This window comes from Bidens hawaiensis, unplaced genomic scaffold, assembly GCF_021521415.1.
Source record: "Bidens hawaiensis isolate Kalapana, Puna unplaced genomic scaffold, B.hawaiensis_p1.1 tig00004007_1, whole genome shotgun sequence".
In the NCBI taxonomy this organism is placed as follows: domain Eukaryota; kingdom Viridiplantae; phylum Streptophyta; class Magnoliopsida; order Asterales; family Asteraceae; genus Bidens; species Bidens hawaiensis.
This window is the reverse complement of record NW_027491235.1, coordinates 1024926-1097014: the sequence shown is the minus strand read 5'-3', so window position 1 is coordinate 1097014 and position 72089 is coordinate 1024926.

The window sequence follows — 72089 nt, the reverse complement described above, 5'->3', positions numbered from 1 at the left end:
TTAATTTAAACACACGTCATGTGTTTACTTTACCACAATGTTTTCTGATTTCTTGGGTTTGACTTTTAAATTGTTGTTCTTAGAGGCATTTGAAACATACAGAGCTTCCTCAAATTCATGAGGCTTACATAAAATTTGATTTGAAGGTGAAATATTCTTTTCTTTGTGTATAATTTGAGGTTCAAATACATCCTCAATCACAACCTCTTCATCAGTTTTGACAAACACTTTTTTGCTTTGAGTATGAGATCCTTGAGGAAAAGTTGGTTTGTCATGAGGAATTTGTGTTGCCTTATCCACATTAACGACTGATTCATTTTTAGTAGATTTAACAACATTATCGTGTTTCCCAGAAAATGGCTTGTTTGAATAGTCATTGAAAAACGGTGGAGGTACCTCTACAAATCCTAACCTAGTCTTTGATCCCTTTTGTTTTCCCGAAACTTCAATTATTTCATTTAAAAGGAAAGATGAGTTTCTAAATTTACCCAACTTGTTCTGTAACTCAAGTATTTCATTCTCAAGTTCGGTTATCTTAGTTCTCAATTTGAGAATCTCTTGAAATTGTTTGTCAACAATGATCAGTTTTCCTGAAAGTTCAGCTTTCAGATCATGATTACTATTAGACAATCCTTCTATTTTGTCCTTTGATTTCTTTTGTAAATCAGATGATTGTCTATAGTTATCTTTCACTGTAGCAAGTTATTTCAGTAGTGATTTGTTTTGAGCATGAATTAAGTAATATTTTGACTTAAATTCCTCACGAACATCACATAACACAATTTCAGTTAATTTAACTAAATTAGATGATGAATTTAAGACATAGTAGAGACAGAAATAGGACTAACATCATCGATATTTTCCATACATGAAAAAGACGTTGGTTGCATGTTGATTGAGATATTAGAATCCTTTTCAATCTCCGATTCGCTCTTGGTAACCAATCCTTATCCTTGAGCATCTTGAAAGTTCTCAACAGATTCAAACAAAGCAATATTTACTTGATTTCCAATACAATTACCCAGCAACCTTTGATTCCAATCAATTCCATCAGCTATGAGCAATGCTTGCGAACCAGCAGACTTAGTAGAATCACCCCTAGAAGCTTTTTCATTTGAATCATTGTACTTCTTACCCGAGCTTCTATCTTGATTACGGGGTCCAATGTATTATTTCTTTGGCTTGTCACACTCTTTGGCAAAGTGACTAAAGTCCTGACAATTATAGCGTTTTATCTTAAGCTTATCAAAACCAACTCTCATGTTCAAATTCGTTAAGTCTTTTCTCGTTCTTTGCATAAACCTCTTGACTTTTCTAACAATCATGGTCGTATTCCACTTCAAGTCCATGAGATACAGATTATCTAGATCAATCTGATCATAATCTTCAAAAGTAAGCTCACTCGTGGCAAATTTACCACTCACGAGGTTCTTATAAGAACTCATAAAAGCACTTAGAGAGGCAAAATGTTGTTCTGCCTCCTTCATGTTCACATTTGGTGGTTGATTTGAAGCATTAATAACACCCAGAAATGAAGTATTTGATCCACTTGAATTGTTGTTCGATCTAGAAGCCGTAAAACAAACATTTGGCATTTGTTCATTGATAGACGATGGCATTTCCTGAGAGGTTTGAGATAGGAAAGCATTGATTGGAGCTGGTGTAATTACCTATGTGGGTCTAAACGTTATCAATTACCTTAAAAGATCAATATACTTTAACGGATCTAGTTCATGATTATACTCTTAATTAGTATATATATGTATTAGTTATTAGATATGTGTATTAGTAATACTTTAATTGAAGAATTGATCGAGAGAGAATATTGGCAGAGGTTCGTTACTCAATAAATCAAAAGCTTTTATTACTAAGGGTAAGAACACCATATATATAGACGATGGAACCAATTTGTTACACAGCCCGTAACGAATTGGATCCAGTTCGTTAATACATACTCTAAAAAAGAAAACATAACGAATCTTTGATTCGTTATGCCCCCATTTGTCAACATTCCATGAAGAATGAGAACATACATAACGAAATAGCAGTCCATTTGTTAAACATCCTTAACGAATAGACTTTACATTAAACAAACTGGCTAATTCGTTAAACATCCTTAACGAATTAGCCTTACATTAACGAACTAACCGATATTTCATAAATATATTTTTCATTATAATAATAATAAATACAAAATGATAAATACGAAGACTCGAGACGACAAAACTGTGCGCTAACAAACACCCCCTCGTCTTGAGCTCTTTGTCTATTAATTACTTGAAATGCTTTGTCTGCCAATAACGACAACAATGAATTCCGTACTCGTGGCAAATGCGTACAACATGCTGGAACTGCATAGCTCGGTCATAGTCTTCACGACACTCACTCAATATCTTGTTCATGAACAGCACATCATTGTCCGTCTCAAATAAGTTAACGAGCCACATTGGATCGATAACTCGTATGAAATTAGTCTTCAAACCTTTCCCAGGGACAATGATGGGCTCACCGGTACGATTGTCGTAGTACCAACGGTTAAACGTTAGGTGAAAACCTTGCGGGAAAGTCTTCACCGGTACATACTTCATCGTTTTCGGTGGTTTTACTTTAAGCGCGAGCTTCCTCTGTCCCGTACGTGGATCAATCTCGTCAATACATTTACAGATCGGAATCTGCACCTTAAAGAAATTAAACCCGCGGTTTACCTCGAAGAGTAAATATTGATGAAACCATTATGCTCGACGATTTCCACTGCGGTTGATGAGAGGTCCACTCACGGGGGTAGGAACATCCCAACGCGGTAATGACAGGACATCTGTGATATTTTCACAGTACTGAACACCGTTCTCCCATTGATGATGTAGACCTTTAACTCAGAATCATAAATCCAGGAAACGATATCACCTTTCACAGTCGACACGGCTTTGAATTTGGTCTTCTGATTAGCTTTAGAACGTGCTATCGCGTCCGCCTTCTGTTCTTCATCCACATACCTGTACGCCTCAATAATCTTACATACTGTCTTCCTTCGGTATGCGAACCAACCCTTAATATCTGCAATAGACGGATCAGGATTCCACTCAAACGCCTTGCCTTTGCCCTTTGATACTTTTTCCAAATGATCTTCAGCAACTTTGAAATTTTCTTCATTAAAAGTAGGATTACCCTCATCAACATTGGATCGTTGATAAAGATCGAATTATTCATCTGCTGTCACACCCTCGATCTCGACCTCTGCATTTTCATAAATAAACAACGTATTCATAGGAATCGTCAAATCTCGTAAGACTTCCTCATCATGCAACACCTCTACATCATCTTTAGCTTCTAACACATCAAGCTCTTCATCATTCAAACCCATCAGTATCCAAATCTGCTCAAGTGTTAGGGACCTAGCAACAAATTATCCCACCTCAATCTCATCAGCGTTCACCATGCTTCTCACAACAAACGCATTGTCCACAAATAACACCGTGTTAGCTTTCATTGACTCGATTGGTTTGGCATTTGTCGAGTCTTGATAAACAACCAGCTGTTTATCCAAATCACCAACCCCACTTGTTCCACTTGTTCTAGTACCAAATCACCAACCCCACTGTTCATCATCATTCTTTAGCTTCTTTAGTACATCTTCTATGCATGCCAGTTGCAGAAAAAGATCCTCTTGCTCGTTGATTTTCATCCCCTGAGCCGTAACAATGTCACGAAGCTCTTTCGTCTCCTATTGACAATAGGAGACGTAGTCCATCAGACGACGTTGATTCAACATCATTTTCTCTTGAGCTTGGCGATCAGCAGCCATTTGATTCTTATATAAGTGAATCAAGCTCAAGAGCATATGCATCTGATTTTCTTGGGGCATAGCATGGAAAGATGGATGGATCGGCTGCACGGGACCTTGAGGACGATTAAGCCTCATGAGCGAAATGTCCATAGGCTGTGTGGGCATCCTAGTCGGTGTTGGAGAAACCACCGATGTAGCAGTAGTAGGCCTTGGTGATGTGGATAATACATATTGAGGAATCATACCAAGCCTGGGATCCGAAGTAAGTGTAGTCATCAATGTCAATTCTGGGGTGCTAGTAGTAAGCGGCACCGCCGGTCTTTGAGGAGCCGAAGACCTTGGACCCTGAGGTCCAAATGACACTCCAGCACCTTGAGTCAGACGACGTTTAGATGGTGCATCAGTAGCCACCTGTTTCCCATTTCTCTTCCGTTGAGCAGATTGACCAATAACTGCCTCAATTTCAGCACATCGTTGAGTATCATCTCCACCTTCATCACCATCATCATTACCATCATCGTTCCTACCTGGACCCTCTTCACACTCGGAATCTGAATCATCATGGATCCAACGATCATTAGAAGGACATTCGTATGCTGGATCAAATAAATGACCAATCAAGCGTTTGGTCCTTGGATGAAGATCTTGCCTATACGACTTCATCCGTTTGACGTTATCGGTTGTCATATGTTCCATATTGAGCACATCATCCACCAAAGTTTGATCAATCACCAAATTCGGAATCAGGTCTTGAACGATCAACTGAATACATAGGGGATACGTTAAAAATTTACCACGTCGATTCCTGACAAGGAAATTCTCTTTGAGATGATAGAAAATCATATCCGAGAAGTTGAACAGTTTGTTTAAGATAAACGCGACGAATGCCGTTTGGAGCATAATCCGGCACTCGTCAAAGCCACCTTTTCGTCCACCAAGGCAATGAATGAGAACGTGTATTAAATACTTGTATTTGGGACACAAGTACGCCTTGTTATACATGGACTTATCAAGATCACCCGTGTAGAACACACGATTGAATAATCCCCCGAATCAACTCCTTATCAAATTCACTAGGTTTGTCCACATTATCCCCAAACTGCAACACTCGTCTAATCACCCCATGAGTAATAATGATAGACTGCCCATCGACTTCAGCAACAATGTGGTTCTCGGAATCAATGTAACGTGTCGAGTTCCAGAAAGGACGAACAATGCTAAAGTGAATACTCAGCCTAGCAGTCATAGCATAATGAATATGAGAGCTTCGTATGAAGGCCGGTAAATCTCCAAATAAGTCCTCGTCAGCAAAGTTTGTTCCGACAAAAGCACATATATTATGCTTCTTATCGAACGGTAATAGAGGAAGATTTGGTACTTGTTGTTGTTGTACCAGTTGTTGCTCAGCTGCAGGAGGATCCTGAATGATCGCGTCAGCCATAACTGCAAATATATAAACCCGAGATTTAGTAAAAATGAATAATAAATATTATAATTATTTAAGAATTTAATCAAATTTCCAAAATGATTCCAAGTATAATTCGTTAGAAATCCTTGACTGATTCGTTATAACGAATTACTTAATTCGTCATCATTGCAAAACCACGAAGTAGGTATAACGAATCAATCCTATAAGGATAACGAATCAAGAGGTAATTCGTTATTGAAATTACGAAGTGGGTGATTCGTTATTCAATTATAACGAATTGAATACGAATTAGTGTCCATTCGTTAAAAAATAACGAATTAACACCAATAATTAACGAATGTGACTCTTTAAAGTCCAAGTCAAAACTAAAAAGAACTTGGAAAGTCAAACATGCAAACTAGATCTAATTACACCATGTTTGACGATGTATTGATCTACAATAAACCTAAATTAACTCAGAATCACATCGACAATCGATACATGGTACTCAATCTGGCATAAACTCAGTATAAACTAGGCTTATCAAGGTTTATATTAATAAGTTAAACCCGACATAGATTATCAGTTAATAAACCCATTAAACACTGATTAAATCTGATGAAATTTATCACGTTTTGATCCTTGTTACCTTTCGACACATAATTGATGATCAAAAACTGTTTTTGTGATGGTTGAATTTTCAGAGAAAATTTGGCAAGGGTTTGTGTAGGTGGTGTAGAAGATGAATGGACAAATTAATTGATTCGTTCATCATTGTTACTTATATATGACGAAACGACATATTTCCTAAGACAACGAATCAGTTGATTCGTTAATTTTGAATTAATGAATTAGCATATTCGTTATCTCATTCATAACATGTGGCAATGAACATGTGGCAACGAATGAGCAATTTGTTATAAATTACACGAAATAATAACGAATTAACGGTAGTTCATGTTTGATTCGTTATTCTGTGAAGGACGAATTGAGTCATTCGTTTTCAGAGTTGCAGAAGCGAATTAGATAATAACGAATTGAGGTAATTTGTTATAAGAATCACCCAATTCGTTATCCAAAGATAACAAATTTACTGAATATTTATTTGAACAAATAAATCAATTAAATAAATGATAAAATAAATAAATCAATGAAAACCCCGTATCTCAATGACCTTATAAATTACGAAACTTACCCAACGTGGCAAGACAAAATACTTTAACGTGTTTTACAATCAAAACACATAACTTAAAATATTTAAATAATATGTAAAAGAAGAATAATAAAATCTTTTTGGCATTTTTCATTTTTTTCATAATATTTACATTTAAAACCCGAAAAGCAAACATAAAGCAGAAAATAAAATATTTTTGTGTTTTTGTATGTTTTTCGAAAGCAGTACATATTTTTGTGTTTTTGGTGAGTTTAAGCAGAGAATCATATTGACCAAATTGCCCTTTCATCACAGTTTTGTATTTCAGTGATATTATAACTGGCGTTAAGTCGGTCATTGATATTTTTGTCCACTTAAATCTTATAACAAACTTTCAAGCATTTTTGTGATATGATTAAATGTTCAATTAGAGCACATAATATCAGAAACTGTTAGCCTCTAATCTCGATTCAAGCTTAATTTGATTTTCACCGTATCACCCCAACATGACTTAAATCATTATATTGTCGATCAAAATTTGAATTTGTAGAAATTATTGAGCAATGCATCAAGTTTCTTTTACTATGAGTGAGTATGCAGGAGTCCATCTGTAGGCTTACATTCATTGTATCCCCTGGGTCTGTTTCTTACTGGTATTGAGACAAGCGCAAGGGAGGAACAAAGTATGACTAACTGTGGATTTTGATCAAGCCAGTAGTTTTATTTGTATGATGTACAATGGTGATCAAGTTTAATGACTTTGGGTTTGCTCTAAAAGCGATTGAAATATTCATGCATATGAATACCCAAATGATTAAGCCGCATAAACACTCACAGTGTGCATAAACCTAACGCTTGTTATTTGCTTTATTTTATTTTTGGTGATCAGACATATTTTACTCTGGATATGGGACCATATGATCAATTTACTATCATTTTCTCTTTTTGCTTCAAAACTCAATTTTGAGGAGCATAAAAATGAATTTCAATCGCCCCAGTCACTTTCAGTCTATAGATTAATGGCTATCCTATTAATCTACAAGTAGATAACAGGACCAAAACATGCAAGCATGTTCCACAAACTTAAATAACCGACAAAATTTTCAGCGAGAGAAAAGAAAAAAAATAAAGAAATTAAAAACGCATAACAATCGCCCCAACTACTTTCCATTATCAGGTGAATGGCTATCCCAAACATTTACAACTAAATTTCAGGCTCAAACATATACAAATATATGTCCTTCAAATATGAGTAATTGGCATAATTTTCAGTGAAAATATGCAAAAATCTATTGGATTTTCTCTTTTCATACTAAAAACACATTCTTTTTGTCTTTTTGGATTCTCCTATACATACGAAAAAACACAATCTTTTTGTCTTTTTCAATTTTCAAACTAAATTCACAGTATTTTTGTATTTTTCATCATCATTTTTTAATGTTTTTGGTTTTTCTATACACAAACAAAAATCACAATATTTTTGTATTTTTCAGTTTTCACCTTCAAACCCTAAACATAAAAAATAATGAAAGAAAATAAACAAAAATGAAATAAAGATGGTTATCCTTGTGTAAGGACCTCAACAAGTGTTTTAAGACCGTTTATACCAAGAAAAAAGTTAAAACGAGTTTTGTCAAATGCCTTGGTAAACAGGTCAGCGCGTTAAAAATCCATGTGCACTTTTTCAATATCAATTAATTTCTTTTCAAAACTGTCTCGAATGAAATGATATCGAATCTCATTATGTTTTGTTTTCGAATGCTGCACAGGATTTTTGGTGATACTTATAGCAGCAAAGTTATCAATTAAACCTGTGAATAGAAACTCGAGGCTGCTATGTATTCTGCCTCAGAATTTGAAGTGGAGACCGTTGTCTGCTTCTTACACTGCCAGGAAACAAGCTGGCTTCCTAAAAACTGACAACCCGCGGTAGTCGATTTGAAATTGATCTTGCATCCTCCATAATCAGAATCGGAAAACGTAGCGAGTTCAAAGCTATCGTCCTTGGGATACCATAACTCGATGTCAGGATTACCCCTCAGATGTTGAAGTATACGTTTAACCGCAGCCAGGTGAGTCACTCAGAGACTTGATTGGTACCTAGCACACAAACAAACTGCAAATATTATGTTAGGACGAGAAGCACTTAAATAAATTAATGAACCAATCATTGCTCGGTAAAGGGTAGGATCTACGGTATCCTCCAATTCACCCGGTGATAAATTGTGACCTACGGGAAGAGTCGTCGAAAGGATTTATCCGACAGTTATCTTGAATCGGCTCAAGACATCGTTCACGTGTTTAGTCTAATGAATGAAGATTCCCTTATCAGACTGATGAACCTGCAACCCTAAGAAGAAATTCATCTCCCCCATCTAGCTCATTTCAAACTTCGTCTGCATTGACTTCTCGAAATCCTTACACAACTTGTCGTTTTTTGAACCAAATATAATGTCATCAACATATATTTGGACAAGAAGCAAATATTCACCAACGTTTTTTTTAAATAAAGTGTAGTCCACAGTTCCTCGGTTGAAGCCGTTATCAGTAACAGGGTCAGCAAGCGTGCCATACCAAGCTCTCGGGGCTTGGTGTAAACCATACAGGGCCTTGTTCAAACGATAAACACGGTCCGGATAATCTGGATCTTCAAAACCAGGAGGCTGCAGAACAAACACTTCTTCATGCAGTTCTCCATTAAGAAACGCGCTCTTCATATCCATCTGATAAACTTTAATGTTCTTGAAAGCAGCATAGGCCAAGAATATTCTTATAGTTTCCAATCTTGCAACTGGAGCATACACTTCAGTGTAATCTATGCCTTCTTGCTGATGAAAACCTTGAACAACTAATCGTACTTTGTTTCTTACGATCACCCCTCGATCGTCCTTCTTGCATTTAAATACCCACTTTGTAGGAATCGGTTTCTTAACTCTAGTCGGTTAATCAATGAGATCTGAAATGCCCAGTCGATTAAACTGTTGCAATTCTTTCTGCATTGCTTCTACCCAAGATGGATCAGCAAGAGCCATACGAACATTTGTCAGTTCTACTTGAGATGGAAAACAAGTTTATTTCGTGAGATTCATGATTTCCGAGGAATGCATATCGGCATATGCACATAATATAGAATCAGTAGAATTAGCAATTTGATAAAGTGTTTGCACACCTACATCAAGATCACCAATGATGTTATCGTGAGGATGATACGAATGAATCCGAAGAGTTGGATTCTTAGATACAACAATATTTTCAGATAAACTAGTTAGATTCTCCTCAGCATCATGAGACGATTCACCAGGCTCATGAGTTTCCGGGAATGAAGCCGTGGAAGAATCAACAAAATGACCATCATCAGATGAGATTGAAATCATATTAGATTTATCAGGAAGATCATATTGTGAAGCATCAACATAAACAGAACCAGAAGATCATGGAGGTAATAATTGATCTTCAAAAAAAGCACGCACCAAGTCTTCATCTGGTTGCTCGGTTAATTGAGTGATCGAATAAAATAAATTCTCATAATCGAACATCCAATAAGGTCCTTTACCTTGGGGAGGTATGGTATACCTTTTACAATCAACAGGGTACCACTCCTCAACACAACCCAAAGTAAAGTTAAATACTTGTTTCTTAGGTGATGCGTAACCCAAGAAATAACCTTCAATTGCCTTCCCTTCAAATTTTCCCGCATCTTTCTTCAACATAGTACAAGGACACCCGAATGGTTCCAAATACATTAAGTTAGGCTTTCTATTGTTCAGAAGTTCATAACTAGTCTTATGAAGCTTCTTCACAGTTAAAACACGATTAAGCGTATAACAAGCATTATTCACAGCCTCATTCCAGAATTGAACCGGAAGCTTAGAATCTGCAAGCATCGTTCGAGCCGCTTCAATCAGTGTTCTATTCTTTCTTTCTGCCACACCATTCTGTTGAGGTACATAAGGAGCATTGTATTCTCGGTGAATTCCTTTCAGATTACAAAAGAAATCCAACACATTCGTTTTGAACTCCGTACTATTATCACTTCGAATACGTCTCACTTTCAGTTTATGCAGCGATTCGATCTTAGTGATTAAATTTTGAACCAGAATGGGTGTTTGTTCTTTTGAACTCATAAATAAAACCCAGGAGTATCTTGAATAGTCATTAGTGACAACTAAATAGTACCAATCACCAGCGATACTCACATGATTCATAGGACCGAGCAAATCCATATGAAGTCGTTCTAATGGAGTGTCAATGGTATTAATTAACTTAGATGGGTGTGACTTCTTCTTCTGTTTGCCCTTCTTACAAGCAACACAGTGGTCAGTTAACTTAAAATGTATCAAAGAAACACCATCAACCAAATCATTTGCCATTAAATAATTCATCTTTCGAACGTGAATATGACCCATCATTCGGTGCCACAAAATCGTGTCTTTTTAGTTGCCTTAGAAACGAAACACGTCTCGACAGAAGTAGTACCTTAGAACTCATGTTCAACACATAAATATCATTCGATCGAGGAGATCTCATGACAACCATATCTTCAGGAATGACGTATCCTAGTTTCAGGATTATACACTCCTCATTAAATATGGTAGTGTACTTCTTATCACAAATTTGTGACACACTCAATAAGTTATGATCAACTTTGTCACAATAGTTGATCTTTTCAAACGTGATATTCCCATTTGAAACATCACCTTCTTGTGTTATCATACCACCCGAATTACCCACAAAAGCAACATACCCTCCTTGAATATTTTTGACATTAGTCAGAAGATTGATATTGCAGGTAATATGATGAGAGCATACATTGTCCATGATCCAGTTTTCACCAGACACTGTCTTGGATGAACCCTACACACAAACATAAAATGATCAGTTCAAGAAGGCAACCCAGGCCTTAGTCTTGGGAACCTTTTAAGTTTCACATGTTGAATCAAAATTTGCAGAATTCAAACGTTGTTCAGCAACTTGTGAATAAGTCAAAGACCTTTTAGACTTTCATCTTAAATAGGCAGCTTGAATGACATATGTATTCAAGTTTTTACAAATAGGTTCAGTAGGAACGGATTTGGTCTTAATGTTACTTACATTTTCATTAACATGAATTACTTTTCGAGGATTCACATACGAAAACATAATGTGAGTTTCATCATCGAAAGACATTGGTCTTTTCAAAATCTCCTTGATCACAGGAATAAGTTTAGATAATTCCTTGAAAAATGAGTGAAGATTTTGAGATTTCTTCATTCCACAGTTTCTGACGACATGGCCATGTTCACCACAGAGAAAACACGTTCTCATGTCGACATGTTAATGTGATGGTTTAGCAGAAACATGTGCAACTGAAGGTCGATGATAAACTCTAGAAATTGGACCTTTATCTAAGTCATCAAACGTCACAGATTTCCTTTTCATGTAGATATCCAGATTTGAACAATTTGAAAAGCTTTGTAGAATGTAAGTTCCATTTGATTTCACATATTGAACATTTTTAGCAGATTTTAAATTTTTTTTATCTTTTATCAAAGGATCTACCACATTTGATGTCTTGGATTTCACAAAATTGCTTTCAAGGTCTTGTAACTTAGAAGTGTCATTGTGAAAGACACTTTCAATCAATTCAGGCTTGATTAAATTAAGTGGAATGTCTTTAACAGTGAAAAATCTGTTAATCCCTTTTAGCTTAAAAATACTGCCAGTTGAAGATTTTGGAGCAGGAGGATTGACAAAAAGTATCATGTACTCATTAGAAATCTTTGGTTTTTCTGATTTCTTTGCTTTAACCTTAACTTGCTTCTCCTTGTTCACTTGAGTTGTATTTGAACCATACACATCCTTCTCAAATTCATGAGGTTCACATAAAATGTGATTTGAACGTGGAATGTAATTGAAATGTTATTCGAGCCAAGATCTAGCCGCTTACCCGAATACATCAATCATATGATACGAACACGAATACGAATACAGTTAAATAATACTTTATTGATAGATTAAGGATGAATACATTATGGTGAAGATAACTTATGGAGAGAATAACTTAGGCTAGGATCTCTCTCTCTCTCTCTCTCTCAAATGAACATGGGGCTGCCTAATTATAGGCGCACACTCCCATTTGTTAAGTTAATCTCATTCGTTTCACTGTAGTAACGAATGAGATACCATTCGTCAACACATAACGAATGGGTAATAACTTAACGAATAAGCCATCATTCGTTATGCCTTCATAACGAATGGGGCCTCCATTCGTTAAATTACATAACGAATGGACCTCATTCGCTATACAATCCATAGAGAATGGGTCATTTTACAATAAATATTCAACCTAGACTATCTATAACTTATTCGATCGCTACGGACACCAAAACTATGCATTAGCAGCTGACGATTTGCTTAACGGTAAATATCCTCCATACAATGTTGGATCTTGGTTATCTTTTGATGAATTTTGACACTTCATTTCATACTATCTTTCTTCTATTTTCTGCATAAAATCCATAGCAGTCAGATCTTCACTTTTGAAAAAAAAATGTTTTCTTTCAGCACAAGTAAAAAAATTGAATAAGAACTCGGCAGTGCATTCTTGATAGTATCAATCTTATCTGATTCAGTTGGCTCCATCTTTTGCTTATTCATTTAAGCAATCAAATGACTAAATCTGTTTAACATCTCTTCAGGTGTCTCTCCCTTCAACAAGCCAAAGTTTCTGGACTAAAACTTTAACATGACCTTCTTACTTTCTTGTGTACTGCCCATGCCTCTCATTCGAATGCGTTGTAATAAAGAAGCACGGATCTTAATACTTCCCACCTGGTGGAAAATATTATATGGTAAAGCCATTGTCAAAGTAGAGTATGCTTTAGTTTTGATCTCTGAAGCCTTTTTCTATTTTTGAGCGTAAGCATTATATGCCTTTAGTTCATAACCAGTAGTTGCATCACCAAGCATTGAAACGGTATAAACACCATCAAGACATCTAGAGCAATCGGGATGCACAGATCCCAAATGTGCTTTGAATCTTGGTTCCCACTTAGCAAAATCATTGAATTTCATTAGTCTGGGACATTTGGAATGTGAACCAATTTCAACGTCTAAGTGAAGCATTTGTGCATCAACATATTTTGAGATACCAACGCATAAAATTTAGCCCTGTTAAAAATTTGGGTTTAAATGATCAACAAGTCCAAGTTTAGGTTACAAAAGGTCGAAAATTAAAACTTCGTGGTACAAAGTGTAAATTTTTGTAACGAATGAATCATTCTGGTAACAAATGTTGAATAGGAACATGAATGGTATTAAGGTATGGTAACGAATGAGGATGATTCTGGTAACGAATGGTATCGTGAATCACTGTAACGAATGATACAAAAAGTGTAACGAATAGCTGTAACGAAAGTCAGGTTTCTGCGTAACGAATGATCAGCTTATCATAACAAATTAGAAACCGATTGAACAAACGAATAACATAATGAATAGGCTTTGAGATTAGGCATATTGATAACGAATGCGACTTTCACGAATAATGTTTAGGTAACAAATGGTCTAGAGTGTACGAGTGATAAGTTACAACAACCTGCCACGTGTCAAAAGCGGTTATTATGCTATAACGAATAGAAAGCTACAGTATAACGAATGAGTTATTATACATAACGAATGAGATCTTCAAATCTTCAACAAGATTTTCAGATCTTCAAACTCTAGATCCAAACATATCCAAAAACAATCAAACGTGTAACTCTCGTCCGTAACAACATGAAAATTAACAAATATATACTCTATCAACTCGTAACCACACCGCAAACAAAAAGTCACTAATCCGAACCTCCAGTTCACAACCAAACATGTCCGAAATCACTCATAACCATATACAGAATCCTTTGTTCCGTAAATAACCAAATACACCTCAATTCCACTGAATTATCCAACAATAAACTAATTAAACTTACACTAAGCTTGTAGATCTGATTACGAATTGAACGGTAATCAAGTTGACTATAATTATCAATTACACAGTGATAATTGATTCAAAATCAATCAACACAGTTCAGACCTCAAACTATAACAATTACTATATGAAATCTCATCAATTCATATCAGTTAAACCTTAAATCACCTTGACAATCGAACGTCCAGGCTCTGATATCACTTGAGAAACCTATTACAGACGAATCAATTTCACTTCATACTTTAATACGGATCTAGTTCTATGATATGTTATAGGTGATTGATATGTAATATGTTATGTGAAGTGTGTGGTGTTGAGAGAGAAATTGAGCAGCGTAATGACACTCCGATAATAATAATTCCCACTACTTAAATTACGTATCAGGATACATACATATATATATATATATATATATATATATATATATAGAAGATGAATCACATTCGTTATACATGCCATAACGAATGGGGATCATTCGTCTTCAATCCTTAACAAAACTTAAAGTATAGCAAATGACTCATTCGCTATACCTCATTCGTTAAACAACCTTAACGAATGGAACTTAATAATAGTGAATAGGCTCATCGTTAAACATCCTTAATGAATGACCAACAATCATAACATATGGGTTCATTTGTTAAACATACTTAACGAATGACCACATAGACATAGCGAATAGACTGGTAAATTACCAAAAAGCCCTTTTACATTAAAAAGAATAAATTACAAGATAAACAAAGACTAAAACGACTAAACAATGCACTAACACTTGGGAAGAGAGGATTAGGAATGAGTTACTAGACATTCATTCCGAGGACATGGCCGAGGATAGAAATTCTTGGAGACGTAGGATTAAGGTTAAGGAGATTTAGAGAGAATGTATTTTTTTTGGTTACAAATATCTTAAAGGTTTCTTGTTACCATATTTTGTCACATGTCATTCTGTTATTTTCTTTCTTACCCCATACTTCTTTAAATTTATCTATTTTATATGTTATTTTTATTCTATATCATGTTTGTACTTATTTATTACTTTTTAATTACTATTATTATTAGTTGTAGTATTCTTATATTTTTATACTTTCTAAACTTAATTTTATTCATTTATGTGTCTATTTAGTTTTAGTGTTAAATAATAAACTAATTTAATATAAATCTTTAACTATTATTGTAAATTTTCAAAAGTTGAATGCTATTTCACTACATATATTTATTCTATTATGACTAACATTTTTTTATTATTTAATATTAATTGTATTTAATTTTTTATTTCTCCAATTTCTAAGGGCTTTCTATTGAATTTTGTCTTTTTATATTATCTAATGCATATAGGGTCTCTTTGGAAGCATCCACTATGTTATTTGAAACAATTGCATGATTAGCCTGCATCCCACCCTCCCCGGACCATGTTTATAGCATTGCTATTTGTGGGATCTTACTATGTATGGTGGTGGTTGTTGTTATGACTAGATGATAATTACACTTTTTATTAAAAGAACAAAAAATGTATCATTCATATCTAAAAGGGTCTAAACTTGCAAAACTCAATACTCTATTGTAGCAAATGGCTATTGTTAGGGTTCGGAAATTTGATGTTATGGATATGTTATCCTAACAAATGTTCTAGATCAGTTATCCTTAGCATGTGTTTCAAATATTGTCAGGATCAAGGATCCTCAATACTTATTATAATTTATTAATGATTGTTCTCTTTATGATATTAATATTATAAAGGGTAAAACGGCTAATGACTAAGTCCGACCTTTTATTTTCCCCTCAAAGACATTAAACAACGTGGTCAAAGCGTATAATAACTATGTGGAATGAGTGGGCCGAAATAGAGGCGAGAAAATAGGAATTTAGTTACTGTGACATGCACTTAGCTTCTTCTCTTGTAACTACTGCCTGAGCTCTCACTTTGTAATTCATTACTTTGATTGTTAATAATATCAGTGATAGACAATTGTCATCACCGGGGATTTTATGTCGTTAATCACCTACTAATCAAGGGTTTTCCCTCGTAACAAAATCCTTGTGTTCATTTCCATTTATATTCACATAATCACCATCTTTTTCTAAGTACTTTACCTCACAAAACTGAGTTGGTTACATTAAACTTGAATTCGATTTTTGACCAAAACAATTTAGCGCCCAGCGTGGGGCAAGTGGTGCTTCAATCCAGAAGAATTCTCATCCGTTTTCAACCTTTTCAACCAATACCATAACCAATGGCCTTTCAATAAACCTCTATTTCAACCACTATGCAATCATCAGTTTCTCACTTATCCAAAATCTCCTTGTCGATGCCTTCCCCCCCCTAGGATTGGAAAGGGCCAATGTTACTGGGAGCAAGACGTAAACTACAGACTTCCAAGGCTTAAAATCATCTACTGCTACCCCTGCGGTAACCACTAACAATGATGTTTCTGCTTTATTTTCACATGTTAAGGCTTATATGGAGTAGCAGAATAAGACAAACCAGAGGATCCTGCGTAAGATTGAAGAAATCAAGAAAGCAAAAGGGCCAGCTAAGGATCAAACTCCCTTGGTGCCTAGGATGCTGGATTTCACTACTCCTGGATCCATGGCCCAACATGTTCAAGGATCCTTCATCCTTCAACCAGGATCCATGGCCCAACATGCTCAGGGATCCTCTATTCTTCAATCAAGATCCATGGCCCCACATGCTCAAGGATCCTCTATCCTTCAACCAGGATCCTTAGCCATCTTTCAACAAGTATCCTCCATATTTCAACCACGATCCTTAGGAATGTTTCATCAAGGAACCTCCAACTATCAACCACAAGGATCCTTTATGCGGATTCATGGATCCTTAGGAATCCAACAATAAAGACCGTCAAATATACATGAAGGAGACATTATTTCTATTCAAACTATCACTTCCGGTGGACCAACTCTATCCTGGATATTCTTCTGGGATACCATCCGTCAGTCAACCAAGAGGTAAGAATTACAATAATGTATCCTTATACACTAACCAGGGCTTTATACAGAATACATGTATCAATCAAGCTATGGCTAAGGAGCTATAAAGTTAAAGGATATGATATCTAGTGTTCCAGGAGTGGTCAAACGTATTACTGAAATTCCAGATGGAAGTCACAGGATATCCAATTTTGCTCCACTCATCTATGATATTGAGATACCAAAGAATTTCCAGACTCCCAACTTGAAAGTCTATGATGGCACAACTGACCCGGAAGAACACATAGCCCAATACAGAGAAAGAATGGAGATTAAACCCAACCCTGAAAGACTCGAAGAAGCATGTTGATGCAAGTGTTTTGGATCCACACCAACCGGATCTACTCTAAAATGGTTGCTAAGTCTTCCTCCCTATTCAATTACTTCGTTTTCTCACTTAGTTAATCTTTTTAATAATCATTTCTTTTGTATAGAAAATTTGAGAAGTTAAATAGTAATTTATATCGTATTATTCAATCTCGTGATGAATCCCTGAGGGATTTTGTCACTAAATTTGGTAGGGAAGCCTTGGAATTCCCAAACGTTGAGATGGCTACGACTGTCCAAGCATTCAAGATGGGTTCACTAAATTTCGTCGTTCCCCGCATTGTCAACTTTGTCCCCAAGACAGCCACTACGACTATGCATGTTCGAGTCTTGCATGCTATTCTTCACAAGCCATCCCCACTGATGATAACTTGGTACACGCCTTCCGTAGTCAGTGTCATGTTACATCCTCGGGACCCGATTGGTTCGTTGATGCCGGTGCAAGGGATCACATGGAACCATCTACTCAAAGGTAACAGTACAGTCTCATTCGGAAATGGTAATACCCTCCCTATCACTCACAAAGGACATTCGTTCATTTCTAATAACATTAAATTAAATGATATCTTGATTGTACCCAATCTCACCAAGAATCTTTTGTCCGTTAGCAAATCAACCATACATAATTATGTTGATGTTTTATTATCTTACCCTTCTTTCTACATTCAGGATCGCCACACAAAGCTAGTCCTAGATCAAGGCCGGTGTGAGAATGGGCTTTACGTTTTATAACCGGGTCATCATGCTTTCTTTCCCTCATCCTCAAGACCCAAAGCATCTTTTGAAGTTTGGCATTCCCATTTGGGACATGTCTATTTTGATACTATTGTTAATTTACAAAAAAGTTGATCATTTATCTATTTCTACACTTTTATCTAAACCTGGCACTTGTTTGCCTTCTCAACTTGCTAAAAGTCAACATTTACCTTTCGATGTAAATAATAAACGTGCCTTGAACCTACTTGGTCTTATTCATTGTGACTTATGGTGTCCCTCTCCGGTCATTTCATTTGTTGATGACTATTCTCGTTTTTGTTGGCTCTATCCCTTAAAATTAAAATCTGATTTTTATCGTGTGTTGACGGTGTTTATGAACCTTGTTCAAACTCAATTTTCTTGCAAAATTAAAATATTTCAAAGTGACGGCGGAACTGAATTTGTCAATTATAAAGTTCAATCATTATTTGAGGAAAATGGGATACTTCACAGATTTTCATATCCGTATACGCCACAACAAAACGGTCGAGTCCAACATAAACATCGTCACATAGTTGAAACTGGGTTGGCGATGTAATTCAATTCTAAACTCCCCCCCCCCCCCAGGTCCTTTTGGGTTGACGCATTTTCATCAGCCGTTTACATTATTAATCGCTTATCTACACCAATACTTGATGGTAAGTCTTCGTTTGAACTCTTATACTTTCAAACACCCAAATATAACATTTTTGGGCTTTTGGGTGTCGCGTGTTCCCTTATCTACGGGATTATTCGGAACACAAACTTGCCCCATGGAGTATACCATGCATTTTCATCGGTTATAGTGCAATCTACAAGGGCTATCATTTCCTTGACCCTACTACCTCTCGCGTTTATATATCACGTCATGCTAGGTTTGATGAAGAGGTTTTTCCATTCATTGCCACCGGTGACAGTAGCCCATCACTACCCTTCAATTAACTACTTTTGATGATCAGTCATGCCATTCATCTACGTCATCCGTAATTCCGAAACCAAAATCACAGCCAACTCATACATCCCACCCTCCATGCCACCTTTTCATGGAATTTCTAACAAACTATAACACTACATCTTCTAATGCTGCCACCCTTCCTCCATATATCTCATCCTTGAACCTACCTTAACCGAAATTAATTTAGACGTGTCTTCCCCCACATCCCCAATGACCTACGTGACATCCTCACCCCATGCTAGTCCTATTCCTCTTCCACCGCCGCCACCCCAACCCTCCACACACCCTATGGTCACCTATGCATAAGATGGTATATTCAAACCCCGACATCAAACCGACTTCTCGCATGTCACCCAGCATGCGTTACATGCTGCTCTTTTTTCCTCAACACATCCCAAGGGTTATCAAACCGTTCTTAAGGATCCAAAATGGGTGATAGCCATGCATAATGAACTTGACGCTTTACATAAAAACAATACGTGGACGCTCGTGCCTCGCACCCCCCCCCCCCCGCCCCGCCTTCCCACTGTTGGGTCTAAAAGGTTGTTTTGGACCAAGTTTCTTTCTGATGGTTCTATTAAATGTCATAAGGCTCGACTTGTTGCTCAAGGGTATAGCCAAACACCAGGTATTCACACACATTTAGCCCAGTTGTAAAACCTTCGACTGTTAGCATAATACTCTCCTTGGCCATCCTTAATGGTTGGAACTTGCATCAACTTAATGTGAATAATGCTTTCTTGCATGGGCATCTCAACGAAAATGTCTATATGGAACAACCATCGGGTTTTATTAATCATCAACTTCCTAATCATGTGTGTAAATTAAATAAGGCTTTGTATGGACTCACGCAAGCACCACGTGCTTGGTTTCATCTCTTGAGCACATTTTTTATGACTAACGGGTTCTCGTGTAGTCGTGCTGACACGTATCTTTTTATTTTTAAAATAGATTCATGCATTATCTATTTATTGGTTTATGTCGATGACTTGATTTTTACAGGAAATCGGGTCTCCGTTCTCAAGTCTTTTATTACTGGATTAAACAAAGAATTCGCCATTAAAGATTTGGGCAAACTCAACTATTTTCTTGGACTGGAAGTCACATACACAAATGATGGTTCATTTTTAAATCAATCCAAATATGCTTGGGAAATTTTGGATCGTGCAAGAATGTTGGATGCAAAACCGGCACCTACAACGCTTTCGACACATGTTTCATTTACCGTCACCGGCGAGCCATACTCCGAGTCCCACTCACTATCGTTCCATTGTAGGAGCATTACAATATTTGACTATTACAAGACCCGATATTTCCTATGTCGTCAATCAGGTTAGCCAATTTTATATTCACCAACAATGAATCACTTTCAAGAAGTCAAATGTATTCTTCGATATGTTAAGGGAACTTTGGATTTTGGTCTTACATTTTGTAAACCGTCTAAGACGTCACTAATTGGTTACTCTGATGTTGATTGGGAGAGATGTATTGAAACACGATGCTCCACTTATGGATGCTTTATATTTTTTGGTGGTAATCTTGTTTCATGGAGTGCAAAGAAGCAACCTACGGTATCTCAGTCGAGCGGTGAATCTAAATATCGTGCAATGGCAAATACGTCAGAAATAATTTGGATAACACACCTTTTACGAGAACTTCATGCTTTACCTCCAGATCACCCAACTATTCTATGCGACAATCATAGTTCTTTGTTTCTAACTCAAAATCCAATCTCTCACAAAAGGGTTATGCATATTGAGTTGGATTACCATTTTATACGTAAAATCGTTTCTTCGGGGAAACTTCACATTCGTTTCATTCCTACAAAGCTCCAAGTGGCGGACATCTTTACGAAAAGTCTTCCTAAACCGCAGTTTGAGTTTTTCCGCCACATGCTTCGTCTTGGTCCGCCACCATCTCACTTGCAGGGGGTATTAATGTATCATAATTATAGGGGGTAAGCTTTGTCTATTCATGTATCTATTGGCTTTATTGTGAGCCCTTTCATTTTCTCTTGTATTTGTTATATATATATATATATATATATATATATATATATATGGATGTTCATTTTTTGTTAGATAAGGAAGTGATTTTCTTATTGTTGAGCATTATTTATTGACTATTGGTGACCAGTCATTTAGTCAAATACCTGTTTGAGGAAGTCATCACCAAAAGCACAAGTGACCTTGAGTGAGCCTTTAATGCGATTGCTAATAATCTAACAAGAATCATCAGGGTGTTCGTTCTTTATTCTTTGAATTTCTTGCAAAAAAGATTTAAAAAAACTTTTAAGAAAATTATTATTCCAACTTTTCAACTTTTAAGGTTGAAAGAACAACTTTTACCTCTTCAATGGATCTAAATCGATCTTTATCCGAAAAAAAAACTTCGGGTTTGATCGGCTAAAGATGTAATGGATTTGACTTGAAACTGACCCAGACTCTTGCATCTATTCTAGAAATCTCTAAAGGATCTTCAACCATAGATTCCCCTTCAATGAAGAATGAAAAGTTTTTACAAATTGATTGATATGAAGCTTAATAATGTTCTAAACATTTTTTATCACAGGTGGCAATTGCAAGCTGCAACTTACTTACAAAGTATAGTTTTAATGCATACATGATACAACCACGTATATTTTTTTTTTATTAGAAGACGTTACTTACCAAATAATTAGAAGTTTAGCACGTTAGTTATTTACAATTATTTTATAGTGGCCAAAACGTTTTGGCGGCCTGAAGTCCCTAAATTTTGGCTTGTAGACCTATGAACGAACCGAACATTTGATGATTTGTTTGAGTAGAAGTTCAGTTATTTAACACACTAACAAACATGAGCAAAAAAACTTTGTTCATTTAGTTGGATGAATGAACATGAACACATGTCTTGTTTGTTCATTTTGTCGTGAACTTTAGTTTTCATTCTTTCATTTAAATTCATCTATGATCGTTAGTACGTTCCTTTATGTTCGCTAGTTTACATTTATTTTAAGCACGCTCGTTTATGTTCTTTAATAAACTCATTTAAATTTTTTAGGCTCTATACAACTTAGTCTAGTTTTTGTAGCTCTTTAGTCCCAACAAATTGTTGTTCACTTTTATTTAAAAGGTTTTTGCTTATTGATTTTCGTTCATTTATGTTCAATTATGTTCATCCATATACATTCATGAACTAATTGTTTACACTGTTAACAAATGGATATAAACATACACGAACATGAACAAAACAAATTATGTTTGTTTAATCGTTCGTGTTCGATCATTTGTTCAGTTAAAACTAAATGAACGAACACGAACATGCCCCAATCGTGTTCCATTGGTTGGTTTACAGGCCTACCAGCCCGTTTTAAAATAGAATTTTAACTTGAACCTGTTATGACCCGTTCTTTGAAGGTAATCAGAAAAGCAACCAATAATACTCAACTAATATCTAAACATAAGAAAAAGAAAGTGAAATAACATAAGGTAGCCAAAGCTCGGTAACAAAACATTTTCCAAAAAATAGGGAAGATGATCCAAGTGAAAGCTGCACAAAATTGCAATATAGAGTTAAGAAATCCAACTTTTTCCTCTTTTATGCAATCAACTTTGCTTTCCAAACCGCTGATTGTTGGAGTTCTTTTTGTGGGATTTGTGGTTTATAAAACTCACATTAGCATTTCATCGAACAACTGACGGGCAAAAAAAATAAATGTAACATCCTAAATTTAATAATAATAAATAAATAAATAAAAGGAGTCACGTTATTAAGCGTGTGTTAATATTTAATTTAGATTAAATATAATAAAGTGTATGGACTTGGCTAATTAAAGATGAAATAAAAGTTGGGATGACCCTTAGGTCCATGGGCTTTAAAGAGTATAAATACTCCCTTAAACCTTCCTAAAACCATAAATCCTCATTTCTTTCCATCTTATTCTCTACACATTCAAAACACACACACACCCTTGCTATTTACGGCCGAGAGAGAGAGAGAAGGAGAAGCGAGATCAAACGAACATCGATTCTTGATAGATCTTTAATATATAAGAAAGATACAAGATTTAAGGTTCATAACCAAGCTAACCAAAACCAAACAAACACATAAAGGTATGCTCTTTATATTAAAGTTTACGTTTTTAAGAACGGTTGACCATGAAACTTAAAACTAGAGTAGATCGGGTATAAACGAACCTTAAAGTAGCAAACTTAATGTTAAAATGAATTTAACGAACCTACGGTTATAAACGGCTCATAAACGAAACCCTAGATCTGGTTTTGAAAATTTTAGCCTTAAGGTTCAAACTTTATGGACCCGCGGGTCATGTTTTGGATGAAAAGGTTAAGAAAGACGTCTAGGGGTTAATACCGAACTATAATAGTGTACTAAGGTCGCTAGATGGATGTTAATGATGATAAGACGGACTGAACCATCCAGACCGTTCGAATACGCTGATGTATTCAATTACAAATGATAAGATCGATTACAAGGGGGGTATTCGCATACAATGAGGCTACTCGCATACCATGTCCCTATCGATTACACTTGAGACTCAAATACAATTGCTAGAGTCGATCACATTAATATACTCGATTACATGAGTATATTCGATTACATAGCGAACTCGCACACACTGAACTCGATCAAAAGTAATGTTCTCTTACAATGAATCACAAACATCGAACTCTCTTACACTGTGACTCGATTACAGTGAGGGTGTTCGATTACAATGGGATAATTGGTTACATCATGAAGTTCGCTTACCAGAAGTGCACTCTCATACAAGGACGAACTCGCTTACATTATCATTGGAATACAATGTAGGGTCACTACATTGACAAGTCTCTTACAACTTATAGTCGCTTACAATAAGCTCCTCGATTAGAAATGGGGCAGTCGGTTACTTGGTAACTCGATCACCTTGTGGTACTCATTACTTGTGACTCGATTACAATTACCATACCCGATTACAAGCTATGATCGATTATAAGTAGTACTCGGATACATGTATGCTCGATTACAAGGAGGACTCGGTTACAATTATAACCGATTACATGTCGAGTTCGCTTGTGTAGAGGAATACAACCTCATGACTCGGTTACAACATAGTGACTCGAATACATGCATGGTACTCGATTACCTTGGTCATGTTCACATACTTGGCCACTCGAATACAACTATATAAATCGATTACCATATTAAGTTCTAATACAAGGAAAGGAAAGAAAGATTACCAAAGAAAGAAAGGAACGTTAATGTCAATGAAAAACCATAAATTCAAACACCATAGGATTAAGAATAAAATCTAAGTAAAAGTAATCTAATGCAAGGCCATTAGATTAGACCAGACTTAGCCATTTTTGGCTGAAATACAAATAGGACAAGTACTCATACGTGTAACTTATATACAGTTAGCAGAGCTCAATTAAAGAAGGGATTAACAGTTAACGGAGAAAGAAATAGGATCCAGGTGAGTTTTTAGCCCCACTTCCTTGTTATGTTTTCGGGGCTGTGTGCATACTCAATGTGAATGTTAATACACTTACCTTAAATGGTAAGTGTATGTCTTAATGATGAATGTGATAGTTATGTTTAAATTATGAATGCATGCTTGACCAAATGTGAACGACCTTCAGGTATTGCACGTATTGTTAAGGAAAGTAAAGTGTAGTATGTATGATATGAGTATGCGAATAAGGAAGTATGTATGGCTATGATATGTATGATATTATGCAAGATATGTATGAATGTGATCATGGAGATGATAATGAAAGGTAAAGTAAGGTTGAAGGGTCGCATACCCCAATAACATATGCGAAGGTTAAAGGGTTGCATACCCTAATAATATATGTGAATGATAAAGGGTTTGGTACCCTATTAATATATGTGAAGGATAAAGGGTTGCATACCCTAATAATATATGCAAATGTTAAAGGGTTGTGTACCCTAATAACTTATGCGAAGGTTATAGAGCGTAATGCCCTTTAAAATGTAAGGTATGAATATGAACGAAAGTATGAAGGTAAGTAAGTATATTATAAACGAAAGTATGAAGTATGCATGTAAGTATGTAGTTATGAATGTGTTGTATGTTGTATGATTAACTAGAACTCACTCAGCGTAGCTGACTTTTAGTATGCACGTATGTGAGTAGAATGAGATAGTTGGCTTGAGAGGGGACACTCGGGAGAAGAATAAGAGTCTGGCATCTAATGACTCGGGACTTTATAATTAATGTTTTTTATTTTTAAATACAAGATGTTTGTTTAAGACAAGTTATGGATTAATATGTAATGTTTTATGAAAGTTTTAATATTCCGTGAATGTTTTAATTAACTCTAATTAGTAGAATTGTATTTATGAATAAATCCAACGTCCAAATGTAGGGCACCGGTAACGGGGCCTTACAATAAATGAAATAATGATAAAACAAAAACAAAAAACCTTGTCTTTCTTTTCCTTGGAATCAAAAAGGTTTTAGAGATTTCTTTACAAATAACCAACTACCTTTCTTCACCGAACACCCAAAGAACAAATACATAAATCCAAATAAACGTATGGAAATCAGAATAGGTACACGTATAAGTTCAAGATTTAATATTACGTCTCTTCTTTTTAGTTGATGTTAAACTTGACATATATGAACAATACTTTTGGTTAGTTTTGTACCCACACAAGTGAAAGTTTTGCTTAGTTTAATATTTTAGTAATGATGCATGTATACATAAATGCAGAACCAAATATTTGAAAGAATACGATTATGATCGTTTAAATGATTATCAACGATGTATATACTCATTATATTACATGTTCATTATATAAGCGTTCTAAACGAACCAAGGTTATGGTTCGTTTTAGAATCAATGAGCATATGATTAGTAATTAATAAATTATTATACCAGCGAGTGATCCAAGAGGCAAAGGGTGCCCAACTCTGACCACCAAATTTGACACTACAATAACAAAGACCAACATAAGTTGGATAAGATGAACAAATCTCAGCAATAGACAAACCCACAGCCATATCTCATTAGTGCATGAGTGAATAATGAATATTGTTGGTTTTATGAAATTACTTACCCATTATTAGTAACGGTTGAAAGCGAGTAAGCTTTTTACTTTTTCATGCAACTAAGCAACTACCCAAGAGCACACAAAATCCAGTAACAAACTTTTGTGTTTCCAAGCATTTCGCCCAATCTAAATCTGAATAGGCCCTTAGATCAAAAACCTCCCTTTTGGTAATTTTATAAATACCGCTTTAACGATTTATAAACAGAACAATGATAATTTCAAAACGCACTTACAAAATAAGAACATTAAAGCTTTTACCTTTGTTATCGACGATGATCCGAATGACATAGACTCTGATTAAAAGCTGTTAATCTCATCAACTTAGTAACCTTTGTTTCAATCACGTATATATGTATGCATTTATAGTGTCTATACATTTGATTTTATTTAATTATTTTTTGTATGTTTATATATATATATATATATATATATATATATATAACCCTTTGCAAATTGAAAACTTTGAGAACCATTTTGGACCACTATAATAAATTAAAAAATATTTAAAAAAATTATAAAACAAAAAAACAAAAATTTTAAAAAAATAAAAACCAAAATTCATATATTTTATCCCGGTTTCATTAAAAAACGTCGTATTATACACATATGTATAATTTTATTTAATCTTTAGTTACGTAATATACACATATGCACAGTATCATTTATCTTAAATTATACGTAAGTGTATAAAAACATGTATATGTACATATATGTATATAATTTAGCTCAACCGAGTTTTATATATATATATATATACATATATATATATGAAATCGGGATGATAAAATAAGAATTTTTATTTTTTTACTTTTTTTATTTTTGTGTTTTTTTATTTAATGAATTTTTTTTTTGGTTTTTTTTTGTCCAAAATGGTTCTCATAGTTCTCTATTTCAAAAAAATTCTTTCATGATTCTGATCCTATATATATATATATATAGGGTGAGGTTATAATAAGAAGTGAAGTGTGTCTAAGAAGTTTAACACTCTAGATTATGTGTTTTTTTCGAGGTGTGTTTTATCATTATATTTGTTTTATAACACTCTAGGGGCAAAATTGTCCAGTGTGTTTATTATATCTGAAAAAATTATCAATCTATAATTATCATATTGTAATCCAAATTTAAAACACAACACCAAAGTTTAATCCAAATTTAAAACACAATACCAAGAACACCAAGAACTAAAACACACTATCTTGACCATTATAAACTATATTTCAGTGTGCTTTTGATCCATGAACGAAAACACTATCAATAACATAATTATAACAAACAAAAACACTATAACATAATTATAATGATTAAAATCAACATTTATGGAAAAAAAAAACATAATGTCCGGAAATCAACCCTAAAAGACCGTAACCAACATTCTTCAATATTGATGAGTGTGTTAAGTTCTATAACCCCGTCATCATTGTGTTTTAGTCCTACAATCTTTGAACGCCATATCACCTACCAAAATAATAAAAATTCACAATTTAAGACTTGCAATAGTATAATTAAAAAAAAACACAAACAACAAGCACGATAAAAAAACCAAAGATCCAAAAGAGAGATTTAAACACACGTTATGAGCTAGAACTCTATAACAAACATCCAATAAGAAATTTTACATAACATGTTTGAATATAATTACCACCAAACAACACACCCCCAACCCAACTAAATCCCTTGGTAAAGTTACAGCAGAATCTATACATACTATTAAAGCAAGGAACAATTTCCACATGTCATCATTCTAGGGTGTCCACATAGGATGCCACCTCAACTCCATGTCATCCATTTCCTTTCTTAAACATGCCAACTTAGCAATTAAACAATATTTAACCCATTAACCCATTTAAGCTTATTTTTTCGCGGGTCTTGGATATCCATTCAACCCATTAACCCGTAAATTCAAATACTATATTTTAGTGTAATTTCTTCTGCTGCCACTATTCAGAAACCCTAATTGCCGCTCTAAGCCTCTTATTTCCGATTAATCTTTCCGATGCAAGGTAAACTTATATAAATTAATTTCCGGCAACCTTATTATTTTTTTCGATTATTCCTTCTTCTAAGATTTTTATGTTTATTTTCATTGTTAACTGATTTTAAAAAAATCAGTTTAGGTTGTAAATCATAAACAGTCATGAAGGTGATATGTGGACATTCTACGTTTTTCCGGTAAGTGTTGCCGGTTATTTTTTCCTTTCATGTTTATAACAATGCTTTTTTTTATATTTGTTGGAATACTTCATGTAACGTTGTTAATCAAAATATGAGATTTCATGGTTAACAACGATATTTGTTATTTACCGGTAATACATTCACCTATTAATATATTCCGGCGAATATCATTCAACATTTGTATCAATTTTCTAGTAAGTTTCTATTTTATAATAAACTTCCTACTGTTTATCTATTTATTTCCGGCAACCTAATTATTTTTTCCGGTTATTGTTTCTTTTAACCTTTTTATGTTTATTCTCATTGTTAACTGATTTTATTAAAATCAGTTTAGGTTGTAAATCATAAACGGGCTTGAAGATGATATGTGGACGTTTTACGTTTTTACGGTAAGTATTTCCGGTAAGATTTTCCATTAAGTTTTTTCCGGTTATGTTTTATACCTATAACAATGGTTGCTTTACATTATTTCAGGTTATTTACCTGTTTAATTTGCTGAAGATTTCATTTTAGTTTGTTAATCAAAATCTTATATTCCATTGTTACGTTTTTCCTGTAAGTATTTCCGGTAAGATTTTCCGTTAAGTTTTTTCCGGCTATGTTTTATACCTATAACAATGTTTGCTTTACATTATTTCAGGTTATTTACCCGTTTAATTTGATGAAGATTTCATTTTAGTTTGTTAATCAAAATCTTATATTCCATTGTTACGTTTTTCTGGTTAGTATTTCTAGTAAGTTTTTTCGGTGACATTTTCCATATATCAATATTAATATTCTTTTTTATTATTTCAGGTAACATTTTTCGGTAACATTTTCTGGTAACATTTTCCGGTGACTATCACGGCTTATACAATATTTTTTCCGGTAACATCTTTAAATTTCGTTTATCCGTTAACACCTTTTAAATTTTTCGGTTATTAGTTATAATTAAAATAATCCATAATATCAATATTAATATTCTTTTTTATTATTTGAGGTAATTGCCGACTCATATAATTTAATTTCACTGAATGATTATGAGTTTATAGTATGTATAGATTTTAATTTTAATGTTGATGTATATTTTATTTTGTTAATTTGTTAATATTCATGTATATTCATCTTCTTTTGTTTATAAAAAATAAAATACGATTGTATATCGGAGATCCGAGATTAGTTTATCTATATTTTTTTTCCGGCGTGTTTTAATGTATTCGATATGAATTATCTCATTAATACCATTTATTTTTTTTTGACTTTCCTTAATGTTTTAAATAACTTCCTTAACATAAATATTGTAATTTAATTATCCCATTAAAACATTTTATATTCTTTGACTTTCCTTAATTTATAAACAAACCGATTTTAAAGTTTCATAATTAACATAAATATTGTAATTTAATTATCCTATTAAAATATTTTATATTCTTTGACTTTCCTTAATTTTCATTTTATTTTACACTTTCATCATGACATAAATAGATAATCCTTATAGACAACCATAAAATTTTATAAATAGGTAATAATTATAAATTTACATCTTCATCCATTTTCCATATTATAATTTACATTAATTTCATGTAAGGCCCCGAACCCGGTAGCCTTACTTTAGCGTCGGATTTACTCATAAACACAGTTCTTACAAATCAGAGTTCATTAAAACTTTCGCGGAATATAAAAACTTTCATAAAACATTTCATAACAAAACACGTCTTGTCTTAAAACATCATTTTATCTTTCAAAATAAACGAAACATTAAACTTAAACGTCTTGAGTCTTCCGATGCCAGCCTCTTATTCAGTGCCACGTGTCTCCTCAAGCGAGCTGCCTCATCCTACTCACCTGCGTGCATACTAAAAGTCAGCTACGCTGAGTGAGTTCTAGTTAATCATATAATCATACAATACCTTCTTACATTTCATACTTAACCTCTTAAGTTTCTTTCATACACACATAATTGCATATACTTTCATTCTTACCTTCATACTTTCTTTACATACACAATCATACGTTTTAAAGAGCCTTTCGCCCTATAACCTCACAGATATTATAAGGGTCTGGTCCCTAACATCACAGATATTATAAGGGTCTGGTCCCTAACATCACAGATATTATAAGGGTCTGGTCCCTAACATCACAGATATTATAAGGGTCTGGTCCCTAACATCACAGATATTATAAGGGTCTGGTCCCTCTTTTCTCGAATATTAGTAGGGTTCGGTTCCCTAGTTCTCGAATATTAGTAGGGTTCGGTTCCCTAGTTCTCGAATATTAGTAGGGTTCGGTTCCCTAGTTCTCGAATATTAGTAGGGTTCGATTCCCTCTTCGTTACCATACAACCATACATCATACCTCGAGTATTATTAGGGCCCGGTACCCTCTTCGTAACCATACAACCATCCTTTCATTCTTTTATTAACTTTATCACATTCATACACATAAGCATACATATCATACTTACCTTATACTTAGCGTTACAACCTGACAGTACTTGCAATATCCAAAGATCGTTCACGTACCGTCAAGCCATCATTCATACATATCACATTATTCACATAAGGCATACACTTATCTCTTAGGATAAGCGTATTAACAAACATATCGAGTATGCACACAGCCCCGAAAACATAACACATAAATGGGGCTAGAAACTCACCTGAACTCTGCTTCTTCCTCCGATAGTTGTAAATCCCTTCTTTAACTGAGCTCGGCTGACTGTATAAGTTACACGTATCAATACTCGCCTAATCTAATCTGGTGGCCTAGTATTAGCTTACTTTTACTTATCGTTTTTTAATTTATTTTCTAATCGAACTTGACTTTAGGCGAAGTTAAACCTTAGGCGAATTTAGCTTTAGGCGAAGTTAAACCTTAGGTGAACTTAGCTTTAGGCGAAGTTAAACCTTAGGCGAACTTAGCTTTAGGCGAAGTTAAACCTTAGGCGAACTTAGCTTTAGGCGAAGTTGTCATCAGACGAACTTAGCTTTAGGCGAAGTTGTCATCAGGCGAACTTAGCTTTTAGGCGAAGTTGTCATCAGGCGAACTTAGCTTTTAGGCGAAGTTGTCATCAGGCGAACTTAGCTTTTAGGCGAAGTTGTCATCAGGCGAACTTAGCTTTGCAGGCGAAGTTCATCAGGCGAATTTAGCTTGCAGGCGAAGTTGTCGGCTGCAGCTACTGTTCGTCCTTAATCATCTTCGTTTCTTAACCAAATAACTCGATTTAGGTATCCACGGAATCGTCTGACCAGCGCCTACAAACCCCAACCATCAAATCGGCCTAACATCGACGTTTAAAGGGTGCGATTTAGGCATACAGGTTACGGGTTCTTTTATCAATCGATTAACCCATCAAATCTTAACCATTTTCAGTAAGTTTAGCTTTGTAGGATTCTTTTTTACCATACAAACACCGATCTATCATTTCTATACTAATCCAAACCTAAACGAACAAGTTCTCGATATAAACGTGCCGTAAACGAGTCGAACTACGAACACGAGCTGGTCTTTGATGTTGCTTTGGTTCGTCATGACGATCTAGCACCAACGAGCTCGGGTCCTTGCCTTTGGATCTTGGTTCGGGTCGTGTGTGTTTTGGAGTGTGTAGAGATTAGGATGGATAAATGGATGGAATGGAAAGGATTGGGGTTTAAGGGGGTATTTATACTCCCTTAAGCCCATGGACCGAAGGCCCATATTTCCTTTTGGTCCATATCTAATCCCATCTAATTATCCTACTAAGTCTTCATATTTTGCTATTATTATTATCGTTCCACTAACTCGTTTATTTCACCCGACAAAATAATATATTAAATATTACTTTAGAAATTTCGGGATGTTACATTTCAAATCATTTCTATTTATATTATCATTACATAAATAAGTAACTAATTTGTACCATATATCATAAAAACTATTATTCTTATATTTATTTTTGGTGTAAGTTAACGAATGACTAAATATAATATATATATATACTTATATATGCAGTTGTTGTTATTGTTGGAACCCTGATTATTGAAGTTCTGAGCGAGTTCGGGTTTACGGTGGTGTTGTTGCTGTGGAGGTTTCGATGACGAGGACCTGGTGTTGTCAAATTTCCTCTTTTCATTACCAGAGGAGTTGTTGTTGTTGTCATTGCTTGTGTTATAATGGGTTTTAGAGGTGGAACCTCTAGGTGGTAACGCACCTTGTGCCACTGCTTGGTCCGTTAGCTTGTGGGCTATTCGGATCGCTTGCTGAATCGTAGCCGGTTTGGAAGACGTCACCATACCCTGAATCTGGGGTATTAAACCATCGATATACATCTCAATTCTCTTACTCGGCGGGTCAACCATCCGCGGGCACATCACTGCTAGCTCATGGGAATGGGTGGTGTAGGCTTCAATCTCGGAACCCACCATTTTTAGCGCCCAAAATTCCGACTCCAACTTCGCGATTTCCTCTCTAGGACAATACTCTTCTCGCATCATATTCTTGAATTCCTCCTAGTTCATAGCGTTTGCCAAATCCAACCCAAGAATTTGCACATTGGAGTTCCACCAGGTGAGGGCAGAATCCTCCAGTGTTCCAGCAGCGAACTTAAACCTGCTGGCGGGTGGACAGTTACACATCTCGAAAGCTGACTCTGCCTTCTCGGCCCAACGCAGGAAACCTATGGCTCCCTCAGTGCCCTTAAACGAATTGGGCTTGCAGTCTAGGTAGTTCTTGAAAGTACAGACTCCGGCTGGACCTCCGGCTTGATTATGAACATGTGCAGCTAGAGCGACCACCGCATGGTCATTCAATTGGGTTTGGAGTTCTGCTGCGGTTAGGTTAATGTTACCGCGACCACGACCAGCGTTTCTTCCAGACATCTCCTAGAATCACAGCATAAAATGTTAGACATGAATTCTCGGTTTCATATGCAACACACCATACATGTAATAAAAGGTAGGTAAGAAAGAAAAGAAAAGAAATAAAACATCACATCACAACCATATAATAATCCAAATAATAAGTCATGATTAAAACCATTGTATCCGCTACAAAGTATTTAAAATCAATCCTTAAAATCATAGAAAAAATATAAGTTTGGATGGAGACAACCCCTCCATCTAGGTGTTATCATTCTTAGATGTCATCGTCTGAGGACACCTCTGAGTGTGCCTCCTCCTCAGCCGGCTCTTCCTTCGGTTCCTCTTTGGATTCCTCCTCGGGATCTTCCTCGGGTTCTTCCTCAGGTTCTTCCCCAGGTTCTTCCTCAGGTTCTGCTGCATTCTGAGCAATTTGCGCCTCTAAAATATTACAACGAGCTAGAGCTGTCGCTGCCAGGGATCTCGCCTTAAGAAGTTGATCATGCAAATCTATCACCTCTGCTTGCATTTTTCTCATTATCTTCATTTGCTGATCGTTAGCATCCTGCACTTCCTTCATAGCTTCAATCAGGCGGGAAATTTCCTCCATAGTCTCGGTTCCATCTCTTATCAATCCGGAAACATTCGCTTTCGTCGAGCGCATAATGCCCACTTCACGTTCTAAACAGGAAGCGATAGCTGCGAGAACACGCTCCATTGGTTCGATTATGGGTGGTAGGGTGTTGGGGAATATAGGACAGCCCGGGGGAGGTAGTGGAGGAACTTGCTCACGGTAAACCATACGCATGATCAGACTCGGGTACCAATCCCAGCTAACGTTGTCGTCGTACATGTCTCCAGATAGGCGATACCTCTTCGGTGCAGGGGCTGCTAGTGCCGGGACTACCCGGGGGTGGTGATGAGTTAGGTAGTTGCGGTTCCTTTCTAGGGGCATGAGTCACCTGATCGGACGATGATGAGGATGGCGTCGACATCGCTACTGGATAAGTCGTGTATGCACGCGTATAAGTGAATGAGGTAAAGAGATAAAGATAACGAATGACTAAATATAATATATATATACTTATATATGCAGTGCGTATAATTATAACTAATGGGTCGTTGCGGTTATAGTCTAGTATGCATGCAATTCTAGTTCGCTATAACCAATGGCTCTGACACCAATCTGTCACACCCTCAAAATCCACTAACGGAGTTTTACCGTCAGAGAGTGTGAACTAACAGGATCGGAATCATTAGTTATAATCAAACACCAAAAATAAAGTTTTCAAACAACCAAGACATCAAATCTTAAGTAAAAATGCGGAAGCGTAAATCGTAAACCAAAACAGTTGTGCCACACAGGACGACTTAAAAACACAAGTTGTCAAGACAGAAATTAAAAGCAGTTTTTAAACAATGATGTTTAGCGAATGCATGTCCTAAACCACGCGCCCGCCTCGGCTACCTGAGAATAACATACTAAAAGTGTCAACACAGGGTTGGTGAGTTCACAAGTTTATATAAATAAAGCGTTTGCGTTTACGTTTTGCATTTACGTTTGCGTTACCAGATAGTGTTAAGTCAATTTATATATAAATAGGTAGCTAACCTATCAACAAGTATTACTAAGTGTTCGACACCGAAGCTGACTGTTTATCAATTGCCTTTCCACCATCTCAACCACGACCATGGTGATGTGTTAGCCAAAATTACACCCACTCGACCTACAGTCGAGTTTAGAGTTGGGTGGGGTTTGTCAAACCCAGTAGTACTACTCAACAGTGACTCGCTATTATACAAATATTAACCGGTTCGATGTTATGAAGGACTTTGGTTGGTTTGTTTGCCACTTAGCTTTACAAGTGATATATAAAAACTAAACAAAATCTACAGCGTTGGAGTATGTTACATCCCCCAAATAAAAGCGTTTAAAAAGAGTAAAAAGGGGACGTGAAACTCACTGTTTGCGAAGATAACCAAAAGATCCGAGAAAAAGGTGTGCGTCACAGAAAATCCTCACTAGTGTTCTAAAAACAAAAATGAGATTTTCTAAGTATTTAAACTACGAGTGAGTCCCTAGACTCGACACATACAACCTATGCATGAGATGCGTTTCGTGTTTCGTTTGTGAAATAAGTGTGACTCGAAAAACACGTTGGTGATACGTTACATGTGTGAACAACTACTTACGAGTCAAGTATTAATATTGTACATTACTAGCAATTATCCCCCAAAAGGGCAATTTGGTCAAAACATAGCAAACATCGATCGGTTATGCACTCTTCATGACAATTTAAATAATACAGCAGCTAAATTATCCATGCAGATTCTCACTCGACAAGATTACTCTTATTAATAAATTCTAACAAGTCAAATAAATCACCAAAAATCATCATAGAAGCACATGTGAGTTAGGTTTCTAAACCTATATTTATTATATTTTTATCATATATGGTTTTATCACAAAGATCAAAACATCACAACAAACACACAACAATCATTATCATGCGCAACATAATGTTATTTGTTATTCCTGTTAAATGACAAATCCAACTAATGCAAGGCTAATTGAGTTAGGTTCCTAACTCAATGTATTTTCTTCCAGAAGTGGAACCAACCCATTTGGTCTTGTAGTTTATAACATATCTTAGTCGCAAAATAGCCTAACAGCAGGTCTCCCAAATCAGCCTTGCACAACAGTTTTGTAAAATAATAAAAACAGACTTTTATACGTCCAAAAATTACAAACTCGGACTTTTCAGAAACTAGACTCGACCTAGTATACTGTAGAATCAACAATCGCATCAAAACATAAAATTAACATCGAGTTACAGTCGTCCAAACACGAATTCAATAATCTGTCCAGCATCAGTTTTCATCAAAACTCAATAAACAATTAACTTATGAACTAACAATCATGCATGTAACCCTAAATCATCAACAAACAACATATTTAACACTTAGGGTTTATGATTACAGGTTTAATCATACAATTAAATGATAGAATGGATTAGATATGGTGTTTATATTACCTAATTAGCTTCTTGAACCTTCAAAACAACTTGTAATCCTCTTATATGTATGTGTGTGTGCAAAAATCGGTCAAGGGGAGGGGGAAGAGAGGCTGCCGTCGTATAGGGGAGAGGGGGAGAGTGGGATTAGGGTTATGTAATAATTAATTTGTTTAAGTAATTGATATGTTACACTTTACCCCTTGCACTTCTAGTTAACTTAGTTCAAGCACAAACAAGTGTATTTCATTTATAATATAATTGTTATTCATGCAAACATGAAGTCACATAACAAATATTATCACACATAATACATATTATACTAAGTACTTGTTTATATTAATTGTTGTTTGATCACCAACGGTTTGAGTCGACTCGTGTGTGTTTCGGTGAAATTCCGAAAGACTATTTGTGTAGTGATTGTCATGCGTCATCTAAACCCTAGTTTAAATGTAATGAGATATGCGTTACAGTTCGTGTGATCTTAAGTTTGAATTAACGGAGTTCGGATTAACGGAGTTAACCTGAAATTGACAAGTGTCACAGATTTAAACATTTTCATAACTTTGCAATTATAGACAAGTTTGTGTAACTATTAATTTTTTATGTATACAATCTTAATCTTTAATATTTTGGTTGGGCCACCCTAATGTTAAATATTTGTTTTCTCGAATATGTTATTTATTATTATATGTATTCAATAATTATTTAACATAATTTATCCACAAAAGAGTTATAAAAATGAAAGTGAAAGTTTTGGCTAATTCCTAAATGATATATATTAGAATTAACTATATGTCAAACATACTTGAATGAATTTTAACATGTTATTGAATATTGATTAAAACTTTATTGTAAATATCAATTAATTATAGTATTATGAAAGACTAAATTTATTTTCTTAATTGTCATAATAGTTTGTTTTGCAACATAATTTTATAATATACTTATAAAAAGAAATGTCTTATATATTTTTTTATCTTTTAACATCTTTTAACATTTATGTGTAATAAATGTTTAAAATTGGTGTGTAAATAAACACGGGTATTATCTTAGAGTGATAAACATTACAATTATTGATGTGTAATAAATGTCTTAGATAGAGTTTATCTTTTTAATCAACATTGAGATAAAAGTTTTGTTGAATCAACATTGTAGAATTGTTTTATTTTTTTAGTACTCGTGTTTGCTTATTATTATACTGATGGTATAAGTTATACAATATTTTAACTTTTCATTTATTTTTTTTAGTCTTTATATGTTTTTGTATTTGATTCAAATAAGTTATGATGTCTTATAATTCATGTATAAGTATAATTTATTTATACGTACAACATTTGCATTTCATTAAATTTATATGATGTTACATATATATTATGTTTTAAATATGTTTCACCGTGTGTAACACGAGTACTATCCTAAATCAATATTAGAATCTAATGATATGTTTCTTTTAAAAGATTTGAATCACTTGAAGCTTGCTAATGTTAGAAAAGAAATGGCACATTTTGATTTGGAAAATGAAGTTAGTGAGAAGGTAAAATGGTTGTTAGAATGTGAGAACTATGAGTCAAATTTTGATGATCTTCTAAACTCTTTGGAATCTGAAGATTAATTTTAAGGTAACACTAATTCAGTAACTTAGTTATGTAGTTGATTACTCTAAATTTTTTACTTTCATTATTCAGTAACACTTATTCTGTTTAAGTTATTAGTTTAGTTCATAACTAGAAACTTCCAAAAACGTACAATAAACTTCCATAATCGTTTATTTTGTTTGTCAGGTTGTGAAGGTAATATGTTTTTTTTTTGGTGAAATTTTGAATAAGTTGATGGTTGGTAAATTTGACTCCGACATGTTTAGATCTTCTTTTGGTCTCTCCTTTTTATGTGTATATTTAGTTTGTTTTAGTGTTAAGCTTGTATTATGAGAATTTGAATAATCAATAGTTTGGTTACTAAGTTATGTTTATTATGTGTATATGTTTAATATTACAGTGAAAAAATATTATGATTTTGAACACCAGTTTGTTGCATGTTTTTTAAAAAGCATCTGAATTTCAATGACTGCGGCTATAAAGTTATATATCTAATATCAACCCGTGTGTAAGACGGGTACTTACCTAGTAATTATATAAATATAAACAATTAATGAAAACTTATGTTTATCACATGTTATTGACGTCATTAAAAGTTAATAAAACACGCCAAAAAAAAGAATTCGCATACCAAGATGCGATAAGGATTGATTATTGCTGACCTCATCGTCCACTTCCTTCTGCCAAAATTGATTGCATATAGCCGGCTTATTACCTTGAAGTGGTCAACTAGGGCTGGTCTAAAAAGAAACGGGAAACTGGCGCCAGTTACACCGCCGACGATGCTTCCAACAACTGGCCATGGTTAGTGTATGTGTGACGATGTCGGTGTCGATAAACTCATAGATGGCAGGATTGTCACACCCTCAAAATACCCTTATATGTTATAATCAATCCAATGATCCAAACTCTTCCTACACTTCTTAAAAAAAATCAATTTTTATTATAACCTTACTCTCTCTCTATATATGTGTGTGTGTGTTTTCTTATATATTGGTTTGGGTTGCTTATTAACAGCTTATGTTTAGCTTATAATCATACACCCAAATTCATTAATAAACACTTAACAAAGGGAATGTTATTTTGTGTTAAGCATTTATGACCCAGATTTTAGACACAAATTGATTATCGAATTTGAGGCTAAAAGGTTAAGATCTGAATTGTTTTTAGGAAAGTTTTTCGAACTCAAGTATAAATGTAAAACCTGAAAACTGGCCCATAGTCAAACCGAACTTATACACAAACTGTAACTGATCATTTCCTAAAATGAAATTCGATTGAATCCAAATTTAACCCAAACTGGTTATACGAATTCAGTCGATTTGAGTTCGTTCCGTTATAAGTCTTTTCCTTCAAAAATGTTTTGATATTGAAACTTTTAATAAAGTCATATATATATATTTATTTATTTGTTTAACACAAAGGTGACAAAATTTCATAAATATCAATTATGTATAATGTAATTACCAGTTGTTTAAAGTGCATGGCTCGTTGTTTGTCGAAAGCGAACTTAATAACGATGATGGTTGATCCTTGTATCATTAGTCTATATTATTACTGCAACCTTCGCAAATATTAGTCCCAAAATTTTACGAAAAATCATATGAATTGTAACTATATATCTTAGTAATGAAAAGCACAGCGGTTTGGCGCTGAACGAAAATCATAATCGAACATGTTCACGTTGGTGGTCGGAATACTAGTTCCCGGTTTGCAATTAAACTAGGAAGTTGGTTCGATTATTGCTATTTCTTTTCCGATATTTTGTGATTTAAAGGAGACATAGGGTCTTCTTGTTTGGGTTAATAACAATGTAATTTCCAGAATTAATGGTCAGATCTTATGACTTGAACGTGTAGATGCTTAATAATAGGGATTTAATCAACCACCCAATACTTACCTCATATAACTATGCAAAATATAGACCAAAATACCCTTATATGTTATAATCAATCCAATGATCCAAACTCTTTCTACACATTTTAGAAAAAATCTACTTTTTATTATAACCTTACTATATATATGTGTGTGTTCTTATATATTGGTTTGGGTTGCTTATTAACAGCTTATGCTTAGCTTATAATCATACACTCAAATTCATTAATAAACACTTAATAAAAAGAAAGCTAAATTGTGTTAAGCATTTATGACCCAGATTTTAGACACAAATTGATTATCGAATTTGAGGCTAAAAGGTTAAGATCTGAATTGTTTTTAGGCAAGTTTTTCAAACTCAAGTATAAATGTAAAACCTGAAAACTAGCCCATAGTCAAACTGAACTTATACACAAACTGTAACTGATCAATTCCTTAAAATGAAATTCGATTGAATCCAAATTTAACCTAAACCGATTATACAAATTCAGTCGATATGAGTTTGTTATGTTATAAGTGTTTTCCTTCAAAAATGTTTTCATATTTAAACTTTTAATAACGTCATATATATATTTATTTATTTGTTTAACACAAAGGTGACAAAATTTCATAAATACCAATTATGCATAATGTAATTACCAGTTGTTTAAAGTGCATGGCTCGTTGTTTGTGGAAACCGAACTTAATAAAGATAATGGTTAATCCTTTTATCATTGGTCTATATTATCACTGCAACCTTCACAAATATTAGTCCCAAAATTTTACGAAAAATCATATGAATTGTAGCTATATTTCATAGTAATGAAAAGCGCAGCGGTTTGGCGTCTAGGTACTAATTTAAGATTGAAAACCCTAACCATTTTAATTTCTCTCTCTCTCTCTCTCTCTCTCTCTCTCTGTGTGTGTGTGTTTCCTCTCTTTTTCGGCTTATTCCTCAACCGTCTCCTATATTCCGGTAATGGCCGATTTTTTTATATGTTTTTCCGGTAAGGTTATATTGTTTTCCGGAAAGGTTTTATATTTATTTTAATTGTTATATGATTTTTTTTGTAATCTCTTTAGGTTGTAAATCAAAATCCAAGATTGAATTGATATGTTGAAATTATTACGGTTTTACGGTAACGTTTTCCGGTAAGGTTTTATATTTATTTTAATTTTTATATTACTTTGTTATAATATCTTTAGATTCTATATCAAAATCCAAGATTGAATTAATATGGTGAAGTTATTACGGTTTTCCGGTAGGGTTTATATTTATTTTAATTTTTATACGATTTTGTTATAATCTCTTTAGGTTGTATATCAAAATCCAATATTTAATTTATGTGTTGAAGTTATTATGGTTTTCCGATAAAGCTTTATTTAATTCTCTATCATATTATTCGTAATGTTATTCCTGTATTTATATTTTATACTCTATTTGATACTCTTGTCATATTATTCCGGTAATTTTTATATCAGTTGCAATTATTTTTGTTTTCCGTTTTTTTGTATTTATATTAATAATTATATTATTTTTTCTTATAATCTCTTTGGTTCTATATCAAAATCGAAGATTCAATGGAGATCTTCAATATTCCGTTTTTCCGGTAAAGCGATTCAAATTTTCCGGTTGTAAATTAGAACATCAGTTTTACATTTTTTACATAATTCAAATCTTCCATAATTTGTAATTTATTTATTATGTTATATTAATATTAATATTACTATTTAATTTTATCATTTCCGGTTAGTGTTCCCAACTTGATGTAGCTAATTTCATGGATTGAGTATTGTTTGCTAAGATATCTTTTATTTTTGTTTAATATTGATTTATATTTATGTTAGTATTCATGTATTTATTTATTTTTCACAATTTATGTAATTCAAGTGATTATTATATAATCTGGAAATAAAATTTAGTTAATTATTCTATAAGACATTAAATTATTTATAGTAAAATAATCAATCTTATATTGTGGTTGGTCAAAGTTAAATTATATTGAAGAGGTTTAAATAGCATTTACATATTTGATTATATTGAATATGATTAAATAACATAATTTGAATAAATTAACGATTTGAGTCAATTTGACCATTTATATTGAATAGGTTTAAATAACATTACCTATTTAAACATAATTCTCATTCCTAATTTGATTAATTTTTTTCAACCCCTTTTAATTTTTTTGAATGTCATTCATAATTGTTAATCCATTTCATAATAATTCAATATTCATGCCTTAAATAAAAATTATTAGTTTCTTCAAAATATTTCAAGTTATTGTGAATATAATGTCAATTTCAACTATATCTCTTAAGTGAATAATAAAAATTATTGATTTAAAACAATTTTGAAATTCGAATTCTTAACCACTTATATGATGTTTACAAAAATAGGTTATACAGTTAATAATCCGGTGCTCACGTACATTATAGAATCTTTAATATATTTGACCAATTTAATATGTCTATATTATAATTTTTTAATATCACGTTTTAATTAAGGTAACCAATAAATTATTATTATTAATTAATTAATTAATGTATTTATGTTTTTATAAAGATTCTTATAATACATGTTTTAGTTAGTTTAACCACAAATTAATTATTAATTAATGTATTTCTGTTTCTACTGAAATTTCTATAATTTTCATGTTTTAATTAAGTAAACAAAAATTAATTATTAGTTAATGTATTTTCATTTTTTATAGAATCCTATAAATTCGCATTTTAAACTTTTAATTAAGGTCACCAGAATTTGTTTAAAGTTATTGAACAAGAAGTATGATCTATAAGTTTATGAGGTTAAGAGTGGATATGTAGCTATGAGTGAAGCAAATAACATTTTGACTTTTTAAATTTTGTTGATTGTCTGCAGATTAAAGAATGAGCAAAGACACATGATTTCAATGATCCCAAAGCCAGACACTTTAAATCTTATTCATTAAATGGTGATTTTAAATGTTTGTTTTTTAGTTTTAGTTTAACACGTTTTGATGTTTGTATCTTAATTTTTCTTAATATTCAGAACACATTTAAACCTGATTAAATACGGAATTTGACCAATTAGCAACAAACTTTTTAAGCTTTCTATACTATTCAACCTCAACAAACCTTTTCATTTTCTTATGTTTGACCATTTTTTAATTATGCCTAAATGTCAAAATTAATGTTTAAAATAAATATACCATTTTATTATTTCAAAAAGAATAAAACTTTTCATATTTTTGAAAGTTGACTAATTAACCAATTTAATTTTAATTTTTTTTTATAATTATGTCGAAATTATCTATTACAATATAACTGTACTAAATATATATTTTTTTTAAATTTACTAATCTTTTTATTCATAAAGGTGAATCATAGCTTTGGATTTAAAAGATTTAACTACAAAGTAATTGAATGTATCTTATATAAAGGTTAAATAAAAATTCTTTTATAATAATTTGTATATTTATTGATTACAGTTGTATATAATTATATGTTTTTGTTCATATACAAAGCATGTGTGTATTTTTAACTTCATTCAAAATTTTATTAACAAATACTATAATTATAATTTACCAAATTCTAACAATATAATCTAATTGTAGTAGTATCCCAATATAAACAAACATTATTTGACCAATTCTCAATGACATCTAAAAGATTTAGATAATTTCCAATCACAAGAAAGTTTTCTTTTTATTTTTTTATTTGACCAATTTATAATTATGTTTAAATGTCAATATGCATGCCTAAAATAAACCACACATATTCGATAGTAATTTTATAATCATAGCTCATTGTCTCTTGAAACTAACAAAATTCAAATACGAGCCAGTCATAAACAATATTAACGAAAAACTAGCTCAAAAGAAAGTGTATGGAATATGTATAATTTGCCGAAACAAATATGAACTTTTAAAGTTAAAAGTTAGTCATTTTAATTAAAAAAATTTATTTTTTTCCTTGATGGTAAGTTACTAACTATATATTTTTTTCCAGTTTGACATTTGTTATAAGTAATTCGAATTTTTTTCCAAGAGATTCTCAATACAAAGTTTATCATTCATTTCAAAGTTTTTACTGTTTGGATAAATGAGACGAATGTTGTGGGTTATTAATTTACTAGTAATCGTCTTTGTATTTGCAAATATAATCTTAGATATTCACTATAATTGATTATATATACTAAATAATCATCATCTATAATTTTAACGATACATTCCAATCATTTATACATTTATTTATTTCTGTTTTAAGAATCGAATTTGACAACTCTTTTGTAGTTTTTATAGTCTCCAATCTCAACAAAGTTTCCATATTTTATATTTGAACAATTTATAATTACGCATAAATGTCAAGATTATTGCAGAATGTAGTTACTTTAATAAAATTAAAATTAACCAGTTTAATTTTAATTATCTCTATATTATTTTAATTAAACTTGATTAATGAAATTACTAGAATAAAACTTATTGGTTCGATTTAACTTAATACATGTAAAAAAAGGTATTTGAATCGAAATAAAACAAAAGTTTAATTACAAAATAATTCATATTAAAATATACCTTTATTTATTTATTAATGTTGAATTGAAACTTATAATACCTTAAGACTTTAGTTGTATATTTACTCAAGTTGCTATGATTTATTTTGTTTTTTATATTTTGAAGCAAAATGACTTTTTTTTTGTGATATGTCGAAGAAGTTGATGGTGGGCTTATATGATGATAACATGTTCATGTCTTCGTTTGGTTTTTTAATTAAGGTGTATAGTAAGTTTGTGTAAGTATTAACTTTTTATATACACAATCTAAATGTTTAATATTATGGTTACAAACTTATGTTAAAATTTGTGTTGGTTTAATATGTTAGTTATAAAAATTTATGGTTGCCTATATTTATATGGTTGTTTCTATGTTTTCAACCCATGGGTTACATGGGCTACTATTATAGAAATTTATTGGTGGGTTAGATACTTTTATATAAATGAATTTCTGATCATCTATGTTAATTCAAGTTAGCCGATAGTCTTCATATCCAGTTGAGTAAGTTGTGTTATTGTTGTTTCATGTGTAATATTTCTAATTTTCATGCCATTAATATCTCTGTGAACACCAAATATAAATAACCTACAATTGTCACTAAAGTTAACAGTACTTGGTTTCCCGGTTTTCTAATTTTTCTGTTTTATGTATTAAAATCATTCATTAGTTCAGCAAAGTTGAAACATCATGCTATATAAAATTTTGTTTTTATATTTATGTTGTTCATCTTTTTCATATACTAAACATATTATATTCTATTATAGATGTCTTCAAAATTAAAGAAAACATAATTTTTGTTCAATCAACGTCTTCTAATAAGAGGGATAATTCAAACGATTAGTCATTTTAATATTTTTTAGTTACCCTTTAAATGTTTTCTAAAAATGCATTTTTTTTTGTAAACGTGCATCTTTAACGCCAAGAGAACTACTTACTAGAATTTTGAATGGTAACATTGTATTTTAAACACGTTTATACACTATATTGTATTATAATATAATTTTTCTATTAACTAAAATATAGTAAATAAAAATTAATATCTTATTAACTAAATATTAAGCACTTGTAACAGAAAATTATTAACAATTGTTAATATATTTATTATTAACTACATTATACCTTTTTGATAAACAAATTTTTAATAACATTGAATGTATGTTTGCACATTTCTTTTTTCTATTTTCTTTTCTATAAATGATATGAAACATAATTTTCAGTTATCCAATATTATTTTATTTTCTTAAAACCAATTAAATATATGTTTTAATTAAGATGTGTATACGAATCAATTTATGTTACTTAGAAGCGCAAAGATACATTTCTCCATTATTTTTTTACTTATATTTGGTTAACTCAATTCATATTGTTTCCATACTTTGCAACAAAATTCACAAATTTAGTTATGGTTTATATAAAAAATCAGTTTTTTGGTTTTTAAGTAAGATCATACAAATTATTTTTTTATATTTTAATTTGAACTAAAATTTTCATAAACACATTATGCTAAATAAAATCAATCGGTGTGCCAATAATGTTACTAAGGAATATGGATACGAAGCTAGATTGTGAGTAATTAATTTGGGTAGGCGTTTTGTTGTAGTAAAAGTTATTTCAGTTACTAATACTTGTTATCGCACTTATATAATTCATTGTGGTCTAATGCCTTTAGATAAGAAACTTTCTTTTAAATTGAAGAGAATGTAGTTTTTTCCAGTTGTAGTCTGTTTTGCAATGACCATTAACAAAAGTCAAGGTCAATCTCTAGCAAGAGTTGACATATATCTCAGAGACCCGGTGTTTACACATAGACAACTACTTTATCAAGAGCGAAGAGTGGTGTTAAAATTCTTATATTAAACAAGGAAGACAAAGTTACAAATAAAGAATAAGTATGGCTTATAAGGAAGTCTTTTTAGTAGCTTATGAATTTTACATTTTTAACTGTTGATTATGTTTTCAAAGATTGTAATTTGAATGCTTTTTGGGTTTATCTTTGTATTTCACAATCATTGGTTTTCATACCAATACTATTTACATCTTAAAGTATGTTATCGTCCCGAATAACGTATAACAACTTATGTTGTCCTTTCAAATGACATGTGTTTGTTCGAAAATTTCAATATTCCCACCCGTGTCATACACGGGTTAATTATAAGGCCCCGTTACCGGTGCCCTACGTTGGACGTTGGATTTACTCATTAACATAGTTCTAAACATCAGAGTTAATAAAAACATTCGCAAAATATTAAACTTTCATAAAAAACATTATATATTAATCCATAACTTGTCTTAATAAACACATTGTCTTTCAAATTTAAACATAAATTAATAAACGTCTTGAGTCTTCGGATGCCAGTCTCTTATTTGTTTGCCACGTGTTCCCCTCAATCGAGCTACTTCATTCTACTCACCTGCGTGCATACTAAAAGTCAGCTACACTGAGTGAGTTCTAGTTAATCATACAACGTACAATACATTAATTACTACATACTTTCGTACATACTTTATATTCTCATACTTCGTACACGATATATATACTTACCTTCATACTTTATTCTAAATTCTACTTTACATTATTCTATTCTGCCTCGGATATTATTAGGGTCCGGTCCCTTTTTCTGCCTTAAGTATTATTACGGCTCAGTCCCTTTTCTGCCTCGAGATTATAAAGGGCTCAGTCCCTTTTTTGCCTTGAGTATCCCTTTTCTACCTTGAGTATTATTAGGGCTCAGTCCCTTTCTTCTGTACCTGGATACCTCTTACATTCATTCATAACATACGTACATATCATTCATGCATTATATATAGCATTACATCCATAATCATAACTTGACAATACGTGCAATATTCGAAGATCATTCGCGTACCGACAAGCAGTCAATCATACCTTTCACATAATTCACATAAAGCATACACTTATCACTTAGGATAAGTGTATTAACAAATCACATCGAGTATGCATACAGCCCCGAAAACATAACAAGGAATGGGGCTAGAAACTCACCTGAATGCGGTTACGTTCATCGTTTATGGTAATCCCTTTCTTTAGTTGTGCATGGCTAACTTTATAACAATTATGCATATTAATTACTATCACTATCCATAACGTATCTCTAGTTTAATCGTAACCCTCATCAAACAGGGGTTCGGGGGCAGCGCCCCTGGCAGCGGGTATATAGGGACGGCAACCCCTAGGAGGGTCCAAGGGGCAGAGCCACGAATTGGGTTCATTACGAATGAACCTATTCGTTACTTTATAACGAACTGGTCCTTGTAAAGAATTGGACCTTATAACGAACTGGTCCTTATAACGAACTGGACCTCATTCGTTTGGTCTTGTTAACGAATTGAACTTTATAACGAATTGAACCCTTATAACGAACTGGTCAGCATAACGAATGACCCCTCTGTAACGAATTGAACCTTCTAGTTCGTTATCTCCTTTTAACGAATGGTCATAACGAATTGGGGTTAATTCGTCATCTTTTCCTAGCGAATTGGCATAACGAACAGGGGTTAGCTCGTTAGGTTCCCATATCGAATTAGGGTTAGGTTAGGTCAGAGAATATCAGAAACATTCTCTGACAACCTTAAATACTCACGCCGCCTTTCCGGCGCCGGCGTGCTAGAAAACCGAGCGGTGGCTGGAAAAATGTAATTTACCCCTTTCCGGCGCCTTCTTTCCAGATCTGAGCTAGGGCGACCCCTAAGCTCACCTTTTGATCGGTTTATACCCGATTCCATCCGGATCTCGTGACTTTAACTGTTTAGGATGTCCGCTTGTCGTTTCGCGGCTAGATCTAGCGGGTTTGGATCTATACAATATCATACTATCATTACCTCGGGTTGATGCTCGGGTTTCTTGGCGATTTCGGCTAGAGGGAGAAATTAGGATGAGAGAGAGCTAAGTGTGTGTTTTTGATGGTGTAAGGAATGAGTGAAATGGTTGGATTAATGCATAATTATTGTTCATATATTATGGGTCATGGGCTTAAGCCCATGGTCTTTTCTTCTTTCCTTTTTAACCCAAGTCCATAGCTCATATCTATTTAACCCAGTCACAAGCCTGACTCATAATAAGTCATAATTTATTTTATTAACCGAAACAAGAAAACGGGATGTTACAAGTCTTCCCTCCTTAAAGAGGCCTCGTCCCCGAAACCTAACTATTATAGAAACAAATTTGGGTAAAACTTGCGCATCTCTTCTTCAACTTCCCAAGTAGCATCCGATCCCTTGCGGGGTTTACATATCACTTTTACTAGAGGAATAACTTTATGACGAAGTTGCTTTTCCTTGCGATCAACAATCTCGATTGGTTGTTCAATGTAGTTCAACTGTTCATCAACCTCAGTGTCCATTAATGGCACGTGAGACGTGTCATCCGCCAGACATTTCCTCAAATGAGAAACATGGAAGGTTGAATGAATTCCTTCTAACTCGTCAGGTAAATCTAGCTTGTAAGCCACTTCACCTTCACGTTCTATAATCTTAAACGGTCCAATGTACCTCGGACTCAACTTCCTTCTCTTTCTAACACGGATAATTCCTTTCCAAGGCGAGACCTTGAGCATCACACTGTCACTAATGTTAAACTCAATCGGTCGTCGCCGCTTATCAGCATACGAATTCTGTCTGTCTTGAGCAGCCTTCATTCTTGCTTTGATCTGATCGAATTTTGAAGAAGTTTCTTGCACAACTTCTAAAATTCCCATATATTTCTGACCAATCTCTCCCCAACACACCGGGGTCCTACATCGTCTATCGTAAAACATCTCAAATGGGGGCATACCAATACTTGAATGGTAGCTGTTTTTATAAGAGAACTCTGATAGATGCAAATGATCATCCCAACTTCATCCAAAGTCTAAAACACAAGAACGTAGCATATCCTCAAGGGTTTGAATCGTCCTTTCAGACTGTCCATCTGTTTGAGCATGATACGACGTACTGATGTTCAATCTCGTTCCCATAGCTTCATGGAACTTCTTCTAAAATCTCTAAGTAAACCGAGTATCTCTATCATACACGATCGATAACGGTACTCCATGCTTAAACACAACCTTTTTTATGAACAAGCTTGCTAATGTTTCTGACGAGAAAGCCTCTCGTATAGGCAGAAAGTGAGCACTCTTGGTCAAACGGTCCATAATCACCCAGATGGTATTATGATGTTTAGCTATACGAGGTAGCTTAGTTATGAAATCCATGATGATGTGTTCCCATTTCCATTCTGGTATCTCTAGCGGTTGCATTTTCCCATAAGGCTTTTGGTGCTCTGCTTTTACTTGTAAACAAGTTAAGCGCCTACTGACATAATCTACTACATCATTCTTCAATCCTGGCCACCAGTAGTCTCTTTTCAAATCTCGGTACATCTTCGCAGCTCCAGGATGAATCGAGTATCTTGACTTATGAGCTTCATCTAAGATTCGACCTCTAAGATCTCCATGACGTGGAATTCACATACGGTCAAACCAAGTCTTAACACCATGAGTTTTTTCCATCAACTCATCTTGTTGGCCGTAAATTCTTTCTTTCTTCACTAACCCATCATCTACTAATACCTCTGACTGTACTTAGATGATTTCTTCAGAAAGGCTTGAATTCATAATCAGCAGGTATGAATTCACTGTGGCAATGACTTCCTCATTCTTGCGACTTAGCGTGTCGGCAACCACATTAGCTTTACTAGGATAGTATTTAATGTCGCAGTCATAATCTTTAATCAACTCCAACCATCTCCTTTGTCTCATGTTTAACTCCTTATGCTCGAAAAAGTACTTTAAACTCTTATGATCTGTGTAAATGGTACACATAGTACCTGTAACAATTCCGACGAAACCAGGGATACCCTAACCGGTAGACAGCAGTTACGTTATATTTAATGTCGGGTACACGAATTACCATAGTAATTATACGAGAATACATGGTTCACTGTATTGATTGTACGTGAATATATAATTCATCGTATTGAATATACGATTAATCGATCGATAGTTATTGAAACCCGAACGAGGGTTCAATTATAGACGATATCTATAATATTTAGTGATGTTACGAAGCATTAATGCTTCGGGATAAGTAAAGTACGGCACAGAAAAAGAATTTCGATTTAATGGTACGTCGGTACATTAAACGAAACCTTCAATACCAAACCGAGCAAGAGATGATCGATCAAGCCGAAAGATGCGCGATAATTAATAATATGATGTTTTAAGTTAATAAATGTCATGGTTTAAGTTTTTAAAGTTTTTAAATCGGTTTTATATAAATTCCATTTTTAAGCCGAAAAACGACCGTTTTAGCCTCGTTTTAAGCCGAATTAAACATTTAACCGAAAAACGAACTGAACCAGATTATCCAAAACATTATCCGGATTACGAGAATTCAAATATGTGGCTATGAATGGAGAGGTGGGTCCCACCCCATCCCCCACTTGGACCGATCGGAACTCAAGGGTTAATACCCTTTCCTTGTTATTTTTTTTACAAACAACTCCACAAGATCTTACAATCCTCTCCATATTATGATCAAAAACCGAGATTTGTAGCAAGAGAAACAAGGTAAAAATCGAGTTATATACGTTTCCATCTTCGTTTCTTGAGTTTATTTGCAAGAAAATGAGGTTTCAAAGATGAAAACCGATTCTTGCATGATCAAGTGATGTATACGGGTTATACAAGGGATCTTGGTCCAAGAAAGGAGTTAAACGAACCAAAAACGAATTTTTACGGTTTAAACTTTAGTTTTGAAACAATAACCGAAACTATAGTGTAAGAGGCTTGATCGTGAGTGTAACTTGCTTGGTATTGTGGTATGTTGGTTGTAGGTTCTGTATTTAGTGGTAAATAAGTCGGAAAGACGAGTTTGTAGCTTGTAGTGGCGAAAAACAAAAGGTATATTCGGTTTATGTTCGGTTTTGGAGTTTTTGGACAGATTGTTGATGGTTTAGAGTTGGGTCATGAAATTTTACGGGGATGTTCTACACATGAAAATAAGAGTTCTGTGAAATTTTGGTAATTTTTGGACAAAGGATGAATATTTGGTGAATTTAATGCTCGGTTTTGGCTAAAAATGGTGACAAATAGTTAAATATCATGAAAAGTTCTGGAAAATTGCAGATAAGTTTTTTATAACACTTATAAGTCACACACAAAATTTTAGGTCAGTTGGAGAAGTCTAAGTAGGCTTTTCGGTTAAACAAGTTCTAGGGTTTTCTAGCTTGGTTTTAGTGAAAATGGCATGTAAAAAGAGATTCTTGGTTCTGGAAAAATTAAAGGGGACTATGTGGATGGCAAGGGTCATCCAGGAAAAATTTGGGATTTTTCTAAGGTCGTTTGGTATTTACGACATATTTAGTGTTTAAATGGTGTTTAAAAATAGATAAATAAATTTTAAATATAAAAATTAATTCTGGAAATATTTTTATAAAATTCCCCACTGTCAAAAAGTGATTTGTGCAAAATTTCAAGATCCGAGGTTAAACGGATAATTATTTGTGCTAAAAAGAAGATAAAAACAAACTTTTAAAGTCTAAAACGCATAAACCGGTAAAGTTCGTCTAAACGAACTGACTGGTGTATAAAAACCCTAAAAATGAACTATTTTCATATAATAGAGTTAAACAAGTAAAAATGAATCATCCGAAAATAATTCGGATGATTTGGGTATTTTTAACCGATTTAACAGTTTCCGGTACGCTAAAGACGGAAACGGGTCCCACGACCAATCGGGACGTCTAAACCGAGCTCTAAATTCACAACTTTAATTAAATTATCAGTCAACCACTACTTTCGGGTCGTGTGTGACCAAACTCATTTTTGAAACGTAAAAACGGATAACCGTGCTAGGCACGCAAAACGAGAAAATCGACTAATAGTAATTGTGACCATGGAACTCTAAACGATATCACAATCTGAGTCCGGAGAAGTGCTTCTGGGTTAACATTGCCCCCGGAATGGGTACAGTACTGGGTTAACAGTGTCCCCAAATGTACCGGTTAACACGGTTAAAGATTATATAAACAATAATTGTATAATAACGATCGTAGGGATCATATTACAAGATTTGGACGTGTTAGTTGATAATGATTGTTGTTACCTGCTTGCATGTGCTAAGGTGAGTTTCACGAGCCCCTTTTTCTGAATTGTTTTTAAATATTTTCCTGGGGCGGAAGCATGTTACTACTGAAATGTTTAAGTACATACTGAACGCATGGATTTGCGTGTATTTATATATATTTTATTGTACGGGAATCGTACGGAAATGTACTAAGATGGTAATTGTCTGAGTTGCTAACATTTAAGGCCCCGGAACACGAGTGATTAACTGAAAGCCGGTAGAGTGTGGATAGTACTATTGGTCTGACAAACCCAACTGGTCCGGCATGGATTTGCTGATGTTTCCCAGCCAGTTGCACATGTCTATTTTGTTGTTGATATATATTTTGTTATGTAATGTTAGACATAGCGGTTTGGGGCAGGTCCATGGGCGGGGGATATGCCACGGGGGTTGTGTGTGATAGTCAGAGGTTTCACTTGTGGGCTCAGCATAATTACATCGATAATATTATATTTTGATAATGATTTATCATGGTTTACTCGAATTGTGAAACTCACCAACTATTCGTAGTTGACCCGTTTTCTCACATGCTTTTCAGGTACAATTAAGATGAAGTGATTGCTTACGTGCTAAGTGCTTGATGTGTGTAAGATTTGCGTGCGGGATGTTAGGATACATTATAATAAATAGAATTATGTATCGTATTGTATGATGTGTGAATCACCTAGACGGTAATGAAATACGAGATAATGTAATTTGAAGTATATTAATGTATTCAGTTTTCTTTATAAACAATGTGGTTGATATCGGAGGTGTCTGTTGCGCCCCGTTTACGTTTCCGCTGCGGTTACGGGGTGTTACAGTACCATACAGATAATGCCTCCATATCTTGAGAGCATGCCCTACTGCTGCTAGCTTTAAGTCATGAGTCGGATAAGTACTCTCATGGACTTTCAACTGTCTAGACGCGTAAGCTATCACCTTCCCACGTTGCATCAACACGCAACCTAATCCACGATGTGAAGCATCAGTACAAACAACCAGATCCTCGTCACCATCCGGTAAAGCAAGGATTGGAGCTTGCGTGAGTCTCTTCTTTAACTCCTCAAAAGCCTCTTCTTGAAACTTACCCCAACTGAATACTACCGAATTTCGGATCATACCGGTCAACGGTGCGGCTATCTTAGAGAAACCTTTGATGAATCTCCTATAGTAGCAAGCTAACCCTAGGAAGCTTCGTATATCAGTCGGATTCTGTGGAGTCTTCCAATTTGTTATCGCCTTAATCTTTGTTGGGTCCACGGTAATCCCTTCAGGACTAATCACGTGACCTAGAAATTGCACTTCTCGCAACCAGAACGCGCATTTCGAAAACTTAGCGTACAACTTATCTTTCTTCAGAGTCTCAAATACTTCTCTTAGATGCTCGGCATGATCGGACTCGCTCCTGGAATAGATCAATATATCGTCGATAAAGACGATTACTTACTTATCCAACATCAGCCGACACACCCTATTCATCATATCCATAAATGCTGTGGGAGCATTCGTCAGACCGAATGACTTCACGAGGAACTCGTAGTGTCCATATCGTGTCCGGAACGTTGTTTTAGGGATGTCTGCCTCTTTTACTTTCAGTTGGTGATAGCCTGATCTGAGATCTACCCGTGAGAACCAACTCGAACCTTGCAGTTGGTCAAACAGATCATCATTCCTTGGCAAAAGATATCTATTATTTACCGTAAGCTTATTCAAATCGCGATAGTCTATGCACATTCTCATGCTTCCATCCTTCTTCTTCGCGAATAACACTGGTGCGCTCCACTGGGAAACACTTGGTCTAATAAAACCTTTTTCGAGGAGTTCTTGTAGCTGGGACATAAATTCCTTCATCTCGGACGATGCTAGACGGTAGTTGCTTTCGAGACGGGTTGGGCTACTGGTACTAAATCTATCTGGAATTCTATCTCTCGCTCCGGTGGCAATCCCGGAAGATCCTCAGGGAAAACTTCTGGGTAGTCATGCACGATAGGAACATCTTTAATTTCTTTCATCTCGGCCGTAGCTTTGACAACATACGCCAGGGAAGCACCACATCCACGTCGTAATAAACCTTCGTATTTTATCATAGAAATGCCATTAAGCCCAGAACTTTCCTTATCACCATAAACCGTCACCGCACTACCATACAAGGACTTTAACCTTATTATCCTACTCTTACATACTATCAAAGCTTCATGCTCAGACAACCAATCCATTCCCAAAACCACATCAAACCCTCCTAAGGTCATAACATACAAGGTAACAGGGAACTCATGTCCCTCTAATTCTATCTTGTAATCCTTAACCAATTTCGTTATTTTAACCGAAGTGTCACTAGCGGTTTCTATTATAAAGGTTTCAGACACTCGGTAACATTTCATTTTAGCTAATTTACGAAATGGTGCATCTACGAAACTTTTATTCGCACCCGAATCAAATAATATTGAAGCATAAATAACATTTACTAGAAACGTACCAGTCACAACATCCAGAATCTGTTTAGCCGGTTCCTGAGTCAGCATGTAGGCTCTAGTTCTTGGCCTAGCTTGATCGGCATCCTTCTTCCCACTACCTCCAGCTTCAACCTCAGTGCCTTCTCTAGCAAAGTGGCCCGTATTAACGCACTTATAACATGCGGACTTCGTGGTACAATATAGAGTGTAATTCCCCACCTTCCCGCACTTGTAGCAAGCATTCGTATCGAACTTGCACTCACCCGCATGACTCTTCCCACACTTATAGCAAACATCTGAACCCTTACTCCTCCTGCACTCACCACTGTGTGCCTTGCCACAAGTCTTGCATGACCTTTTCTCCCATACCCTCTACTTCTTGTCTTTAGGGTTCCACATCTAAGTATCGGGCCGTTTAATAGGAGCGACCCACTTTTTCTCTTTCCCCTCTTCTCCCACCACAACATCATTCACAGCCAGGTCCTCATAAACCATCTCTGCAAGTTCGACAGCAGAGTCAAAATTAGCAGGTTTATTCGCCCTGACTAGCGTGCGAACTTTCTGTGGCAATCCCCTCACATAGCATTTGATTCTCTTATCCTCAGTGCTAACCATATCGGGTACCAACCTAGACATTCGGTTGAACTCTGTGGTATACTCACGATGTGTCATCGTTCCAGCCTTCAAGTTTAGAAACTTCATCTCCGACCTCTCAACTTCGGCATCAGCACAAAACCTCTTCATAACCAACTCCTTCAGATCCTCCTACTTCATAGCCTTTATCTCCCCTTGACTCTTCCTCTGCTCAATTGATTCCCACCAATACAACGCCTCATCACCAAACGATTGGGTGGCATAACCGACAGCTTGGTCGGGATGGCACTCGCTAATGCGGATAACCTTGTCCATAGTGGTTATACATTGGAGAGTAGCGATTGCGTCTCCCAAACCAGTCAGCTTCGGCGGGTCGTAACCTTTAAATGACTTGTAGTTGAACCCACCTCGGCCTTTCCTCTTATCATCAAATTTCATAGATTTAACCACACTAGAGGCCTCCCTCTCCCTTTCATCATCTTTCTTACCATCTCCTCCCGCCCTTTCGGCAGTTCTTTCAAGGCCACCATCAGACCCCTTCGGATTCATGTTCTTCACAGCAGTGGCTACAACTTGAACAATAGCTGCTTGAATTGCAGGATCAAGTTGAAACCCTTCATTGTTGCCTGGGTTTCGTCCAGCTGCGCTTCCTTCATCTCCGGTGTTGGAAGCTGTTTCTACCGAAGGTTGTCGGACACGAAGAGGCCTGCCACAACGTCCAGTGCGGCCTCATACTCCAAAAACTGCCCTAGATCCAGCCACCGTATTCTGGAAGGGAAAACACAAACGTCATCACTTAAGGAACTATTTAGTACAAGGATAGTAAGGCTAACAGGTAATAACAATGGCCAGTTGTGATTAGCTGATCACGTTACTTTCCGTGCCTTATACACTTCCCCTCATGAGTCTATTTGTGCTGGTTCTACTATAAACAGTCAACCAACCAAACAATCAATTAATCCTATCCCTAACGTTCCCATATCCTTTCTTTAGCAATTAAGCTAACATTAACATACATATTTAACCATACTCTTTACCTTTACTGGGCTTTGCTTGAGTGACACATGGCTATATTGAAATGGCATCTCTTTCTTTTCTTACTTAAATATCATTCTCTGTTCGAGTCTAAGCATGTAGGATGCTTAAATATCTCTAACTTTGCTCTGATACCAACTTGTAAGGCTCCGTTATCGGTGCCTAACGTTGGGCGTTGGATTTACTCATTAACATAGTTCTAAACATCAGAGTTAATAAAAACATTCGCGGAATATTAAACTTTCATAAAAAACATTACATATTAATCCATAACTTGTCTTAATAAACAAATTGTCTTTCAAATTTAAACATAAATTAATAAACGTCTTGAGTCTTCGGATGCCAGTCTCTAATTCGTTTGCCACGTGTTCCCCTTAAGCGAGCTGCTTCAAACTACTCATCTGCGTGCATACTAAAAGTCAACTATGCTGAGTGAGTTCTAATTAATCATACAATGTACAATACATTCATTACTACATACTTTCGTACATACTTTATATTCTCATACTTCGTACATGATATATATACTTACCTTCATACTTTATTCTAAATTCTACTTTACATTATTCTATTCTGGCTCGGATATTATTAGGGTCCGGTCTTTTTCTGCCTTGAGTATTATTAGGGCTCAGTCCCTTTTCTGCCTCGAGATTATAAAGGGCTCGGTCCCTTTTCTGCCTTGAGCATTATTAGGGCTCAGTCCCTTTTCTGCCTTGAGTATAATTAGGGCTCAGTCCCTTTCTTCTGTACCTGGACACCTCTTACATTCATTCGTAGCATACGTACATATCATTCATACATTATACATAGCATTATATCCATAATCATAACTTCACAATACGTGCAATATCCGAATATCATTCAGGTACCGACAAGCAGTCAATCATACCTTTCACATAATTTACATAAGGCATACACTTATCACTTAGGATAAGTGTATTAACAAATCAAATCGAGTATGCACGCAGCCCCGAAAACATAACAAGGAATGGGGCTAGAAACTCACCTAAATACGATTACGTTCACCGTTTATGGTAAACCCTTTCTTTAGTTGTGCACAGCTAACTGTATAAAAATTATGTGTATTAATTACTATCACTATCCATAACGTATTTCTATTTTAATCGTAACCCTCAACGAACGGAGGTCCGGGGGCAGCGCCCCTGACAACGGGGTTTTAGGGACGGCAGCCCCCAGCAGGGTCCAAGGGGCAGAGCCCTTGGCTAGGGTCGAGCTGCCAGGTCATCTTGGAAAATTTTAATTCCATTAACTGTCTTAACACATTTTCCATTAGAATTTTAAATCGTTAATTAATTTGTTAACTTTAAAAGGTCAAGGGCTTCTTTGTAATTAAATCATTCTTATCTAAGTCCATGGACCATTCTCTCATTTTGTCAAACTTCTGGTTCGTTACACAGTTCTTAACGAATTGGGTTCATAACAAATGAACCAGTTCGTTACTTTATTACGAATTGACTATTAGAACGAACTGGTCCTTGTAACAAATTTGACCTTATAACGAACTAGTCCTTATAATGAATTGGACCTCATTCGTTTGGTCTGGTTAACGAATTGAACTTCATAGTGAATTTAACTCTTATAACGAACTGGTCAGCATAACAAATGACCCCTCTGTAACGAATTGAACCTTTTAATTCGTTATCTCCTTTTAACGAATGGTCATAATGAATTGGGGTTAATTTGTCATCTTTTCCTAGCGAATTGGCATAACGATTTGGGGTTAGTTCATTAGGTTCCCATAACGAATTAGGGTTGGGTTAGGTCAGAGAATGTCATAAAAATTCTCTGACAACCTTAAATACGCATGCCGCCTTTTCGGCGCCGTTGTGCCGGAAAACTGGGCGGTGGCCGGAAACTCACCTGAATGCGGTTACGTCTCAGTTATGGTAAACCCATTCTTTAGTTGTGCTCAGCTAACTGTATAACAATTATACGTATTAATTACTATCACTATCCATAACGTATTTCTAGTTTTGTAACCCTCAATGAACGGAGGTCCGGGGCAGCGCCCCTGGCAGCGGGGTTCTAGGGTCGGCAGCCCTTAGCAGGGTCCAAGGGGCAGAGCCCTTGGCTGGGGTTGAGCTGCAAGGTCAGCTTGGAAAAATTTTATTTCCATTAACTGTCTTAACACATTTTCCATTAATTAATTTGCTAACTTCAAAAGTTCAAGGGCTTCTTTGTAATTAAATCATTCTTATCTAAGTCCAGGGACCATTCTGTCATTTTGTCAAACTTCTGGTTCGTTACACAGTTCTTAACGAATTGGGTTCATAACGAATGAACCTATTCGTTACTTTATAACGAATTGACTATTATAACGAACTGGTCCTTGTAACGAATTTGACCTTATAACGAACTGGTCCTTATAATGAATTGGACCTCATTCGTTTGGTCTGGTTAACGAATTAAACTTCATAGTGAATTGAACCCTTATAACGAACTGATTAGCATAACGATTGACCCCTCTGTAATGAATTGAACCTTCTAATTCGTTATCTCCTTTTAACGAATGGTCATAACGAATTGGAGTTAATTTGTCATCTTCTCCTAGCGAATTGGCATAACGAACTGGGGTTAGTTCATTAGGTTCCCATAACGAATTAGGGTTAGGTTAGGTCAGAGAATGTCAGAAACATTCTCTGACAACCTTAAATACTCACGCCGCCTTTCCGGTGCCGCTGTGCCGGAAAAATGTAATTTACCCCATTTACCCCCGCTTTTCATCGTTTTCGTCCCGTTCTATCAAGATCTGAGATAGGGCGATCCCTAAGCTCATCTTTTGATCGGTTTATGCCTGATTCAATCCGGATCTCGTGACTTTAATGGTTTAGGGTGTCGGCTCGTCGTTTCGCGGCTGAATCTAGCGGGTTTGGATATATACAATATCATACTATCTTTACCTCGGGTTGATGCTTGGGTTTCTTGGTGATTTCGGCTATAGGGAGAAAGTATGATGAGTGAGAGCTAAGTGTGTGTTTTTGATGGTGTAAGGAATGAGTGAAATTGATGGATTAATGCATAATTATTGTTTATTTATTACGGGTCATGGGCTTAATCCCATTGTCTTTTCTTCTTTTCTTTTTAACCCAAGTCCATAGCTCATATCTATTTAACCCAATCACAAGCCCGACTCATAATAACTCATAATTTATTTTTATTAATCGAAATAAGAAAGCGGGATGTTGCATTAATAACCTAGTATTCATTATAATAAGAACAAATATGAAGTACTGGTTTTTGAAACTTAAACGTAGTTAGTAAATTTGGTTAAATCAAATTTGAAATTCAATCAAATTGATAGTCTGATAACTTCAGTACAAAAATGGAATTTTATCTTTGTTATAATGTAATTTAACTTATTTATTATGTCTTATAACTATAAATGATAATGAAATTTAGTTTTTCATTACTTATTTAGAATTTTTTAATAAGTAAATTTTAATACTTAAGAATAAGAATGTAAGTTAGCTTTTAAAGGAATTGATTGAAATTACGTAGAACTTCCTGAACCATTCAATTCAAAGCATTACATAATGGTTGAAATAACATAATTTTCGTGATCATGTTTAAAAAAAACATACAAAACAAAAATCTCGGTAAAAATGACTTGTTTCGATCAATTTGCATGCCACTTCTAGCACATATAATTTAGGTGTATGAATTGCTGACACAACAAAAGAAGCTGGGGATTACCAATTAAAGCAATATACTAACCGAATAAAGAAGGGGTGGCTGGGGTTGGTCACATATTTATTAAATTGTGTACGCTTTGGGATTGTTAATAAAGTAATGATCACCGGTTAACGTCTTGATCGTCTGTGCAAATGCCATTAATCTATCAATTATTCGAGTACCATAGGGAAGAAAGACACAACTTCGTGGACTGCAATAAAAAAAACTAAACATAAGTGTCTACAATTGACAAACTAAAAATTACAAATAAAATTATCATAAAAATTTATACAGATTATGACATTTAACCTTCAAAAGTCAAACATACACTTCTATATTATAAGTAGATGATTTAAGGTCCTATCTCAATCAATACTTCTAGGTTTGTTATATGTTTGCCCACATCTATACGACTACACCCATTCACTGTATCAAATAAATCAACAACAAAAAATACTAATATTTTTAACTCAAAGTTCAAGTGAAAGCAAAAAAAAAATAATAATAATAATAATAACAAAAACCTTTAGACGTCGTTGAGTTTGCAGCCAGATAATGACCTTGCACCTGAATAACATCATCTATGTTTGGGATTTATAAATTTATTTAAACCATGTAGATTTGAACAAAATTATTTTTTAAAGGAGACGAATTATAAGCAAAAAGAACTTAACTATTTTCCTAAAGAACTACTTCACATGTTAAATGTAAATACTTAAGTAAATCTTTAAACTGTGATGACTGATTACTCAAACTCATCTAAAAATTCTTTATCACTTTCATGTCAAAAGGAATTGTTTTCAATCCTACACATGAATACTACTACTAACGTAAAACTAATAGTAAATTAATTATAAAAAATTGGTACAACCGAAAATAACAAAACATAATGCAAATAGACTAACGTGTAGTCCTAATTATGTGTACCAAAACCGAAATACGCAGAACAGACTTCAAACGACCTAATTCACAACGAAGCGACATAGATGAATTTAAATATCTGCACAACAGATTAAAAAAAGAATTGATCCAAAATATGCCTTTAGTTGCACACATATTTAGGCCCAAATTCATTAAAGTTAAAGGAGTTGATAGCCGAACGAACATAAAGAAAGCATGTTCGGGTTCGTTCGTTTAAAGTATAAACGAACCGAAGATCGAACTCGAACAAATAAACTAATATGGTTTTGTTGTTCATGTTATTTCGTTAAGGATCATTCGCGAATTCAATTAGAATCAGATAAGAGGCGTTGTAATAAAGATCAATATAATTGATAAAAGCAAAATCAATAAACCGAAAACGCCTCAATTAATCACGAATCAATTCATCAAACCTTATTTAAACAACTCCATATTCCACCGATTCACAAATTCCATTACGAGGATTACACGATCCAGATGAAATAAACAATTCAGGTGAAAAAGGATATGAAGACCTAACCAGAAACGGCAATCGTGATGCAGATTTCAAGGTTCTAATTAGGGTTTGTCTAGTGAAGTTCATTAGAAGTTAGATTATGGCTAGTAGCTGTCTCCTTCTCTTTCTGGCGACTAGGCACACCACCACCACTAGATTTCGACATGATTCCAAGCACAAAAAAAGTATGATATTTGTTTCCCAACTTGATTTTTGCTCTTATGTTTTCCCACCTTGGTCAATTTCTGTGCCTGGGGTGGGTTCGAATGGCTAGGCCTAGAAGCTAGGGTTTATGGTTCAAACTGCTAATTGATGTTCAGTTTAAGCTAATTGAAATAACGACACATAAAGCATACCTTGTCAATTCGATATTATTAATTTGAGTTTTATTAGAAGAGAATGATGTGAGTAATTGTCAGAATTAGACTGGAAGTCTATTAGTGGAGGATTATAATATTAACGATTAAACAGTAGAGATTGAATCGTTTGAATTCGAGCTTCGACTATTCAATTGAACCTACAAATATATGTTGCAATTTCCTCATTCGATTCTTCAATAAATCATATAAACAAGCTAATTAAATATTTCATAAACAAAATTAGCATGGATTTTGTTACCGGTAATGGTGGGGAGGTGATGACAGGAGTAGAAACCAACGGAGTTAAACCCTAGCTTGTTGGTAGGAACGGAGCATATGAGATGATGACAGATTTTAAATTTGGAACTTGAATCTAGTGATTGATATGGATGCATGTATTAAGAATGTTTTTTTCAAAGTGGTGTTTATTTAAAAAAAAAAAGAATAACAAGGAAAGTCAAAAAAGAAAAAAAAGGAAACTAGTGTATCCGTCATTGGCAATGGCGGATTAGGAAGAAACACAAGTTGGATCCGCCATTGGCAATGGCGGATCAATCATTGTATGCTAATCCTTCACTGCCAATAGCGGATTAGGAGCAACACGTATTCAACCCTGTTTTGTTCTGTTATCTTCCAGTTAACCAAACAAACCAAAACTAACGAGGTTACTAATGGAGTTACCCACCAAACTAAAGTTTGTTTTTAACCTAGTTATTATCATTTACCCAACTAACATTATTGATTTTTACCTACACATGCAGGCCAACATTATTGTGCACAGGAGCTCCTGCCATCAAGACCCTACACATCACATGCATGTTTCAGCATGCGTGTCTTCAAGACCCGTGAAGCATTTAAAGCTGACTTGTATCACGCGCATAATTCAAAGCTTTAAAGCTGCCATTGCCAATTTAAAGCTGCCATTACTGTACACATGCATAATTTTAAAGCTGCCATTAGGGTTTTAGGAGGAAGAAGACGAACCAGAAAAAAAATATTTTTTTACTAATCCGCCATTGCCAATGGTAGATTAGGTTTTCAAAAAAAAATATTTTTACTTCCTAAGCCTCTGTAGCAGGAGCGGATTAGGAGTTAATTTTTTCCCCTTTTTGTATTTTGAAGTATTTGAATTATCGAACCCGTGTTCTAATGCACGTCGCTAGTAGCTCGGCTGGTTAAGATCAAATGGTACGGAATGGGAGGTCGCGGGTTCAAACCCCTCCCAGCTCGTTTTTTTTGTAACCATAATATAATATATGTTATCATCATCATGTAGAAATGAAAAGGTATATATTTTACCAACGAGTTATGCATTCTGATTGTTATATATTTCCCCCATTAACTTATTTTAGTAACTTTCCACCATTCAAAACTTTTATAAAATTTATACTAGTTAATCATTTTAACAACTTTCCACCATTCAAAACATGCAATGGAGGATTAGGTTTTCTATTGAACTAGAAAAAAAAACATAATTGTTTCCCTAATCTGCCATTGAGAGTGGCGGATTAGGTTTTTCAAAAAAAAAAATTGTTCCTAATCCGCTATTCATAATAGAGGATTATGGTTTAAAAAAAATGTTTTCTCCTAATCCGCCATTGCCAATGGCGGATTAGGAGTTATATTTTAAACCCTAATTTGTACACGGTATTTTAAAGTAGTATATAAATAGTGAGACTAGTTGGTATTACTTGGTAATTCATCATCGACTATAATGGATCCTAACGTTGTTTATGCTAGTAGTACAACAAGAGTCATTCCCAAGGAGTCATGTTACCTATTTGGTGCTCATACTTTCTATCGTATGATTTGTGATACGTGGATCCTACATTGTGTAAGTATTTATGTATTTTTTATCTTGATCAAATACGTCATTTGATTGAGTAACTAAATATCTGTTTTCTTAGTGTAATTGTGAGCTTCCTCAGCCTGAAGCAAAAGTACACCCCCTGTCAGGGGCAAAGAATAGTTGCGGGCCGGGGTGGCCCCAACCTCCTCCATTTTTTTTTGCGCAGTGGTGTAAATTTTTAACATCCTAAATATTCTAATATTAAATAAAGAGAGCTGCGTTAAATTGTCGTGTGTTAAATAATTAATTAGTGTTAAATAAAGAAGAATCATGGACTTGGATTTATTAAGATGGATTAAAGGGTAAGGGGCCTTAGGTGCATGGGCTTTAAGGGATATAAATACCCCCTTAAACCACTCTAAAACCTTTAATCCTCATTTCTTTCCATCTTATTCTCTACACACTCAAAAACACACATACACCTACACCATATATACGGCCGAGAGAGACGAGAGGGATTTGAGACCAAACGGACGTTAGTTTGTATTAGATCTTTATTACACGAGATATATACAAGATTTAGAGTTCATAAACATGCTAACCAAGACCAAACGAACACGCAAAGGTATGTCTTTTATCTTTAAAGTTTATGTTTTTATGAACGGTTAGCCTTGAAACTTGAACCTAGTGTAGATCAGGTATAAACGAGTATTAAAGTAGCAAACTTGATGTTAGAAACGAACTTAGCGAACTTACGGCTGCTATGTCTCGTTTAAAATAAACCCTAGACCTAGTATTGAACGATTTAATCTTAAATGTCCAAACTTTATGCGCTTTCGGGTCGTGTTTTATCTAAAAATGGCCACGGGAACGTTTGCGGGAATTATTAACATCATATCAAAGTATTTCACCTTAAAACTGAGATGTTTATGGGGTTAGAACCAAACCCGAAACTGCTGCTGAACAACTTCGCCTGCAAGCAAGTTCGCCTACTGACCAACTTCGCCGTATAAAGTTCGCATATGGATATGTTCGCTAAAAGCTTAACTTCGCCGGACCCTAAGTTCGTCAAAAACTAAGCTCGCCGGATGTTAAGTTCGCGTACATATAAGTTCGCCTCATGCAAGTTCGCCTGATGATAAGTTCATTTAATGCTAAGTTCGCTGAATGTTAAGTTCACTTAAAGTTAAGTCCGCTTAAGTTAAGTTCTCTTAACATGTATGTTCGCTTACATTTATGTCCACTCATAAGTATAAGATAACGAATAAGATAGTGAATCGGACTTAATTCGCTATGAAGAATGAGTTAACGAATTAGAAAATGAAATAAAATCCTAATGGAAAATGTGTTAAGACAGCTTAACCTCAGCCAGGGGCTCTGCCCCTTGGACCCCGCTAGGGGCTGCCGCCCCTAGAACCCAGCTGCCAGGGGCGCTGCCCCTGGAACCCCGTTCGTGTGGTTTATAATTGAACTAGAAACACAATATAGATAGCGATAGATGATTGATACGTGTAATTGTTATACAGTTAGCCGTACACAACTCAAGAAAGGAATAACAATTAACGGTGAACGTAACTGTGTTCAGGTGAGTTTATAGCCCCATTTCCTTGTTATGTTTTCGGGGTTGTGTGCATACTCGATGTGATAATTAGTACACTTACCTTAACTGGTAAGTGTATGCCTTGTATGGTTTATATGTTATGTATGTATATCATAAATGTGAATGAAAGCTTGTCGGTACGTGAACGATCTTCGGATATTGCATGTGCTATCAAGGGAGGTAGTTATATGATAGATGAATGTGTATGATAGATATATGTACAATATATGAATATGTATGAATGATTAAAGAAAGTATGTATATTATGGGTATGTAAAGACAGTATGCATGAAGATGAAGAAAGAGGGATCAGACCCTAATAATATCTGAGATAGAGAAGAAAAAAGGGATCAAACCCTAATAATAACTGAGATAGACAAGAAAGAGATCAGACCCTAATAATATCAGAGATAGACTAAGGAAAGAGGGATCAGACCCTAATAATATCTGAGATAGAAAAGGAAGGGATCGGACCCTAATAATATCCGAGATAGAAAAGGACAATAATTTATATAGTATGAAAGTAATAAAGTACGAACGTATGTATGAAATTATGTAATGAAAGTAAATTAGTAAGGTAATTATTATGTATCTTTGGATGCATAATTGTATGTAAGTGTATGTACTATATTATGTGTGATTAACTAAAACTCACTCAGCGTAGCTGACCTTTAGTATGCACGCAGGTGAGTAGATTGAGGCAGTTCGCTTGATGAGGAGACATGGTATCGAATTGAAGACACTGGCGTCTCAAGGAAATGTTATGATGTTTTAAAGACTATGTTTTGTTTTTAAATGACTATGAATGTTTGATAAGACAAGATTTGAATGTTATGTAATGTTTTATGGTTGAAGTTTTATATTCCGCGTAAGGTTTTAATTAACTTTGATATTTAGAATTATGTTTATGAGTAAATCCAACGTCCAAAGTAGGGCACCGGTAACGGGGCCTTACAAATTTACTCCTTTTTGCCCGACATTTTTAATACGTAGTGTAAATTTACTCGTTTTCAACCAGAAATTTGATCCCGGCCCCCTCCGTTTACTGTTCTTTTAATACGTATTTTTGTCCGGCCCCCTCGACATCTTTATACAAGCTTTGCCACTGCCCCCTGATGTGTTCTAAAAATATATATATTATTATATAAGTATTTCCTACACTTTGAGTACTTTTGAGTTAGACTTTCATTGAATATTATTCTAAATTGGTTCATATATGAGTTTTTGGTCCTAAGAGATAATAAGCTAAATTTGAGTATTTTAACCAAACCTGAGACCAACGAATGAATAACTAAATTGATATTATTCTTATTAAGGTTATAATTATAACATGGTAAAATATGTCTTTCATTTAGTATTAATGACCAAGTCACAAAATTTGGTTGTGAAAATATGAATTCATGTTTTAACATTGTGGGTTATGTGAACTCTAATTATAGATTTTTATTGAAATTGATAAATAGTTCACTGGATTTTTGCAACAATAATTTGTTGAAAGTTGATGAATAGTTAAATCAAGAAATGAAGTCAAATATGTTGGTTTTGCAATTAACGTGAGTCGGGCCCCTATGCATATTATTCATGGGCTGAAACAAATATGATGTTGGGCTGTGAGCTTAGGACGTTGGGATTTAATTCTCACAATATAAAAAGATCCAGATTGCAACATATTATGGGGGAATATAATGGATGGTTGATTAACAAAAAAAAACCAACTGCCCTTGTTCGATATATTTGAACTGTCGCAAAGAAAGAAGAAAAGAATAAGAGAAGAAAGCTTTTAGTTCGAGCCGAGATCATTTGGGTTCAACACCTACTCAACCAAGCATCATCACTATTCGGTTTGAATTTATTATTATAATTATGAGCTTCGTTGTAGAACTTTATTATTTTAGTTTCCTTTATTTTAAGATGTTAGGCTAAACTTTATTAGACTGCCTTGACTTGTGATGAACCATTGTTTGAAGTTTTATTTTATTTGGAATTTGCTTTTCGTTATGGTTTTATGATTCAGTAAACTATTTAATTTTATTTGATTGATACATATGTGTACTTGGTTTTGGTTGCTCTAGTTTTATTATTCCACATTATCCTTGGTGATTGTCTATCATATAATAGGATTTTGTTAGGTCAATTAATGTGTGTTCTTAACTAGTTTGTGGTTGATTTGCAATAAAACCATAGGAATAATATTATTAGTCAAACGAATAAAAGTGTGCTGCTAACCTAGAAAGCTATAAGGTGATGAGTTATTGTTAGATCTTTGTTTATTAAGATTTCTAGATTTAGTTCTTCATAAGGAGTTCGTCTAGGTTTGATTAATTAGCCTTGTCTAGCGAGTAAATTGAGTTTATTAAATTACCTTTGATTTCCGCGTTGTAAGGTAGGATTTTTACTATAAAGGTACTCTTTCATAAATTAATTAGATAACCATAAGGAAATTTAACACATATAACTGGTGTGTCTTAAAACTTGTTAGAAACTCATAGTTGTCTTCTTGATGGGTCAAGGGTCCTGTTCGGGTTTTCTTTTAAGTGTCTATTTTACGATCTCAGTTCCATAACTATTATTTTCCAACTATTTAATAACTGACACTTTTGGGATTCTAGCCTAGGTGGTTTTCATCATCATCTTATTTAAATCAATTAAAATTGTCTCTGGTTTATTTTATTTATTTTTCTTAATTAGTTTAATTTTAGTTTTTAAGTAAAACCACCCTTTAGTAATAATAATTAAATAGTCGTGTCAGTTAGTCGAGTTTAATTAGTTAATTTACATAATTTAAAGAGTCTCGTGGGTTCAATATCCGGACTTACTTAGCTTTACTAGAGTCGATCGTTTCACTTGCCGGTTAGTAGTTTAGTCGAGTTTTAGAGAGTCTAAAGTATTACTTAGTGTCTACATTAGCGTAATTTAGATAATATTTATTAGACTACTTTTAGCACATCAAGTTTTTGGTGATGTTTCCGGGGATTCTTGGGCACCAATATTTTGCCTATAAATAGCGACCATGGGCATCTCATTTCTGCACACCTCACAACTCAGTTCTCTCTCTCTCTAAAACATCTCCCTAAAATTCCAAGTACGTATAAACGATTTCCTCGATAACCACCCTCCACCCACATACAACCAAGATGGTGATTGTTCTCGAAGTTCGTGCCAACGAGGGTTGAAGATTTGGCGTACCTCGATTTGCGTGTCGAGAAAAGTAAAGCGGCGTCGAAGTGCTACTCATGTCCCTAGGTTTTCTATACGCCACTAAGGTTAGGCGTAATATAGAAATCAATATAATTTAATATTATATTCAAGGCTTAAGCCTTAAGTCGAGGTTATGCTCGATACCTCGATAAAAGAAAGAAAACATAACAAAGAAATGAATAAGAGAATGAATAGTGAATATTATGATTACATATATATGTGTTTAAGTATATATGTACGTATTCTTTGTTATGAAAATATTATGTAATGAATATAGAGTATTCTTAAATAATAAAAGAAAACATTACATTTCTTAGAGAAGAAGAAACGTCGGGTTTTTAATATAAACTAAAGGTTTATAATTTACTTTTAAACTAAAGGTTTTTAAGTAAAAGAAAATGAACTAAAGGTTCATCGAGGATTGAGATAAGACTAAAGGTCTTAAGCCGGATCGTGTATCCGACTAACAAATATTTATACTCGTACTATAGGTACGAGATAAAGAAGGGAAAGACCCTTGGACGGTGAATGAAGCTGATCCTAAAGAGATAAGGTGAATACGACCCCAAACATATAAACTTGTTTTCAAATGAGTCAATTTGTTATATGAAATTGTTTACAAGGAACTATGTGTTCCTAAAACCGTTATAAATATGAGTATGAACCTAGCCCTCAGGCTGTGGTATACGTATCTCTGGATCCTTACATAGGTGGTACTATGCGATGTATGGGCATGATCGCACCACCCTTGGTCGTAGGATGCTCTCCTGCAAGGAGTACGACCTTATGTGTATATTTACGGGTACTTAACTAAGTCGAACGCTGCGGTGTTTGCTGAGGTGACCTAGTGTAGAGACTCTAGTTTATAATGTGTTATTTGACTTTGTTATTCCTAAGTCACGTTGGGCCGAGGCAAGCATAGTCTCTAGGGGTAATAAAGTAAAAGAAGTTATTTTGCGTCAGCGTGTTCACCAGCATTCGTTGCTGACGTATTTTCTTACATTTTGCAGGTGAACAATGTTAGGGCTTGGAATGACGAAGTACTATGATATCCAATGGCTCGGATTTTGTTTTGTAAACTCTTAACATGTTAAAATGGTGGTTTGTAAATACAAATAACTAATCTTTTGTTAACTTAACGGGTATTTTATAATCCCGTCTTATATATATATATGTTACATTTTCGATCCTTAAAGTTTATAACGTCTTCTGCAAATTAATGCAATCCTGATTTATTTACACTTGTGGTACCAACTATTGGATCACACTCCTAGGACTAAGATGGGGGTGTGACAGGTTGGTATCAGAGCCATCGATCTTAGCGAATTGGGTATCATAAAACAATACCCTAGCTTCGATCCAAGTATAGGAATTAATTGTTTATGTGTTTCAGGGATAAAATAGGCTGGTAACCTTTCTTTCCCTCTCTACATTCTAAACTACCCATAATATTAGATGTCATTCAAAGCTCATATGGAGAGTTATGTGCACAAGGCCAAGGAATCCGGAACGAGACTTGTCCAAACCTTTATACTATCCCGGAAGTCGACACTACCCAATAGATGTTCCCGATAGTCCACTAAAACCAAGTGTTGAACCACCAAGACACTCAAGCTATCATCCACCAACAATCCCGATGTATCAACCTTCCGAAGTACCGACGTACCACCTATCAGAGATTCCAACTTACCAACCCTCGGAGATACCGCAATATTTCCCGACCGGATATGTACCGCCAAATCCACATCCGTCATATGCCTTTCTTTACAACATACCCATCAAGGAAGAACCAAGATCCCCATCTTTCGACTAGATGAAATGTCATTCCGATCCATGTCAATGGTATACTGGAAGCTCAACTTTTAATGAAGTCAGCTCGCAACTCAACAATATAGAAGGACCATCCCGAAGACCCAAGATGAGGATTATGATGCCTTTTGAGACTTTCCAGATGCCCTCAATAAACATTGAGACTACACAACCCATGAAAGAAGATGAAACAGAAGAAAAAGAACCAGAAGAGGAGGATCCTGAAGCAGAAGAGGACCCTGAGGAAGAAACTGAGGATGAACCGGAAGAAGAGTATCCTAATAACCCTAATGAGATATCAAGTCCAATGGAAGGATCACTCACTTCCCAAAACGCAAGCTATGGTTCTGTGGATCCATATGTCCAATACCTTGAGAAACTCAGGATTCGGACTTCGTCAAGTTTCCCACCATTTCAAGGAGAGAATCCATCAATCCAAGAGAAAGCCGATGAGATCCGAGAACAGAATCAAGCTGCCAAGACCTACCTCTACCTTTCATCCGATATGGATTATGTTCCGTATCCAGAACCGAGGAATCACTACGAGATGGTGACACTGGGTTACCGCGAACCACCTCCACAATATGGATACCCCAACGTAATTCCACAGTCATATGAAGAACACATGGACCGCGCGTTGCACGAAACCGATGACTGGAGAAAGAAGGTAGATGAGGAAGAAAAGAAAAAGAAGAAGGTTGGAGAAACACTCCTTCGTAAGTGCAACAAACTAACGAAGGTTGTGAAGAAGTTCTTGAAGAACTGAAGATGGTGGAATACGATGAGAAGATTATGTGTGTAAAATAGTCTTGTATGTTATGTATATAAATAAAGAACGTTGAAACGTTCTCATGTAATGATAGGATATCTATATATATATCGTTGGAACGATATATATATATATATATATATATATATATATATATATATATATGTTGTGTAATATAAAATATATATCCTTGTGATATATATATAATGTGTAATAAATAAAAAGTGTGTTTAATAAAGAAATATTGTTAAAATTTCAGACTAAATTGAAAAAGAAAAGAAAGAAAATGTCTGAACAAAGCAACAATGAGAATGCTCGTAAAGAGAGAGAGTTAAAAGAAAATGGGAAAGGCCCCAAGAATGAAAATGAAAGGGATGAAGAAATTCCCGAAAAATATATGAATAAAATCCAAAAGATGATTAAGCAAGCCGTGAGAGAGGAATCCGAGTTTAGATCTCAATCTAGACAATCCAAACATTCCCGAACTGTTAACCCTTCTGTTCATCCTTCGAAATATGTGAAATCCCGTCCGAAACCCTCTCATGATGAGGAGAGTGTTCATGAGTCTAACGCCGATGGTGGAGTTAGACGTGAGTTCAAGAAACTCAAGATCAGTGGTTGTTCGTTTAAGGACTTCAAGTACTATGGACCGAAAGAGTTCCATGATTATAAAGGAGCCATTTCAACCATGAGATGGCTTGAGGAAATGGAGACAATTGTGATAACGAGTAAGTGTTCTGAGAAGGAAAAGATCCAATATTCTGCCCTCATGTTCAAAGGTGGAATGCTCTGTTGATGATCAAGGGGAGAGAGGTAATGTATAATTTGAGTTGAAGTGAATTCAAAGCCTTGTTGATGGCAAAGTTTTGTCCCATGCACGAAACTGACCAAATTCAAACGAAATTTCTCAATCATAAGGTCGTAGGGACAAA